The sequence below is a fragment of the Mesoplodon mirus genome (assembly GCF_964341445.2).
Source record: "Mesoplodon mirus genome assembly, chromosome: X".
NCBI lineage: Eukaryota > Metazoa > Chordata > Mammalia > Artiodactyla > Ziphiidae > Mesoplodon > Mesoplodon mirus.
Window position 1 is genome coordinate 138,370,619 of NC_138981.1, and position 66,216 is coordinate 138,436,834.

At 49.0% G+C, this 66,216-nt stretch overlaps 3 protein-coding genes across 3 annotated transcripts; all 3 read right to left on the bottom strand.

Moving 5' to 3' along the window:
• Window positions 1-6,423: 6,423 nt before the first annotated feature.
• On the bottom strand, window positions 6,424-7,460 carry LOC309796333 (melanoma-associated antigen 8-like; the record flags this gene model as incomplete). The annotated part of the gene is made up of 1 exon (XM_082609366.1): window positions 6,424-7,460. Exon 1 carries the CDS (start codon window positions 7,375-7,377, stop codon window positions 6,424-6,426), a length of 954 nt encoding a protein of 317 aa, XP_082465492.1. The 5' UTR covers window positions 7,378-7,460.
• A 6,986-nt stretch (window positions 7,461-14,446) lies between these two features.
• On the bottom strand, window positions 14,447-15,483 carry LOC309796334 (melanoma-associated antigen 8-like; the record flags this gene model as incomplete). Its single annotated transcript, XM_082609367.1, has 1 exon — window positions 14,447-15,483. Exon 1 carries the CDS (start codon window positions 15,398-15,400, stop codon window positions 14,447-14,449), a length of 954 nt encoding a protein of 317 aa, XP_082465493.1. The 5' UTR covers window positions 15,401-15,483.
• Window positions 15,484-44,631: 29,148 nt separating this feature from the next.
• On the bottom strand, window positions 44,632-45,995 carry PWWP4 (PWWP domain containing 4; the record flags this gene model as incomplete). Its single annotated transcript, XM_082609368.1, is given in 5 exon segments — window positions 44,632-44,865; window positions 44,871-45,107; window positions 45,111-45,395; window positions 45,399-45,500; window positions 45,504-45,995. Coding segments are annotated over 5 exon segments (1,350 nt in total).
• Between the last annotated feature and the right edge of the window lie 20,221 nt (window positions 45,996-66,216).

A 66,216-nucleotide genomic window follows, 5' to 3' on the forward strand; every position in this document is an offset into this window, starting at 1 on the left:
GACTCTCCCCTTTGTGGGCCTGAGGGGAAACTCAGAACAAGACCTCGAGTCTGAACAGAAAGCAGTGAGGGGGCCCCACATGTGGCCGCACCTGTCCAGGGCCTCCCGAGGGTCCTAGGATGGGGACATTCTGGGTCCTCACCTCCTCCTCACATCCTGCCTGGCCTCCCAGCACTGACCACAGGAGCAGGTTTCTGTGGAGGCCCCTGTACCAGGGCTGGGGGTCTGCTCAGTCCGCCCTCGGGGTCCTGGGAGTCCACCCTCTGCGGACCTGAAGCCTCACCCCTCACACCAAACACCTGACCTCCCGAGAACCCTGAGCCAGAAGTCAGGAAACATCTCATCTGCTGACCGTGCTCTGGCGCCTCCAAGGCCCCCGTGGAAGGGCAAAGGATCCCTCCCTGTGTTGGGGTCTAACGTCCTCAATCCTTGCTTCCTCGCGTGCAGGCTGGACTCTGGGCAGGACCTGGGATTGTCCCATCTGCCAGTGTGAGTCCCTGCTCCTTCGACCAGGGCGCCAGTCTCTCAGAGACCCGGACGTCAGGACGTCAGGACAGGCCTACTGTGCTCATCTCGCCCCGGGGCCTCCCACGGCCACCTGCCAGGGCGGGGATCTGGTGGGTCCTTTTTGTCCTCTCTCAGGGTCCCCTCAGTCCTGCCTAAGGGCTCTAACCTTAGTCCACCAGGGACCTGACATTTTACCCTCTGCCCTCATGAGACCCTGCCCCTTATCCCAGGTCCCCAGCTTCTCTGAGGCCCGGATGTCAGGATGTGCTGCTGTGCTCATCCCACCCTATGGCCTCCCAGGGCCAGCTCTGTTCTGGGGTCCAGGCTGCCCTCAGTCCTCCCTCAGGGCCCTCACCTTGACTCCACGCAGGACCTGGGATTCTCTCCTGTGCCCGCCTGAGACCCCGCCCCTTATACCCCCTCCCCAGCCTCTCTGAGACCCCGCCCCTTTTAACCCCTCACCAGGGTCTCTGAGACCCGGATGTCAGGAAGTGCTGCATGGGGTCATCCCACCCTATCGCCTCCCCAGGGCCCCCTCTCTTCTGGGGTCCAGGGTCCGCTCATTCCTCCCTCAGGTTCCTCACCTCGACTCCCGGCAGGTCCTGGGATTCTTCCCTCCGCCCTCTTTAGGCCCCGCCCCTTACACCAGGTCCCCAGTGTCTCTGAGACCTGGAGGCGGAAGTCAAAACTCCTTGCCAAGTGCTCATTCCGTCCCGGGACTGCCCAGGGCTGATGGCAGGGGCGGGGATCAATGGCGTCCCCTCTGTCCTCCTTCAGAGTCCTCAGCTCGAGCCCTGGCAGGTCCGGGGACGCCCCCTGTGTTCACCCGAGGCCGGACCCTCACACCAAGGCTTTCACTGCCCCGAGACCCCCAGGGGGAATCTATGCACAACACATCAGGCCACCAAGCCCAGGGCTTCTCAGGGCTGAGATGATCCCGCGGGGGTCCCTCAGCGCTCCCTCGGCTCCTCACCTTGACTCTCCGCTGGCGCCCCCTCATGCACAGACATCTGAGTGCCTCTCTCACCTCCGAGCACCCTCAGCACCAGGGGCTCTCAGCTCTCGCACCCCAGACGCAGAGCCCACCCCTCGTGCCCCCGCCCACCCGGGAGCCCGAGCCCCCTTCCTGACACGAGCGTCCTCCCCCCCCACCCCACGCCCCGCCCCGCCCCGGCGGGAGCTCCCCTAACAACTACCGAACCCGCGCCCGGGAGTCCTCCCCATCGACCCCCGCCTCAGCCAGGAGGGGTCTCAGAGAGGCTGGGGAGGGGGGATAAGGGGCGGGGTCTCAGGCGGGCACAGGAGAGAATCCCAGGTCCTGCGTGGAGTCAAGGTGAGGGCCCTGAGGGAGGACTGAGGGCAGATGAGCACCCCCTTCCTCCCGCCACACGCAGCAGCCGTTAGCCCTCCCCTCCCTTGTCAGCCCGTGGGGCGGGGGCCCGCCCATCCCATCCTCCCCACCCCCACAGCCAGTCGTCCTCTCCTCTGGCCCCCAAAGCCGGCCCCACCCGTCCAGCAGGAAGCCCTCTCCTCCGGCCCCCCCACGCTTAGCCATTAGCCCCACCCTCTGCACCCCGACTCAAAAACGCCCCCCACCAGCCACCCCAGCAGCCAGCGGTCCTCCCCTCAGACCCGAACACAGGGGGACCCTTCCCTCAGCCCCCCTTCAACCCGCTGCCCTCCGCCGACGCTCCCCCGCTCCCAACCGAGCAGCCCGTAGCCCTCCCCCCACCTCCACTCCTTCCCAGGGCCCCCCGGTACCTGCGGAGTCCAGCCCCCGGCAAAGCCCCCGCCTGTCTCCTGACTTGCTCTGACTCTGTGGATGACTCCGGAGTCCCGCTCAGAAGGGGCTGAAGAGCTCGTCTCAGCAGTGCAGCCAGGAACTCTGCAGCCGACGGTCCCAGGCACTCTGTGCGAACGCCACGTGGGTTTCCGGGTGCTCCCGGAAGCTCCAGGAAGATGAGGGAGAAAGTTCTAGACGTCTCTTTACAGAGAAAGTGGTTGGATGACAAGAGCACGTGAGGAGGCGCTTTGCTACGGAAGCAGCAGTAGCCATGCGCACTGAGGGCCTGAGGTCCCAAGGTTTGGCGCCTCAGGAAGCAAAAGACACGCCCATTGGCCTTGCACCAGTAGGAAGGCCTCCCTGCAAGGCTGTGGAGTTGGGGGAGCAAACTTGGCGATGCAGAGCCCATTGTGGCAAATCACTCAATTTGTCTTTACAGGTGGTTTTCTACTGTGATTGATAATGTCATAAACCTATTCTGATTTCTTTTGTCTTTTTTAGTTTTTGAATTTTATTTTATGTAATTTTTTATACAGCAGGTTCTTATTAGTTACCCATTTTGTACATAAAATTGTACATTTGTCAATCCCAATCTCCCAACTCATCACACCACCACCCCCCACGCCCCCACCATTTTCCCACCTTGGTGTCCACATGTCTGTGCTCTACATCTGTGTCTCTGTTTCTGCCCTGCAAACCGGTTCATCTGTACCATTTTTCTAGGTTCCACACATATGCATTAATATACGATATTTGTTTTTCTCTCTCTGACTTCCTTCACTCTGTATGACAGTCTCTAGATCCATCCACGTCTCTACAAACGACCCATTTCGTTCCTTTGTACAGCTGAGTAATAAAGCAATAGTAATAAAGCTCTTCTTTATATGGACTGATTTCTTGTCTAGTTGTATCAACTAGCCACCTTCTCACATGGCACAAGAGGATGAGGCAGCTGTCTGGGGTCTCTTTTATAAGGGAGCTAATCTCATCCATGAGGGCTCCCCCATCATGGGCTAATCACTTCCCAGCGCCCCACCTCCAAATCCCATCCCTTTGGGGGTTAGAATTTCACAGGTGAATGAGGGGGAGAGGATTACAAATATTCAGTCCAACTATTGTTGCTCCTATGTTCCCTTTTTCCTGCTGAGATAATCAAGTTTTTCATTTACATTTTAACTTCTCTACTGCCTTTTCAGGCAATTATCAGTTTTCGCTAAAACTGTACAATTCACCTATGAAATGGAAGAAGAACCCTCACCATGTCTGGGTCTGCAAAGTGCCTACCCTACCCTCTCACTGGAGAGGTGTCCCACGGGTGCTGAGCAGGAATCCGACTCTGGACCCCCACCCTCACCCGCAGCAATCCTTTCCCTCCATTGCCCACTGCGGAGGCCACACTCAGCTGAAACGTTCCGAGAAATTTATTAAAGAGAAACATTGACTGAAACCATTGAACGGAGGGCATGATAACACAGAGAGGAACTTCTAACGGCCACCGGACCCCACGGGTCACCCCCCCCAGGGTCCCCAACAAGGTGCCTCCGCTACACCCCACCCATCGGCCCTCCATCCCCCCACAGTCTCCCTTCCTGAGGGCCCCACATGTGGCCTCTCTCCAGGACGATGTGTGCTGGCAATGCCTGCTCCCCTCAGGGAAGCCCCTCCCCCTATGGCCCACATGCCTGGGGCCTGGCCCTGCCCTATGGTGGGCACAGGACAGTCCCACAGCAGGGCACGCACCACTGAGCCGACGACGTGGTGTCCCGAAGAACAACCCGGTGGCCATTAATTGTACTGGTAATTACTTTCACATTTCCAAGTAAATTCCTATCGCAATGCTGTGTTATCTAGGTTGGCATCACAAACTATGAAGGAATGTTTCCCAGTTGATTTTACAAATACCAAAATTCAGCCTTGTATTGGATCAGTACAAATATATGTGGTCAATACCATTCACAAACGTAGAAACTGAAGCTTATTAAATACTATTATTAATATACAGAAATCAGTTGCATTTGTATACACTAAAAACAAAGTATCAGAAAGAGAAATTAAGGAAACTATCTCATTTACCATTGCATCACAATGATAGAATACCTAGGAATAAACCTACCTAAGGAGGCCAAAGACCTGTACACTGAAAAGTATAACAGTGATGAAAGAAACTGAAGACAACACAAACAGATGGAAAGGTAACACTGCATTCTTGAATTGGAAGCATCAGTAGTGTTAAAATGACCAAACTACTCGAGTCAACCTACAGAACTGCAATCAATGCAATTCCTATGAAAATACTCTTGGCATTTTACACAGAACTTGAACAAATAATTTTAAATTTTCTATGGAAACACAAAAGACCCTGAAGAGCCAAAACAATCTTGAGAAAGAACAACAGAGCTGGAGGAATCATACTGCCTGGTTTCACACTACAGTATAAAGCTACAGTAATCAAAGCAGTACGGGACTGGCACAAAGACAGACAAATAGATCAATGGAACAGGATAGAAAGCAAAGAAATAAACCCACGCACCTATGGTCAATTAATCTACGACAAACTAGGCAGGAATACAGTATACACTGGAGAAAAGACAGTCTCTTCAATAAGTGGTGCTGAGAGAACTGAACAGCTACATGTAAAAGAATGAAATTAGACCACTGTCCAACAGCATAAACAAAAATAAATGCAAAATAGGGTAAAGGCCTAAATGTAAGACCGGATACTATAAAACTCCTAGAGGGAAACACAGGCAGAACACTCTTTGACCTAAATCACAGCAATATTTTTTGGGATCTATCTCCTAAGGAAAAGAAGTAAAAGGAAAAATAAACAAATGGGACCTAACTAAACTTAAAAGCTTTTTTGCACAACAAAGGAAACCACTGACAAAACTAAAAGACAACCTATTGAATGGGAGAAAAGATTTGCAGCTGAAGTGACTGACAAAGGATTAATATCCAATATATATAAACAGCTCATACAACTCAACGTCAAGAAAACAAACAACCCAATTACAAACACGGGCAGAAGAACTGAATAGACATTTTTTCAAGGAGAAAATGCAGATGGCCAACAGGCACACGAAATGATCCTCCACATCACTAATCATCAGGCAACTGCAAGTCAAATCCACAAAGAGATATCACCTCACACCTAGTCAGAATGGCTATCATGAAAAAGAACACAAATAACAAATGCAGGTAAGGATGTGGAGAAAAGGGAACCCTTGTACGCTGTTGGGAGAATGTAGATTGGTGCAGCCACTGGGGAAAACAGCATAGAGGTTTCTCAAAAAACTAAAAACAGAACTACCATAGGATCCTGCAATTCCACTCCTGGGTATATATCCCCTCAAAACCCCACTAATTCGAAAAGATCCATGCACCCCAATGCTCATAGAAGCATTATTTACAATTGCAAAGATACGGAAGCTACCTAAGTGTCCATCGACAAATGAATGGATAAAGAACGGGTACTATATATGTACAATGGACTACTACTCAGCCATAAAAATGGAACAAACTTTTGCCTTTTGCAGCAACATGGATGGACTTGGAGGGCAATATGCTAAGTGAAGTAAGTCAGACAGGGAACGGCAAATAATGCACGATATCACTCATATGTGGAATCTAAAACATACAACAAACTAGTGAATATATCAAAAAAGAAGCAGATTCAAAGATACAGAGAACAAACTAGTGCTTATCAGTAGGGATGAGGGAGGGGCACTACAGGGATGGAGGAGTGGGAGGCACAAACTTTGGGGTGTAAGACGGGCTACAAGGATGTACTGTACAACACGGGGAATAGAGCCAATATTTGGTAACAACTGTAAATTGAATGTAACCTTTAAAACTTGTATAAAAAATACAAAGTATTGGCATTTAAAACATCTTCTATGAAAAAGAACAACATTTGAAAAATCACTAAAGGAAACAGATGAATTTCCATGTCATCTTAGAAAACAGGAAAACAAAGATGCTACACCGGGTTGCCCCAACTTGCCTGGGCCCTCAATGCTTAGAAGGATGACCACTCCCTCTTCAAACTCAGAGTGAAGGATCAGCCTCCCTTCCTGCCCCACAGGAGAAGCTGCTGGACGTGGGCCTGGAAGGAGCCTGGCTGCTGCTCTGGCTCAGGGTCCCTGTTCCTCGTCGCTCACACCCTCTGCAGACAGGGATGGGAAGGACCTGGGATCCCATTCACTGACCCTGTGCAGACGCTCCAGGACCTGACACTTGCTGGTCTCCGCGTACGCCCGGGGACCCCAGAGGAACTCGTAGCGGGCGGGGTCGCTGTGGGGCACCTGCCGGTACTCCACGTAGCCCTCCTGCACCCACACTTTGGTGAGGAGCTCCCTGGGCTCCCCAAAGATGTAGTGCTCCCTCCCGGCACACACATCTATCTTGCTAAGTGCTCTCCAGACCACCTCCTCAGGGGCAACAGAGTCGGCCTCCAGGAGGATCAGGCCCAGGAGCAGCACCAGGAGGCCGGTCTTGGGCATGCTCGGCCTGTCACTCAGCATCCCATCGTAGGTGAGGCCCAGGGTGGGGACGAGGACATAGGAGTGATTGCTGGGGTCCACTTCCTTCACGTCGAGGCCAAGGATGAGCCGCATGCCCTCGGAGGCTCGCCTGAAGACCACGGGGAAGTGGTCCTGGTAATCTTTGAGGATGGTCAGCATTTCTGCCTTTGTGGTCAACTCCTTGGTGTGATGCTTGAACAGCAGGAACGCCACCAGTTCATCCGCCTTCTGACGTAGAGCATGTTGGAGCACATCTTCCTGGTCATGCCAGGTGCTCGGCCCTTCCTCATCTTGGGGGCTGAGGCCGTCGTCTTCAGATTGGCTCCATGGCGGGGTGGCCATGGCAGTGGGGGAGGGGCTCTGGGGGGGACTGGGTTCTCCAGCATCAGCCACCTCCTCCAAGGTGCCCAGGAACAGGTCAGAGTAAGAAGAGGAGGACGAGGGGGATACGGCCTCCTCCCCCTCAGCCCACAACAGCTGTGCCTCCACCAGGCCCTGGGCCGGGACCGGGGTCTGAAAGTCTGTCTCCGGCTGGCGGAGCTCACTCATCTCGACCAGGGGCATGATGACTGGGGTCGGGCCGCCGACGGGAGTGTGGGCAGGGGTGACAGGTAGGGACCACGGACCTGGGGGAGAGAGGGCGTGTGAGCGGCCTCGGCAGAGAAAGGCACCCTGGGCAGCTCTGACAAAAGTCACTTACAGGTCTCGTCTTCAGGGGTGCCCTCGGGCCTCACAGGGGCGCTCCTCCTGGGCGGCCTGTCCCCTGCCAACCTGAAGAAGGAAGTGAGAGGGCTCCTCAGGGTGCAGCCAGCACGGCCCCAGGTTCTGGGGCTGAACAGGACGGTGGGGTGACTCGGGTGTTGTGGGGTCCCCTCTGTTCTGGGAGGGGGAGCCCCTGGGTACACACTCAGGGCACGCACCTCCCCTTGACTCCTGGCACTGCCTGGGCCTCCTCTGCTCTGTGGCCTGAGGACACGGTCCTCAGACTTGGGCCTTCGCCTCCCGGTTCCTGGAGCCCCTGTAAGAGGGATGGAGGGGGCACCTCTTGTGTAGACTGTGGCACAGCCCTGGGCCCCTCGGTGCTGGTAGGAGGGATGGGCCGGACTCTGTGAGATCCCCCCAGTTCTGAGTTCTGGGGTGGGTGGTCTCCTCGGGGCTGGCTCGTAGTGCTCACCGTTCCCCTTAAGGGCCTGGACTCTCCCCTTTGTGGGCCTGAGGGGAAACTCAGAACAAGACCTCGAGTCTGAACAGAAAGCAGTGAGGGGGCCCCACATGTGGCCGCACCTGTCCAGGGCCTCCCGAGGGTCCTAGGATGGGGACATTCTGGGTCCTCACCTCCTCCTCACATCCTGCCTGGCCTCCCAGCACTGACCACAGGAGCAGGTTTCTGTGGAGGCCCCTGTACCAGGGCTGGGGGTCTGCTCAGTCCGCCCTCGGGGTCCTGGGAGTCCACCCTCTGCGGACCTGAAGCCTCACCCCTCACACCAAACACCTGACCTCCCGAGAACCCTGAGCCAGAAGTCAGGAAACATCTCATCTGCTGACCGTGCTCTGGCGCCTCCAAGGCCCCCGTGGAAGGGCAAAGGATCCCTCCCTGTGTTGGGGTCTAACGTCCTCAATCCTTGCTTCCTCGCGTGCAGGCTGGACTCTGGGCAGGACCTGGGATTGTCCCGTCTGCCAGTGTGAGTCCCTGCTCCTTCGACCAGGGCGCCAGTCTCTCAGAGACCCGGACGTCAGGACGTCAGGACAGGCCTACTGTGCTCATCTCGCCCCGGGGCCTCCCACGGCCACCTGCCAGGGCGGGGATCTGGTGGGTCCTTTTTGTCCTCTCTCAGGGTCCCCTCAGTCCTGCCTAAGGGCTCTAACCTTAGTCCACCAGGGACCTGACATTTTACCCTCTGCCCTCATGAGACCCTGCCCCTTATCCCAGGTCCCCAGCTTCTCTGAGGCCCGGATGTCAGGATGTGCTGCTGTGCTCATCCCACCCTATGGCCTCCCAGGGCCAGCTCTGTTCTGGGGTCCAGGCTGCCCTCAGTCCTCCCTCAGGGCCCTCACCTTGACTCCACGCAGGACCTGGGATTCTCTCCTGTGCCCGCCTGAGACCCCGCCCCTTATACCCCCTCCCCAGCCTCTCTGAGACCCCGCCCCTTTTAACCCCTCACCAGGGTCTCTGAGACCCGGATGTCAGGAAGTGCTGCATGGGGTCATCCCACCCTATCGCCTCCCCAGGGCCCCCTCTCTTCTGGGGTCCAGGGTCCGCTCATTCCTCCCTCAGGTTCCTCACCTCGACTCCCGGCAGGTCCTGGGATTCTTCCCTCCGCCCTCTTTAGGCCTCGCCCCTTACACCAGGTCCCCAGTGTCTCTGAGACCTGGAGGCGGAAGTCAAAACTCCTTGCCAAGTGCTCATTCCGTCCCGGGACTGCCCAGGGCTGATGGCAGGGGCGGGGATCAATGGCGTCCCCTCTGTCCTCCTTCAGAGTCCTCAGCTCGAGCCCTGGCAGGTCCGGGGACGCCCCCTGTGTTCACCCGAGGCCGGACCCTCACACCAAGGCTTTCACTGCCCCGAGACCCCCAGGGGGAATCTATGCACAACACATCAGGCCACCAAGCCCAGGGCTTCTCAGGGCTGAGATGATCCCGCGGGGGTCCCTCAGCGCTCCCTCGGCTCCTCACCTTGACTCTCCGCTGGCGCCCCCTCATGCACAGACATCTGAGTGCCTCTCTCACCTCCGAGCACCCTCAGCACCAGGGGCTCTCAGCTCTCGCACCCCAGACGCAGAGCCCACCCCTCGTGCCCCCGCCCACCCGGGAGCCCGAGCCCCCTTCCTGACACGAGCGTCCTCTCCCCCCACCCCACGCCCCGCCCCGCCCCGGCGGGAGCTCCCCTAACAACTACCGAACCCGCGCCCGGGAGTCCTCCCCATCGACCCCCGCCTCAGCCAGGAGGGGTCTCAGAGAGGCTGGGGAGGGGGGATAAGGGGCGGGGTCTCAGGCGGGCACAGGAGAGAATCCCAGGTCCTGCGTGGAGTCAAGGTGAGGGCCCTGAGGGAGGACTGAGGGCAGATGAGCACCCCCTTCCTCCCGCCACACGCAGCAGCCGTTAGCCCTCCCCTCCCTTGTCAGCCCGTGGGGCGGGGGCCCGCCCATCCCATCCTCCCCACCCCCACAGCCAGTCGTCCTCTCCTCTGGCCCCCAAAGCCGGCCCCACCCGTCCAGCAGGAAGCCCTCTCCTCCGGCCCCCCCACGCTTAGCCATTAGCCCCACCCTCTGCACCCTGACTCGAAAACGCCCCCCACCAGCCACCCCAGCAGCCAGCGGTCCTCCCCTCGGACCCGAACACAGGGGGACCCTTCCCTCAGCCCCCCCTTCAACCCGCTGCCCTCCGCCGACGCTCCCCCGCTCCCAACCGAGCAGCCCGTAGCCCTCCCCCCACCTCCACTCCTTCCCAGGGCCCCCCGGTACCTGCGGAGTCCAGCCCCCGGCAAAGCCCCCGCCTGTCTCCTGACTTGCTCTGACTCTGTGGATGACTCCGGAGTCCCGCTCAGAAGGGGCTGAAGAGCTCGTCTCAGCAGTGCAGCCAGGAACTCTGCAGCCGACGGTCCCAGGCACTCTGTGCGAACGCCACGTGGGTTTCCGGGTGCTCCCGGAAGCTCCAGGAAGATGAGGGAGAAAGTTCTAGACGTCTCTTTACAGAGAAAGTGGTTGGATGACAAGAGCACGTGAGGAGGCGCTTTGCTACGGAAGCAGCAGTAGCCATGCGCACTGAGGGCCTGAGGTCCCAAGGTTTGGCGCCTCAGGAAGCAAAAGACACGCCCATTGGCCTTGCACCAGTAGGAAGGCCTCCCTGCAAGGCTGTGGAGTTGGGGGAGCAAACTTGGCGATGCAGAGCCCATTGTGGCAAATCACTCAATTTGTCTTTACAGGTGGTTTTCTACTGTGATTGATAATGTCATAAACCTATTCTGATTTCTTTTGTCTTTTTTAGTTTTTGAATTTTATTTTATGTAATTTTTTATACAGCAGGTTCTTATTAGTTACCCATTTTGTACATAAAATTGTACATTTGTCAATCCCAATCTCCCAACTCATCACACCACCACCCCCCACGCCCCCACCATTTTCCCACCTTGGTGTCCACATGTCTGTGCTCTACATCTGTGTCTCTGTTTCTGCCCTGCAAACCGGTTCATCTGTACCATTTTTCTAGGTTCCACACATATGCATTAATATACGATATTTGTTTTTCTCTCTCTGACTTCCTTCACTCTGTATGACAGTCTCTAGATCCATCCACGTCTCTACAAACGACCCATTTCGTTCCTTTGTACAGCTGAGTAATAAAGCAATAGTAATAAAGCTCTTCTTTATATGGACTGATTTCTTGTCTAGTTGTATCAACTAGCCACCTTCTCACATGGCACAAGAGGATGAGGCAGCTGTCTGGGGTCTCTTTTATAAGGGAGCTAATCTCATCCATGAGGGCTCCCCCATCATGGGCTAATCACTTCCCAGCGCCCCACCTCCAAATCCCATCCCTTTGGGGGTTAGAATTTCACAGGTGAATGAGGGGGAGAGGATTACAAATATTCAGTCCGTAGCACTGTCAGTCCAACTATTGTTGCTCCTATGTTCCCTTTTTCCTGCTGAGATAATCAAGTTTTTCATTTACATTTTAACTTCTCTACTGCCTTTTCAGGCAATTATCAGTTTTCGCTAAAACTGTACAATTCACCTATGAAATGGAAGAAGAACCCTCACCATGTCTGGGTCTGCAAAGTGCCTACCCTACCCTCTCACTGGAGAGGTGTCCCACGGGTGCTGAGCAGGAATCCGACTCTGGACCCCCACCCTCACCCGCAGCAATCCTTTCCCTCCATTGCCCACTGCGGAGGCCACACTCAGCTGAAACGTTCCGAGAAATTTATTAAAGAGAAACATTGACTGAAACCATTGAACGGAGGGCATGATAACACAGAGAGGAACTTCTAACGGCCACCGGACCCCACGGGTCACCCCCCCCAGGGTCCCCAACAAGGTGCCTCCGCTACACCCCACCCATCGGCCCTCCATCCCCCCACAGTCTCCCTTCCTGAGGGCCCCACATGTGGCCTCTCTCCAGGACGATGTGTGCTGGCAATGCCTGCTCCCCTCAGGGAAGCCCCTCCCCCTATGGCCCACATGCCTGGGGCCTGGCCCTGCCCTATGGTGGGCACAGGACAGTCCCACAGCAGGGCACGCACCACTGAGCCGACGACGTGGTGTCCCGAAGAACAACCCGGTGGCCATTAATTGTACTGGTAATTACTTTCACATTTCCAAGTAAATTCCTATTGCAATGCTGTGTTATCTAGGTTGGCATCACAAACTATGAAGGAATGTTTCCCAGTTGATTTTACAAATACCAAAATTCAGCCTTGTATTGGATCAGTACAAATATATGTGGTCAATACCATTCACAAACGTAGAAACTGAAGCTTATTAAATACTATTATTAATATACAGAAATCAGTTGCATTTGTATACACTAAAAACAAAGTATCAGAAAGAGAAATTAAGGAAACTATCTCATTTACCATTGCATCACAATGATAGAATACCTAGGAATAAACCTACCTAAGGAGGCCAAAGACCTGTACACTGAAAAGTATAACAGTGATGAAAGAAACTGAAGACAACACAAACAGATGGAAAGGTAACACTGCATTCTTGAATTGGAAGCATCAGTAGTGTTAAAATGACCAAACTACTCGAGTCAACCTACAGAACTGCAATCAATGCAATTCCTATGAAAATACTCTTGGCATTTTACACAGAACTTGAACAAATAATTTTAAATTTTCTATGGAAACACAAAAGACCCTGAAGAGCCAAAACAATCTTGAGAAAGAACAACAGAGCTGGAGGAATCATACTCCCTGGTTTCACACTACAGTATAAAGCTACAGTAATCAAAGCAGTACGGGACTGGCACAAAGACAGACAAATAGATCAATGGAACAGGATAGAAAGCAAAGAAATAAACCCACACACCTATGGTCAATTAATCTACGACAAACTAGGCAGGAATACAGTATACACTGGAGAAAAGACAGTCTCTTCAATAAGTGGTGCTGAGAGAACTGAACAGCTACATGTAAAAGAATGAAATTAGACCACTGTCCAACAGCATAAACAAAAATAAATGCAAAATAGGGTAAAGGCCTAAATGTAAGACCGGATACTATAAAACTCCTAGAGGGAAACACAGGCAGAACACTCTTTGACCTAAATCACAGCAATATTTTTTGGGATCTATCTCCTAAGGAAAAGAAGTAAAAGGAAAAATAAACAAATGGGACCTAACTAAACTTAAAAGCTTTTTTGCACAACAAAGGAAACCACTGACAAAACTAAAAGACAACCTATTGAATGGGAGAAAAGATTTGCAGCTGAAGTGACTGACAAAGGATTAATATCCAATATATATAAACAGCTCATACAACTCAACGTCAAGAAAACAAACAACCCAATTACAAACACGGGCAGAAGAACTGAATAGACATTTTTTCAAGGAGAAAATGCAGATGGCCAACAGGCACACGAAATGATCCTCCACATCACTAATCATCAGGCAACTGCAAGTCAAATCCACAAAGAGATATCACCTCACACCTAGTCAGAATGGCTATCATGAAAAAGAACACAAATAACAAATGCAGGTAAGGATGTGGAGAAAAGGGAACCCTTGTACGCTGTTGGGAGAATGTAGATTGGTGCAGCCACTGGGGAAAACAGCATAGAGGTTTCTCAAAAAACTAAAAACAGAACTACCATAGGATCCTGCAATTCCACTCCTGGGTATATATCCCCTCAAAACCCCACTAATTCGAAAAGATCCATGCACCCCAATGCTCATAGAAGCATTATTTACAATTGCAAAGATACGGAAGCTACCTAAGTGTCCATCGACAAATGAATGGATAAAGAACGGGTACTATATATGTACAATGGACTACTACTCAGCCATAAAAATGGAACAAACTTTTGCCTTTTGCAGCAACATGGATGGACTTGGAGGGCAATATGCTAAGTGAAGTAAGTCAGACAGGGAACGGCAAATAATGCACGATATCACTCATATGTGGAATCTAAAACATACAACAAACTAGTGAATATATCAAAAAAGAAGCAGATTCAAAGATACAGAGAACAAACTAGTGCTTATCAGTAGGGATGAGGGAGGGGCACTACAGGGATGGAGGAGTGGGAGGCACAAACTTTGGGGTGTAAGACGGGCTACAAGGATGTACTGTACAACACGGGGAATAGAGCCAATATTTGGTAACAACTGTAAATTGAATGTAACCTTTAAAACTTGTATAAAAAATACAAAGTATTGGCATTTAAAACATCTTCTATGAAAAAGAACAACATTTGAAAAATCACTAAAGGAAACAGATGAATTTCCATGTCATCTTAGAAAACAGGAAAACAAAGATGCTACACCGGGTTGCCCCAACTTGCCTGGGCCCTCACTGCTTAGAAGGATGACCACTCCCTCTTCAAACTCAGAGTGAAGGATCAGCCTCCCTTCCTGCCCCACAGGAGAAGCTGCTGGACGTGGGCCTGGAAGGAGCCTGGCTGCTGCTCTGGCTCAGGGTCCCTGTTCCTCGTCGCTCACACCCTCTGCAGACAGGGATGGGAAGGACCTGGGATCCCATTCACTGACCCTGTGCAGACGCTCCAGGACCTGACACTTGCTGGTCTCCGCGTACGCCCGGGGACCCCAGAGGAACTCGTAGCGGGCGGGGTCGCTGTGGGGCACCTGCCGGTACTCCACGTAGCCCTCCTGCACCCACACTTTGGTGAGGAGCTCCCTGGGCTCCCCAAAGATGTAGTGCTCCCTCCCGGCACACACATCTATCTTGCTAAGTGCTCTCCAGACCACCTCCTCAGGGGCAACAGAGTCGGCCTCCAGGAGGATCAGGCCCAGGAGCAGCACCAGGAGGCCGGTCTTGGGCATGCTCGGCCTGTCACTCAGCATCCCATCGTAGGTGAGGCCCAGGGTGGGGACGAGGACACAGGAGTGATTGCTGGGGTCCACTTCCTTCACGTCGAGGCCAAGGATGAGCCGCATGCCCTCGGAGGCTCGCCTGAAGACCACGGGGAAGTGGTCCTGGTAATCTTTGAGGATGGTCAGCATTTCTGCCTTTGTGGTCAACTCCTTGGTGTGATGCTTGAACAGCAGGAACGCCACCAGTTCATCCGCCTTCTGACGTAGAGCATGTTGGAGCACATCTTCCTGGTCATGCCAGGTGCTCGGCCCTTCCTCATCTTGGGGGCTGAGGCCGTCGTCTTCAGATTGGCTCCATGGCGGGGTGGCCATGGCAGTGGGGGAGGGGCTCTGGGGGGGACTGGGTTCTCCAGCATCAGCCACCTCCTCCAAGGTGCCCAGGAACAGGTCAGAGTAAGAAGAGGAGGACGAGGGGGATACGGCCTCCTCCCCCTCAGCCCACAACAGCTGTGCCTCCACCAGGCCCTGGGCCGGGACCGGGGTCTGAAAGTCTGTCTCCGGCTGGCGGAGCTCACTCATCTCGACCAGGGGCATGATGACTGGGGTCGGGCCGCCGACGGGAGTGTGGGCAGGGGTGACAGGTAGGGACCACGGACCTGGGGGAGAGAGGGCGTGTGAGCGGCCTCGGCAGAGAAAGGCACCCTGGGCAGCTCTGACAAAAGTCACTTACAGGTCTCGTCTTCAGGGGTGCCCTCGGGCCTCACAGGGGCGCTCCTCCTGGGCGGCCTGTCCCCTGCCAACCTGAAGAAGGAAGTGAGAGGGCTCCTCAGGGTGCAGCCAGCACGGCCCCAGGTTCTGGGGCTGAACAGGACGGTGGGGTGACTCGGGTGTTGTGGGGTCCCCTCTGTTCTGGGAGGGGGAGCCCCTGGGTACACACTCAGGGCACGCACCTCCCCTTGACTCCTGGCACTGCCTGGGCCTCCTCTGCTCTGTGGCCTGAGGACACGGTCCTCAGACTTGGGCCTTCGCCTCCCGGTTCCTGGAGCCCCTGTAAGAGGGATGGAGGGGGCACCTCTTGTGTAGACTGTGGCACAGCCCTGGGCCCCTCGGTGCTGGTAGGAGGGATGGGCCGGACTCTGTGAGATCCCCCCAGTTCTGAGTTCTGGGGTGGGTGGTCTCCTCGGGGCTGGCTCGTAGTGCTCACCGTTCCCCTTAAGGGCCTGGACTCTCCCCTTTGTGGGCCTGAGGGGAAACTCAGAACAAGACCTCGAGTCTGAACAGAAAGCAGTGAGGGGGCCCCACATGTGGCCGCACCTGTCCAGGGCCTCCCGAGGGTCCTAGGATGGGGACATTCTGGGTCCTCACCTCCTCCTCACATCCTGCCTGGCCTCCCAGCACTGACCACAGGAGCAGGTTTCTGTGGAGGCCCCTGTACCAGGGCTGGGGGTCTGCTCAGTCCGCCCTCGGGGTCCTGGGAGTCCACCCTCTGCGGACCTGAAGCCTCACCCCTCACACCAAACACCTGACCTCCCGAGAACCCTGAGCCAGAAGTCAGGAAACATCTCATCTGCTGACCGTGCTCTGGCGCCTCCAAGGCCCCCGTGGAAGGGCAAAGGATCCCTCCCTGTGTTGGGGTCTAACGTCCTCAATCCTTGCTTCCTCGCGTGCAGGCTGGACTCTGGGCAGGACCTGGGATTGTCCCGTCTGCCAGTGTGAGTCCCTGCTCCTTCGACCAGGGCGCCAGTCTCTCAGAGACCCGGACGTCAGGACGTCAGGACAGGCCTACTGTGCTCATCTCGCCCCGGGGCCTCCCACGGCCACCTGCCAGGGCGGGGATCTGGTGGGTCCTTTTTGTCCTCTCTCAGGGTCCCCTCAGTCCTGCCTAAGGGCTCTAACCTTAGTCCACCAGGGACCTGACATTTTACCCTCTGCCCTCATGAGACCCTGCCCCTTATCCCAGGTCCCCAGCTTCTCTGAGGCCCGGATGTCAGGATGTGCTGCTGTGCTCATCCCACCCTATGGCCTCCCAGGGCCAGCTCTGTTCTGGGGTCCAGGCTGCCCTCAGTCCTCCCTCAGGGCCCTCACCTTGACTCCACGCAGGACCTGGGATTCTCTCCTGTGCCCGCCTGAGACCCCGCCCCTTATACCCCCTCCCCAGCCTCTCTGAGACCCCGCCCCTTTTAACCCCTCACCAGGGTCTCTGAGACCCGGATGTCAGGAAGTGCTGCATGGGGTCATCCCACCCTATCGCCTCCCCAGGGCCCCCTCTCTTCTGGGGTCCAGGGTCCGCTCATTCCTCCCTCAGGTTCCTCACCTCGACTCCCGGCAGGTCCTGGGATTCTTCCCTCCGCCCTCTTTAGGCCTCGCCCCTTACACCAGGTCCCCAGTGTCTCTGAGACCTGGAGGCGGAAGTCAAAACTCCTTGCCAAGTGCTCATTCCGTCCCGGGACTGCCCAGGGCTGATGGCAGGGGCGGGGATCAATGGCGTCCCCTCTGTCCTCCTTCAGAGTCCTCAGCTCGAGCCCTGGCAGGTCCGGGGACGCCCCCTGTGTTCACCCGAGGCCGGACCCTCACACCAAGGCTTTCACTGCCCCGAGACCCCCAGGGGGAATCTATGCACAACACATCAGGCCACCAAGCCCAGGGCTTCTCAGGGCTGAGATGATCCCGCGGGGGTCCCTCAGCGCTCCCTCGGCTCCTCACCTTGACTCTCCGCTGGCGCCCCCTCATGCACAGACATCTGAGTGCCTCTCTCACCTCCGAGCACCCTCAGCACCAGGGGCTCTCAGCTCTCGCACCCCAGACGCAGAGCCCACCCCTCGTGCCCCCGCCCACCCGGGAGCCCGAGCCCCCTTCCTGACACGAGCGTCCTCTCCCCCCACCCCACGCCCCGCCCCGCCCCGGCGGGAGCTCCCCTAACAACTACCGAACCCGCGCCCGGGAGTCCTCCCCATCGACCCCCGCCTCAGCCAGGAGGGGTCTCAGAGAGGCTGGGGAGGGGGGATAAGGGGCGGGGTCTCAGGCGGGCACAGGAGAGAATCCCAGGTCCTGCGTGGAGTCAAGGTGAGGGCCCTGAGGGAGGACTGAGGGCAGATGAGCACCCCCTTCCTCCCGCCACACGCAGCAGCCGTTAGCCCTCCCCTCCCTTGTCAGCCCGTGGGGCGGGGGCCCGCCCATCCCATCCTCCCCACCCCCACAGCCAGTCGTCCTCTCCTCTGGCCCCCAAAGCCGGCCCCACCCGTCCAGCAGGAAGCCCTCTCCTCCGGCCCCCCCACGCTTAGCCATTAGCCCCACCCTCTGCACCCTGACTCGAAAACGCCCCCCACCAGCCACCCCAGCAGCCAGCGGTCCTCCCCTCGGACCCGAACACAGGGGGACCCTTCCCTCAGCCCCCCCTTCAACCCGCTGCCCTCCGCCGACGCTCCCCCGCTCCCAACCGAGCAGCCCGTAGCCCTCCCCCCACCTCCACTCCTTCCCAGGGCCCCCCGGTACCTGCGGAGTCCAGCCCCCGGCAAAGCCCCCGCCTGTCTCCTGACTTGCTCTGACTCTGTGGATGACTCCGGAGTCCCGCTCAGAAGGGGCTGAAGAGCTCGTCTCAGCAGTGCAGCCAGGAACTCTGCAGCCGACGGTCCCAGGCACTCTGTGCGAACGCCACGTGGGTTTCCGGGTGCTCCCGGAAGCTCCAGGAAGATGAGGGAGAAAGTTCTAGACGTCTCTTTACAGAGAAAGTGGTTGGATGACAAGAGCACGTGAGGAGGCGCTTTGCTACGGAAGCAGCAGTAGCCATGCGCACTGAGGGCCTGAGGTCCCAAGGTTTGGCGCCTCAGGAAGCAAAAGACACGCCCATTGGCCTTGCACCAGTAGGAAGGCCTCCCTGCAAGGCTGTGGAGTTGGGGGAGCAAACTTGGCGATGCAGAGCCCATTGTGGCAAATCACTCAATTTGTCTTTACAGGTGGTTTTCTACTGTGATTGATAATGTCATAAACCTATTCTGATTTCTTTTGTTTTTTTTAGTTTTTGAATTTTATTTTATGTAATTTTTTATACAGCAGGTTCTTATTAGTTACCCATTTTGTACATAAAATTGTACATTTGTCAATCCCAATCTCCCAACTCATCACACCACCACCCCCCACGCCCCCACCATTTTCCCACCTTGGTGTCCACATGTCTGTGCTCTACATCTGTGTCTCTGTTTCTGCCCTGCAAACCGGTTCATCTGTACCATTTTTCTAGGTTCCACACATATGCATTAATATACGATATTTGTTTTTCTCTCTCTGACTTCCTTCACTCTGTATGACAGTCTCTAGATCCATCCACGTCTCTACAAACGACCCATTTCGTTCCTTTGTACAGCTGAGTAATAAAGCAATAGTAATAAAGCTCTTCTTTATATGGACTGATTTCTTGTCTAGTTGTATCAACTAGCCACCTTCTCACATGGCACAAGAGGATGAGGCAGCTGTCTGGGGTCTCTTTTATAAGGGAGCTAATCTCATCCATGAGGGCTCCCCCATCATGGGCTAATCACTTCCCAGCGCCCCACCTCCAAATCCCATCCCTTTGGGGGTTAGAATTTCACAGGTGAATGAGGGGGAGCGGATTACAAATATTCAGTCCAACTATTGTTGCTCCTATGTTCCCTTTTTCCTGCTGAGATAATCAAGTTTTTCATTTACATTTTAACTTCTCTACTGCCTTTTCAGGCAATTATCAGTTTTCGCTAAAACTGTACAATTCACCTATGAAATGGAAGAAGAACCCTCACCATGTCTGGGTCTGCAAAGTGCCTACCCTACCCTCTCACTGGAGAGGTGTCCCACAGGTGCTGAGCAGGAATCCGACTCTGGACCCCCACCCTCGCCCGCAGCAGCCCTTTCCCTCCATTGCCCACTGCGGAGGCCACACTCAGCTGAAACTTTCAGGGAACAGAGGGCTTGATAACACAGAGAGGAACTTTTAACAGCCCCACGCCCAGGGTCCTCAACAAGATGCCTCCGCTACACCCCACCCTGTCTCCCTCCATCCCCCCACAGTCTCCCTTCCTGAGGGCCCCATGGGGTGGCCTCTCACCAGGAAGATGGGCACCGGCAATGCCCGCTCCCCCCAGGGCAGACCCTCCATTTCTGGCCCACATGCCCGGGGCCTGGCCCCACCCTATGGCGGGCACAGGACAGTCCCACAGCAGGGCGTGCGCCACCGAGCCGAGGACGTGGAGTCCCGAGGAACAAAGGGGTGGCCCAGCAGAACACAAGCCCTGGGGGGCCTCCCGCAGACCTCCTGCAGCTGCGGTCCTGGTCTTCCTTCCCAATGTCCCAGGTGGGCTCCCAGGTCCTGGGGTGGGCACTGGCTGTGACCGCGTCCATGCCGTCCTCCCCGCCGGCTCCTGAGACTGGCCTCGGGGTCTCCGCGCCGGGGCCGGGGTGGGGCGAACTGTTCAGAGGAGAACACATGCACATTTCCACAACAACAAGCAGCGCTGGGCCTGAATGTCCGCCCAGAAAGCACACGTTGAGCTCATGACACTGGCCCACAGAGACCAGAGCCTTGGCTGGCACGTGGCGCACCTCAGGGCTCTGCGGGGGGACGATGGCTAGTGTATGTGTGGTAGGGGGAGGGGAGCGGTGGCTGGGGGTTTCCTTGACACCTGGGTCCCTCTGGGGCCTACAGGGACACATTTTGCTTGCCAGTTCAGGGAGCAACCTGCCCCAGGGGATGATGAATAGGGGTCCCCTCTCAGGAGGGATGCCCATGCACTTTGAGGTGGCCCGTAACTCCTCCAAGCCAGTGTGGGTGGCAGCCATCTGTAGGTGCCCCTCACCTAGGTGACAGCTGGCCACTCAGGACTGGTCCCAGGCCAGCTGCCTCAGCTGGCAGGCTTTGGGTGAGGACTGGATGTGGTGCTGCCATAGCCATGCAGGGGGGCATCTCCCTGCCTAGTTTGGTGTCAAACATGGTCATCTTGGTCACTTGGCAGGTCTGAAGGTGGTGGCCAGGGCCCCTTGGGGATGGTTGTGGGGATGCCCAGGGTCTTGGTCTGGGCTGATCTGGGCTGGGCTGGCCCTTCACTCCACCCTGCTCCCCATGTGGGGCCAGGAGGCTGCCTGGCCTGGCCTCCCCCTGCCTCCGGGCCTGGGGGCCCCCCGGGGCCTGCTGAGCCTATTGGCTGGATGAGGACTTGGGGTTGCTTCTCTTCACAGCCCCGTCCTCATTTCCTGGCTCGCCTGGGATGGGCTTGAGCCCCTCCTTGGGCTCCTAGCCAGGACCTCCTTGGCCCTCCAGGGAAGTACTGCCCATCCGGGGAGAGGTGTGGCCTCCGGGTGCCTCTGAGGGTCCTGCCTGACCTGGGCACGCAGGTGTGGGGTCCTTGTCGTCGACGTGCACCTCCCCCTGCTCCTCCTCCACACTGTCATCCTCTGCTGTAGCTCTGCCTCTGGCATCAGCCTGGGCATTGGCCCAGGCAGCAGCCCCTTCCTCTGCCTGGGCTCTCTTGCTCCTGGCTAGACTGGCCCCCCATGCCTCAGACTCTCAAATGATCCTTAGCATCTCCATGAAACTTGGAGACCTCCCAACCATTCTCAGCTTGCTCAGTCCTTCATTCAGGGGCTCAGTGTGGTTGGCCCCAGTGAGCACCTGCCTCAGGTGCACATGGTCAGCTGAGGCTCTGGTCAGGGCCCCTTTCTTGATGGCTTTGTGCAGCAGGATTTCCATCTGCAACACAAAAGCAGAGAGGCACTCTCCTACTACTGTTGAGCAGTCAAACACTTTACCCGATGGTCGCCTGGGACTCGTTGTCTCCAAACACCTGGATCAAAGCCGCCAGGCAGTCCTGCGCAGTCCTGACAGGATTCTCCACCAGAATCCTGTGCACAAACTGCAGGGCCATCCCTCAGAGGCCTTCCATTAGCCTCCTCCTCCTCTCCCTTTCCGAAACCCCATGCCACACATGCAGCATGTCAGAGGTATGGTCTAGCCAGGCCTCAAAGGACTCCTCCTCGGGGACCAGCTGGCCCCTCCCAGAAAACACGCCCAGGCACTGGTACCGCAGGGTCTCCACCCAAGGCTGGACCGCCTGACTGATGGATGGGAGCCAGCACACCCTGCGCAGCCCTGGCCCCAGCCCCGGGGCGCCGGCCACACTCTCCACCGTCTGCCCCTGTTGCCACAGGAAGTGGAACACGCAACCTAGAAACTCCTCTCCTGAGCATCGGGGCACAAAGACCATGTTCCAGGGACCCCTAGTGCTTGGGATTTCCCTGGGGACCAAAGCATACTCGACTTTCCGGTCAAGCTCAACAAGGGCCGCAGTGGCATTATCCTCCTCTCGAAACACTTTGCCCAGCATGGTAAAGTGGCCCACTGGCCACAGGGCAGCCTCCAGGGACTCTTGGAGTTCGGCTTCATCACAGTCTTCCAGGATGCCCAGGATGAGCAGGCCCCGGTGAGCGCTGACGCCCATCCACCTGCACCAGTCCTTCAGCATCGTCACTGCCATCGCCCGCAGTTTCCTCCGGTGCAGGGCTAATGCTAGGGGTAGGAAACTTTTCCCGGTGCAGACCAGGGTGGCTGGCCCTGGGGGGTGGGGGAACGGGGATGAATTGGGGAGGGGGTCTAGGACTCAGAGAGATCCGCCCAGGTCTCCACAGCCTGTGAACACGAACAGGACAAGAGCGAGGTTAAGACCGACCCGTCCCCCCCACCTCACCCCACCCGCACCACGTGTTGCCCCTCCTCTCCCCCGTGCTGCCTCTGCGGTCCAGGCATGACCCCCGCCCCGCTCTCCACCTGCCCACAGGGGCCACAGCCCGCTCCCCACACCGCCCCCGGCACCGCAGGCTGCCGCTGTCCTGCTGGGGCTAGCGGAGGGTGGCGGGATCTCCCGGAGCCAAGCGCACCCTCCCCGGGCCGAGGGCACCCCCCCGGGTCTGGTACCTTCTTCGGGTCGGGGTCTTTCCTGGCCGAGGTCCCAGCAGGAGGGGCGCGGGGCTGCGCTGAGCGGCGGCGGGGTTGGGCGCCCCTCTTTCCCCGGCTCTCTCTCTCTCTCCCTGTCCCTGTCCCTCTCTCAGCACTGCACGTGGGCTAGCGCTCCAGCGCCTGCCTGCCCGCCACCGCTCTCTGCAGTGCGGACTCGGGGCGGGGGCGCAGTGGTAGCCAAGAGCGGACCCTCCGCGTCGCCCCGGTGATGGCCGGGGCATTGGTGCGCGCGGGCCACGCGGCCGGGCTGTCGCCACCGCCGCGAACGCCCGGGGACCGCGGGTGACGTCACCTGTTCCTTCCCCCGCCCCTGACTGGGCGCCGGCACAGGTGGGGACCCTCAGGGTCCGGGGGTCGGCGCCCCCACCCGGGACCCAGTCCAGTCTCCCGCCCCTCCCGGAACGATCCCTTGGGGCGCCGGCGTGGGGAGGGCTGCACACCCCCGGGTGCCCGCCAGAGAGCGGCTGGATGGCCTCGAGGTGCGCCCGCGGACGCTGCGTTCCGACCAGGAATGGGGAGCAGGGACGTGGGGGTGGCCCTCTGGGGCTCCTTTACCAGTTCTCCCCTGCCCCCTCCCCTCCCAGGACTGGTCCTGTCCCCAGGCTAGGCGAGGAGCACCTCGCCCAGCCCAGGTGTGATTCCTCAGAGTAGATGCCACAGGCACACACAGGCGTTCACACACACGCCGCCCAATCGGAGGGTCTGCGGTCCACACGCTGCCCTCCCCACTCGCCCGGGAGGCCGGGAGCCGCAGGCTTCGGCCGCTGTGGGTGCACGACGGGCCAAGGCCCTCCGCCACCCCGGTGCCAGTAGCCAGTCCCAAGGAAGGTGTCACGGTTTTGCTCGCTGCCAAGTTCAAATCCCAATAGTGGGCTTCTGCTACTTAGAGCTCAACTCCTAGCGCCTGTCTTACTCTGTTTCCTTGGGCAAGTCTTTGCCCCTTCTCCGCACCTTAGCAGAAGGACAGAATTGGGGTCTCCACCCGAGGGTGTGTACCAGAGAGCTGCTGTGCTGGGAGTTGGGTTCTCAATATGTGCCTTGCCCTCACCAGCCTAATGGGCTCTGGGACATTGCTCTCTTGGCCCCTCAGGGCAGCATGGGTGTTGCACCTCCCCAGAGACCTCCGGCTCTCTGGCCCTGAGTCAGCCTTCTTCCCTAGGTCCTTCCCCTTTCCTTTGCCACCTAGGCTAGATGGTGCACCAGGGCAGTGCTGCCTCTGCTGGAAACAAAGCTCAAGTCCCTGTGGGTCTCGCCACCCTGCACCTGTCCCTTCATGGGAGTCTGGGGCCATGCAGACAACCTCTCCACTGGTCAGGTGGCAGGGAGGTACTCTAGGGGTCACACCTCCAGATGCTGTTGCTGCCCCTCCCCACTTCTCTTTCCTTGCCTGGCATCCAGCCAGCCATCTTCTTCTGCGTTTTGCTTTTCCTACTCAAGGTTCACTGGTCAAGACTTCTCCTAGTGTCCAGCTCCTGGTTGAATCACAGCCCTGGTTTATTTGTGCATGACCCCAAGGATGGGCATTCAGGCTGTTCCTAGTCTTTGGCTGTTACAGACACTGCTGCCACCAGCACCCTGCACATGCCTGTCTGAGCTGCTGTCAGCTCAGAAGTGGTTTTGCTGCGACTTGGGCTGTGCCCATGACCAGGCGTTGCTAATCCGTTACCTCCCATGAGTGGCTGAACCCATGTTCACTCCTACCAGCAGCGTGGGAGCAGTCCTGTGGACCCCACAGCCTGAGCAGCCTTGGGTCTTGTCCAGCCTTGACCGTTTGCCTGCCCCACAAGGAAAAGCAGTGCCTCATTACTGTATACCTTGCCTTTCCCCAGTTGGCAGTGAGAGCGTGTATCTTCTCAGAAGTTTGCCAACCATCCCCGGGTGCTCTTCTGTGAATTGCATTTGCTCATTTCCTCCCCACCACTGAGAAGCGTTGTTGGCCTGTTTCTGGGAGAAAGTTCCTGGCATCTAGGTCGAAGGCACCCTCATTTGTTTTACACTCACCCATCGCCCGGAAGCAGGCCGCATTGGAGTTGGCCTTATAGCTGGACCTTGGCTTGCCCACATGGCCTTACTCTCCCAGCTTTCCTATCTCGCAGGTGGTAAGTGCTCGGTAAACGAAGAAACACGGGTGTTCTGTCAGAAACCATCTTTCCCAGTTGGCCTCATGTGTGCATGCACTCCCTGCCCTCCCACTGCTGAGGGCCAAGACTGCCTGCTCTAATGCAGGCAAACTGCTGCTCTTAACACTCGCCGTGAGAATTTCTGTCTAGGGAACCTCGGCCCCAGTCCTGTCACAGTTTCCACCCCACATTGTCCTCCTTCTTGGTTTCTGCTATGATTTGTCTGGGGTCCTTCCTCAGAGAAGGTGCTCCCGTGGGAACAGATGTGGGACCCTTGCTACCAACTGGCCAGCTGGCCTGCAAGCAGACTGTTGACTCATTTCCCCTCTTTTCAGCCTCCTCTCTTCCTATTCTCCCTCCTTCCATGCGTACTGACTCCAGTTCCAGGACTCTCCTCCAGCTCTGCCTCCGGCCACCAGCTCCCCGCTCTGCCAGGGCTGGGCTGTGATGCCTTGACTGCCTTTACTTTATCACCTCTCAGCCTTCATTTGGCTCAACCTCTTAACACAGTGGACCATCCTACCTTCTCAAAACACTTTCCTTTGTCTCTTGGCTTCTGTCACCCCCTGTTCTGTCTCTGGGCAGGACCTCTTCCCTGAGCTCCGCATGTGTTCATCAAACTAACTGCCCACTTGGATGCCCAAGGGGAACTTCAGAATGAAGATGTCCAGACTGGAGCATTTTATCCCCCTCAACACGCTTGCTTCTTCCCCAGGCTTCCCCAAGGGCTCTGCCTTCTACCCGGTTGCTCAAGCAAAGATGCCAGGATTCTTCCTCCCCAATCTAAGCCATCATCAGATTTTAGTGACTCTAGTCGGTGAGTGCTGCCCCTGTCCACATCTCCACGGCCCCTGGCCCTGTCTACTCCTCTCCCTTCTTCCATTCTGGCCCCTTTCTCTACTTCACTCCCACTCACATGGCAGCTGGGGCAAACTCTTTGCAACACCACCAGACCCCACTCCTCCCCGGTGACATGTCCTCCCTGTGGCTCCCCATCTCCTTAGAGTAAACTCCAAAGTCCTCTCCCTGGTCAGCAGCTCCCCCGCCCCCCACCGGGATCTGGCCTCCTCTTAGGCTCCTCTTCCCATGCCACCCATCTCCAGCCCCCTCACCACACTCCTGCTGCAATGGACTTCTCGGCTGGCCCCAGAGCACACCGAGCTCATTCCCATCTGTGGCCTTTGCCTTGCTTCCTCCTCTGTGTGGGAGAAGCTGCCTCCACTCATATTCACATTAGCAGCATTGCCTTATGTGTCATCATGTAATAGATGCTGGTTGGGGTCTTTGCTATGGGCATCAGGGTGACAGGGGTGGGGATGAGTTCCTGTGGCCACGCTTACATTTAAGAGTCCCCTGTGACACCCAGGTAGATACACATTTTACCCCCTTCCTTCCTCCTCCTCCCTTCACCACCACCCCCCCCCCCAACTCGGGGCCCCGAGGGCAGACCGCTGGGCTCTCTGATGCAGGTAAAGGACTTGTCATTATGCCACTGGCTTGGTTCAACCTCCGGGGTCTTCTGTCTTTTGGTTTGGTCCCCCTGATTGCCAGCACCGGGCCCTGCACAGAGCCAGTGCCCAGCAGATGTTGACCAGGGGAGGAATAGACACAGAAGCACTTTGCTGTGAGGTGGTGTGGACAGGCTTCATTCCAGATTCACACAGGCTCCGGGCCACTAGGTGACAGGGTGCTCCCATAACTTACCCCCTCCACCACATGCCTTACTGTTGGGAATGAAGTCCAAGGGACGGCCAGCCTAGCTAAGCTCACAGAAGCCCGGCAAGTGTGGCAGCAGAGAGGGTCTCAGTGTTTCTTTCCACTTGGCCGCCTCCCAGCTGGGTGACCTGGGAGATGTCCCTCAGCCTCTGAGGGTTGAGTGGGAGAGTCGTCAGCTCACAACCCGGGAAGGGCTTCTCTGCCCCGCAACTGCCGGGGGACCAAGCTCTGCGCAGCTCGACGAGCCCCTCTTGTCTCCTCTAGGGAGAGCCTGGAGCTCTCCCCTACCTTCTTACCAGGCAGTTCCCACCCACACTTCCTAAATTTTGGCCTCAGACCAGCTCCCCACCAGCTGCAGCCTGCTCTGACTGCTCAATGGCCCTCTTCCTCCGCCCCCACTTCTGGGGGCTCCCATCCCTGCCCCAAACCCTCCGCAGGCTCTTGGGCAGCCAAGCAGGCCCCCTTCTCCCCTTTGTGAACCTGCCATTCCCTCACTGGCCACTCCTACTTGGGGGACAGCTTCCTCCTGGCTGCCAGCAGCCTCCGCGTCCACCTGCCCACGGAAACCTGGCAGGAGCAGTTGGCTCCTTTCGGGTGGCGTGGTCCTTCTGAGCGCCACCCCAACACGGTACTCGTGCTTCTCTGACTTGAGGGTCCTAATGGGCTGGGTAAGTGTCAGCAAGTCTCTGAGAGGTCCTTCGCAGACCTGGTTGCTTGCAGCATGTTCTGTAATGTGGCCACAGCAGTCTCTCTGGGGGAGCTAGCTGGGTGGCAGTGGGCTCAGTACAGGTGTGGGACTCAGGCCATGGCCTGATAAGTGGCCAGCCTCTCTCTGCCTCGTGTCTGGCTTGGGATGGTCCCCACGCCAGGAACTGGTGATGTGAGTGTGAATTGCCACAACCACTTTGGACATCTGCGTGGAGCCATCTTAAGTAAATCATTCACTTCCCTCCCTTGTGACCCAGCCCTGTCATTCCTACTTATTTACCCAGGACAGTGGAACACACGTGTCCACAGGGAGACTCCCTCAAGGACATTCACACCAACTTTTATCATAATGGCTCCACACCAGAACCAGCCCAAGTGCCCATCAGCAGGAGAAGGGATGAGGGACTTGCTGTGAATCCCCTACCCTGTGGCACTTCTACACAGAAGTGAAAACCAGTGGGCTGCAGACCCTCGCAGCCACATGGGTGTGTCTCACAGAGAGGATGCCAAGTGAGAGAAATTAGACGCCAGGCTGTGGCACCGTGTGATTCCATTGACATGGAATGCCAAACCAGGCAAAATGGGTCTGTGGTGAAGGAAATTCAGAGGGTGGCAGTCTCCAGGGAGGTAGAAGTGACTGGCAAGGAGGTTGTGGCTCCTTTCTGAGAAGATATAAATGTTCTGTATTTTGACAGGGGGCTGGCTTAGTCACGGGGTGGATACGGTTTTCCAAACGCATTGAACTGTCACTTTGAACACTTTGAGCAGAGGTGGTGGTGAAATGAGCCATATTCTCTGAGGCTCTGTTATGAAGCACCTGGTGCTATGGACCATATTTGGTGTCCCCAATATTTGTATGTCAAAGCCCTAACCCCCAATGGGACTGGATTTGGAGATAAGGCCTACAAAGGGGTAATTAAGGTTAAATGAGGTCATGAGGCCCTGATCAGATTGGAGTAGCGTCCTTATCAGAAGACAAGCCAGAGAGCTCTTGCTTGCCTTTGTACTCTCTCTCCCACCATCTCTGCCCCCCGCCATTGTACAAAGAAGAGGTCATACGCAATGAGATGGCTGCCACCTTCCTATGAGTCGGGAAAAGACCTCTCAACAAAAACCGACCCTGCCGCACCTTGATCTCAGACCTCCAGTCTCCAGAATTGGGAGAAAATCAAGGTCTGTGGTTTAAGGCCCCCAGTCTGTGGCTTTATGTTATGGTGGCCTGAGCTGATGAAGACACCTGGCTTCCATCATATTTGCCTGGGGAAGTCACTCTTCCTTAGAGAATCCCTACTGCTCATCTGTCGATTGGAGCCATCTGCCCCTCTTTCTTGCTTGGAGGCTGTGAGGATCCCCTGTGAGTGTGTATGTGGTATTCTCTTGAAGAGTCCCTGTTTGTGTATTTTCCTGAGGTGATGCTGTGCTCCCTGCCATGATGTCCCATCCAGGCTCTGTCTGCCTCCTGCAACGTGCAGAGTGGGTGGGCAGGGGCAAAGCCCCAGTGAGGGAGGGGATTGGGGAACTCAGGAACCTTCAGTCGTGAAGACTCTGGGAATAGCAATTTCCAGGCTGCAGAGCTGGGCTACTGCAAGGCAGGGCTGGCCCGGTGTTGTCAGGCTTGGTCCTCCTCTCCCAGCACTGTCTCTTGAGAGCCTATCAGGTCCCACTTCCTAGGACCGAAGCCCAGGAGAGGCGGGCAGGTCTAGTCCCTTTTGACCTGCCACCTCCATCCATGCCTGGAATAAGGGTGTGTCCTGCCCTATAACACCTGGACCCAGGGTGACTGAGTCCACTTCCTCCCTCAGGAGCCTGGCCCAGCCCCATCCAGTGGACCCTCAGGGAGCTCTGAAGGCTCTGCCTGCTTGTCTATGGATCCCTTTCCCAGGCCCTCTCTCTCCTGGCTGACCTGCAGTCTTCTCCAACTGCAAGCACTCCTTTCGCCTCCAGGGGGGCCAGGTGTGAAGGGGACTGCCTGTCCCTCTCCCTTGGAAAGGGAAGGTATGCTTTATCCTTGCCCTGCCCCTCCCCACAGGGTAGGATATTCCATCCCTGTGAACTCGGGGAGCTCCTGGGGCTTTCCCCAGACAAAATGAGGACCTCCTTTAATTCATCCAAACAACGAGTTAAGCTGTCCCACTATGTTCCACTCATTGTAGTATGTGCTGAGCCTACACCGACCTGTGGGCCGGGGCAGAAACACACCCTGCCCTAACTCAGTGCATAGTCTAAGGCATGACCACAGACCTTAAGGAAATTAGCCCCCGAGGAAACGTTATGGGATAAACTCTGCCATGTCCATCAAGGGGATGCATCCCAGCATCCTAGCATCCATTCAGGTGGCAGCAAAAAGCTCTTCATGTGCATTTCCTTCCAGGAATGGGTGGTACAGAGATGCAAAGGGTCAACCAATATTCCCTGAGTGCTTGTTCCAAATCAGGTAGGGCTCTAGGGTTCAGGGATCTGAGCAGTGAGCACAATGGGAAATGTCCAAAGACAACAAAGGGTGTAACTCTTGTTTTTTTTTCTTTCACACGTCTATGGAGACTGGCAAAGACAATCCCCTTGAAAGCCATGACTCTTGGTTGTCAGAGCCAGGTGCTTGAGACAGAAAAGTGTCCCCTTTCAGTGTCAAGAGTCATCAAGTGTGGAGACCTCAGAGCATGGACAGTTCCCTGTAGACTGCAGCATGGGGAGGAATGAAGGGAGACCAAAGGGCTGTTTTCTCATTCAAAAGGAACTGAGAGTTTGTCCTGTGGATGGGACGGGAATGCACGTGGAGGGACTGCAATTTTGGTTGTTTGTAAAATCAAATCACTCCCGAGTCTTTGTGGATCTGCTTTAAGTATCACCCCTGCTGATATATATACATATAAAATGGCAAATATGACTAGTGCTATGAAGGAAAGGTACACAATGCTCTAGGACAACTCTCTAGAGGGATACGAATTAGTCTGGAAAGTCAAGGAAGTCCTCCCTGGGGCAACGGTGCTGAAGGACAGGGAGGAGGTACCCAGGGGAAGAAGGAAGGCAGGAGCGTTCAGGCAGAGGGCACAGCAGTGTTCACACGTCCAGCGGTGGGGACGATATTACCTAAGATAGGCTGAAATATGGCATATGGGACAAGGGTGGGAGGCTGGTTTGAGGTCATCATGACTGGCAGACAGATAACACACCTCTCAGGCTGTGTAAACCAGGTGAAGGACTCTAGCCCTAATTCAAAGCACAGTGGGAAGTCGTTGAAGGATTGCTAAGCAAGGGACTAATGTGATCAGATGTGCATTTTAAGAGGTCACTCCTGCTGCAATGTGGAGGAAGTTTTGGCGGGGACGAGGGGGTCTTTCAGAACACCACTGAATGGGCTGCTGCAAAACCCTAGCCGGCAGAGGATAGTTTAGATGGGAAGCAGTCAGTGTTTGCTCACAAAACCCCTAAAAAAAACCTCTGAGAAACTCTGCATCCCCTCACACATGGCAGTTGGCATCTAAAGCTCTCACTCTAAGTTTAAATAGTTGTAAGTACATCAGTTCTGCTACACTGTAAATTTTGACATTTTAAAATGAAACTTTAACACCACTATTTTGATGGCATCCGGTGAAATCTAAATACAGGTTTTCCCTGCTATCCCAGAGCAGAGTGTTCCTCTGAAACCTTTCCTATGCTGAAATGGCAGCAAAGAAGCAATGACCTCAGGGCACATCTTGTTCACGGACGCACAGAATAAATCAGAGATCAAGCACAGATGCTCACAGACACATGTCAAAGCTCTGAAGGCTGGATGCTGAGATGCTGACTGTAGTTCCTGAGGAAGGAGCTTGGAGGTGCCACTCTAGCTGCAGCTCAGGGGTGCGCACTGCCTCTGTCGTGGCCCCCCGCAAAACACACGCTGAACACGATGCGATTTTCACTTTTCATAAATTCCCTTTGGATTTCTTTGGTTAGCAAAAAGAGGTACTAATGTAGGTCTATAAAAGGGAAGTGGCAGCATAAAACTTTCGAAAGCAGAGCATACCTGTATAGCAACACTAACATATTTCTTCTTGTAGAAGAAACAGAAACTGTTCATAAGTCTATTACTCAACAAAACTGATTTCAAATTTGTGTATTTTCTTTTGTTTTTGTCCATTTTCATGTCTATTTTTGTTATCTCCTTTTTCACCTAACCTTGCAATTATGAGTGTCTAGGTGTTTTAAACCCCTGAGGAGATAGTGTGGGGGTGTTTTTAGGATCAGATGGTAATTGCTTTTGAAATTGAATATGTTCAAAAGCATGTACAAAAGCATTGGAGACATAGAGGAGCATAATGTATGCAGGGAACAGTGAAAAGGACAGTTCTGCTGGAGCATGGGACAAGAGGAGGTGGAGATAAGGCCAGGTTGATAAAGGTTTAGAATATCACTTGAAGGGATTTGGTTTCATCCTAGAAGGAGTGCTTGGAGAGGATTTTAAAAAGAAGCCTGCCATGCCTAGGACTGCATTTCAGAACGGCCACCCTCGTGTAGACAATGGAAGGTAGAGCATGAGATTGGGGGTGGCAAGAAGACCGGTTATGAGACAATTGCAGTAAATCCCGCAGAAGGCCCTGGCAGTGGGGATGCATCCCTGCAGAGCAATGGAAGTTGAAGGGGCTTGAACCTCTGCTGTAAGGACTCTTGATGATGTGGGTCAAAGGTATGAAGTGTCCCCTCTAAGTCTCAGCTTCCCTTATAAAGCCATTCTCACTCATCTAGCATCACTGCCCCAACCCCACCTCCCTCCCTTCTTTGTTGCTCCAGCAGTCCGTATACTCTCTACAATAAAACTAATCACAGGGAGATCAGTTCGGTGCTTTGTGACCAACTGGAGGGGTGGGATAGGGAGGGTGGGAGGGAGGGAGATGCAAGAAGGAAGGGATATGGGAACAGTTGTATATGTATAACTGATTCAATTTGTTGTAAGGAAAAACTAATTTTAAAAAATCAAACAAATAAAACTAGGGGCTTCCCTGGTGGCGCAGTGGTTGGGAGTCTGCCTGCCGATGCAGGGGACACGGGTTCGAGCCCTGGTCTGGGAGGATCCCACGTGCCGCGGAGCGGCTGTGCCCGTGGGCCACAGCTACTGAGCCTGCGCGTCTGGAGCCTGTGCTCCGCAACGGGAGAGGCCGGAAGAGTGAGAGGCCCGCGCACCGCGATGAAGAGTGGCCCCCGCTCGCCGCAACTAGGGGGGGCCCTCCCACAGAAACGAAGACCCAACACAGCCAAAAATAAATAAATAAATTAAAAAAAAAAAACAAATAAAACTAATCATTTGACTTTGTACTCAGGGCTTTCATTCTCAAATTGTTGTAATCATTCACCCAACAAACATTTATTGAGCAGGCAGAGAGCTGGGACTGGAGGGGATTGGAATTGGGAGTGCTCAGCATGTACGGAGGGACAAATCAAGCCAGTTCTTTGTTGCTGAGAGAATTTCCCATCCCCACCATGTCCAGCATGTAAGGGCTCATTGGAATCTGCTTTAATTATTTTCTTCATAATAAATTGATTTTCTTCGTGAGAGAAGAAATGTGTCTGCTCCTGCTTTTCGTAGCTTCCACAGAGGAAAGCACTCAGCTAGACACATAGTAGGTGCTCAGTTGGCATGGTCTTGGAGCAGAGGAGATCTTGAACACTGTTGGACCCCTTCTTGTCCATCTTCTCTTTCTACAGTGCTGCCAACTCCAGCCCTCCCCGAGGAGGCTCAAGGTAAGTAGGAATGGTTTGGGTCTTTTAGGAGTCTGTGGTATTCATAGATGTGGGCCGTGCACCACAACTACTGAGCCTGCGCTCTAGAGCCCCTGAGCCACAACTGCTGAGCCCACGAGCCACAGCTACTGAAGCCCGCGTGCCTAGAGCCTGTGCTCTGCAACAAGAGAAGCCACTGCAGTGAGAAGCCCGCGCACCACAACCAAGAGTAGCCCCCGCTCGCCGCAACTAGAGAAAGCCCGCGTGCAGCGACGAAGACCCAACGCAGCCAAAAAAAAAAAAAAAAAAGATGTGGTATATGTGTACAATGGAATATTACTCAGCCATAAAAAAGAACAAAATAATGCCATTTGCAGCAACATGGATGGACCTAGAGATTGTCATACTGAGCGAAGTAAGTCAGACACAGAAAGACAAATATCATATGATATCAGTTATATGTGGAATCTAAAAGAAGGGTATAAGTGAACTTAGTTACAAAACAGAAGTAGAGTCACAGATGTAGAAAACAAACATATGGTTACCAGGGGATAAGCGGGAGTTGGGGGGAGGGATAAATTGGGAGATTGGGATTGCCATATACAAACCACTATATATAAAATAGATAAAGAACAAGGTCCTACTGTATAGTACAGGGAACTCTGCTCAATATCCTGTAACAACCTAAATGGGAAAAGAATTTGAAAAAGAATAGATACATGTATACGTATAACTGATTCACTTTGCTGTACAGCTGAAACTAGCACAACATTGTACATCAACTATACCCCAGTAAAAATTTTTTTAAAAAGGAGAAATGAAGAACCTGAAAAAAAAGTAGTATTTCACTCTGAAAGGTCCATTGAGCTCACACAAATAACCTATTAGAACCTTTAAATGAAAAGAAAAAAAAACACTTTATTAAAAAATTCCATCTTGAATTAAAAATGCTGTGTTTCAAAAATTAAAAAGGATAAATAAATAAATAAATAAATAAAGGAGTATTCAACTGTCTTGCTTGTATATCTTTAGGGGAAACTGCAAAATCCAGAACAGTCTGGTCGAGACACCCACATTGTCCCCATTTATTGTTAACTGCATACTTTCCACATTGCTTCATCTACAAAAAGCAGTGTTGAATACTAATGTTGCTAAGTTAATCTGTGAGTTGAAAAGAATGCTCTACTGTGAAGTCCTCTGTACTTCTTTAGAATTTCACTTGTGGGGCAGGCCTGAAAGTTATAATTTACTGGTTTGTTGAATCTCTTGTCTGCAGGTTATTTCAGCTGCAACATCTTCTCTTGGTAAAACAAAATAAAGTGTACTCTTCTGCCCCAGGAATCTGGTGGCCTTCATCTTCCAGCCTGTTGGCCCTAATCTGATTACCCAGCGTGAAGAATCATCTGTTGGCAGTGAGACCAGACTGTGCTGGCAATGGGCAGCTCCTCCTCGTACACCAGCCAGCAGACCCATAAAATTAAGAGGCAGCATTTCACAGGCTATTTCTTGGACGTTTTAGAGCGTTCAAGTATCCTTAGAGAATAATGCATAAAATATAGACATAAACATGTGCAATGGATTTATAAACTCCTTATGGGCAAGATCTGTGTCCATTATTATTATTATTATTATTATCGGATCAACCTCCATTCCATATTTTGCACATGGAAAGGACTCAGTAAGTGCTGTTGCTAAAGGGAAGTTAAAATAGAATGCTTCCACCTTTAACCAGAATCTTTTCCCTCCTACCTGCTGGATCGTTTCACTCTTAGACTCTTAGACACATTCTTTCCTGTTTCCTTTCTACAACACAGATCACCCTCATCTGTGGTAATGATGATGGTTACGATGGTGATGATGATGTAGCTTATGATGGTGGTGGTGATGATGATGATTTTTTAATATATATTTTAATGCTTTTCTTTCTTTCTTTCTTTATTTTATTTATTTTTGGCTGCATTGGGTCTTCGTCACTGCGCGTGGGCTTTCTCTAGTAGCAGAGAGCGGGGGCTACTCTTCGTTGCGGTGCACAGGCTTCTCATTGCGGTGACTTGTTGCAGGGCATGGGCTCTAGGCACACGGGCTTCAGTAGTTGTGGCACGTGGGATCAGTAGTTGTGGCTCACGGGCTCTAGAGCGCAGGCTCAGTAGCTGTGGCGCACGGGCTTAGTTGCTCTGTGGCATGTGGGATCTTCCTGGACCAGGGCTCGAACCCATGTCCCCCGCATTGGCAGGCGGATTATTAACCACTGTGCCACCTACAGCAAACCGTGGCAAGGGAAGGGAGGGAAGGGAGACTTGTGACCAAAGAAATTTTCCTACCACATCTGCTGAGGCAGTGGTATTGGATGGAAACCTGAGGGATGGGGAGGTGACGGCCATCTGAAGAGGAAGAACACTCTCAGAAGAAGTAATAGCACATCAGAGCTTGCTGTGTCTTCAGAACAGGGAGGTCTGAGTGGCTGGAGCAGAGTCAGTAGGGGGATTGGCACAAGTTGAGGTCAGATGGGCATTTGGGACAGTGAGGCAGGATTTGGGAGGCCGTAGGAAGGATCTGGGATTTATTTCCAAGGGTGATAGGGAGCCCTTGCCTGCTGTACTTTCAGAGAAGAATGTGATAGGCTTGGATTTACTTTTTAAAAGAAGGGGGGAAAGAGGTTATAGGAGGAGGAGGTAGGAGGTGAATGTAGTCAGTAGTTTAGGCTCGGGAGAGTGCTGGCTTGGACCTGGGGTGTTGCTATGGAGATAGAGAGAAGTGCACAGATTTAGAAGACTGTTGGAAGATGAATGGACAGAACTTGGTGACGGTAAATGTGGGTTAATGAGGGAGAGAAGTGGGTATGACGAATTAATCCCAGGCATTTAGCTTGGACTACCAAAAGAATATGGTACTATTTAGGGAAAGAGAGGGAGTGAGGGAAAGAGAGGGAGTGAGGGAAAGGGAGGGAGAAGGCTATTGGTATCTCTGCCCATGGAGTTCTGAGGGCATGCCAGGAAGCCACTCTGTCTGTTGGCTTCTGTTTCTGTGCCTCAGGCTTCATTAGCAGGAGCCCAGGGAAATGCTTTTTAGGCAAGGCAAGAGGCATGACTCCTGACTGCCCAAGGCAACTCAGTGTGAATTAGTCTTCAGGAATGAAGCCTGGAGGCACCCCAAAGGAATCCCTTTTTTTTTTTACATTACAAGTGGGGTGTCATAACAATTTTCTCACTTAAAAGGTGAAATAACATTAACGATCACTTTTAATGAACTGAAAACCACCCTTAATTCCACCACCCTAAACAAAGTGATTTCGTTTTTGTGTTTGGCTTTGTATTGATTTATTAAGGTCTTTATGGGTTAACTTTTTTCTTAAATGAGATAACTCACATACCATAAGGTCAATGATTTTAAAGTGTACAATTCAGTGATTTTTTAGTACAATCCCCAAATGAATTATGTTCTCTGAAATTTGATGCTGAGTAGTCCAAGGCAAGTTTACCTCTAGGGCAAATGAGAGTCTGAGAAAGTGTGGCAAACTCTCCAGAGGCAGCTCAGTGGAGTGTGACTCTTTGTCATCATTGACAGTGGATACAGGGAGAAGGGAGAAGAATAGTGTGTGGGACTTCAGGAGGGCCACGATGTACTCTTATATTTTACTCCATATAAATCTGGACTGCTTGAATTCTTCTAAATAAAAGACTTCATGTTATTATTTGTGGGACAAAAACCTTAAAGACCACAAAAGAAGTCACTATAATTGAAGACAGCCTGGGATATTTGAGAACTAAGAAAATGAACATGTTTCAGCTCCGGCTGTGCAGTGTGATCACTGTGGGACATAGTATTTGGTTTTTGGTGTTCTTTTTTTGTTTTTTGTTTTTGTTTTTTCTTCTTGAATTCCTTCAAAATTCAATTCCTTATCAGTTTGATGCATCTCCTATAATGCATGTTTTTTTTAAACATCTTTATTGGAGTATAATTGCTTTACAATGGTGTGTTAGTTTCTGCTGTAAAACAAAGTGAATCAGCCATATGTATACATATATCCCCATATCCCCTTCCTCTTGCGTCTCCCTCCCACCCCCCCATCCCACCCTTCTAGGTGGTCACAAAGCACTGAGCTGATCTCTGGGAGGGAATTCTTAAGATTGCATGCTTTCAATCCTGCAAAGCCACATAGGGTGCTGAGAGCCTCCTGTTTGTTCTCCCTAGAGTGGTGCCCTGAAAAGGTCAAGTTTGTGAGCCTTACTCCAATCCCACAGAGTTAGGCCAGCTTTTGGTATGTGCTCACTAGCTGTCTTTAAAGGCTTTCATTTGTTGTCCATAGGAGTACACTCCAGGAGCTGACCACAGGGGTTGGGGGGGGTACTGGAGGCATTGTGGGTGCCTGTGGGCCAGTTGGGGAGCGGTCTGCAGGTGAGGTGTCCTCAACATCTCCTGGGTGGGTTTCCTAATGGATTCCACAAAGTAGGTAGTAAAATGAACCATGAAGGGGTTCGTAGTGTCCCTTTGATGAGTTCGAAGCTCTCATGGCTCTTCTCCCAGCCTCTCTCCAATCCTTCAGCTGCGCAGATTACCTCAGTATTCTGTGTGGGATGAGAAAGAAGCGGGCATCTTGGGCAGCATCCCACGTGACTGAGGAAGGTGGGTGCTCACTCACATTCTCTCACTTTCCCCTGTGGGAAACATTGTGGGCTGAGGGAGTTTCTCTTGGCACTGAACTGTGCCACGTTGGGGGAGGAGTGACACAGGTGTAGTGAAACTGTCCTTCTTACCCTCTTCAATGTGTTTATTCTCAGACTTTTGCTCCAACAGCATGCAGGAAGTTCTCTACTGAACAAAGATACTCTCATCCATGAGTGATTGTCAAAATGGATGTTCTGTGTGGGGGTGGGGATTGATGTAGAAAACTCCTATTCTGCAATTTCCTGGCATCAAATGGTTATTCTGGTTATTTATAGTTATCCCCATGTTAATAACTTACCTAGGTAACATTAATCATCTAGAGTATTAATCTCTTATTTCAATAGGAAATAAAAATTTAGAGTTCAGAAAAGCATTATTTTCAGCCTCTAGTCTTTATTTATTCTAATTATATCTAGTAATATCCATTTAGCTAGTTATCTATATTTTTCAAATATTATATTTGAAAAAAATGTTTCCAGTTCCTGGCTTCTACTTGTTATTCAACTTATCTTTAAGGAACTATTTTCCTAGGTACCACAACTTATCAATAGTACTAATGTATTATTCCAACAATAAATAAGAATTTTGTGTTGAGGAGTGATTTCTAGAATTCTGCTTTCAACTAATTATTCTCGTTATCATTAATCATTTCTAGTTAATTAATTTCTAAGGTTCCACTCGCCATATATGATACTAACACATTATAAAACAAGAAATAAATATTTAGGAAAATCTAACATTTCAGCTTTTGGACTTCATCTAGGTATTCTAATTATCTCTAGTTCTGTCTCATTAAGTACTTACCTAGGCTCCACAAGATATTTAGAGAACTAACTCATGATTCCAACAAGAAACAAGGATTTAGATTTCGGAAGAATGTGTTTCCTATTTCCTGTCATTATATACACACACACATATACACACACATATATATAAATATATATATACATTCTAGTTATTGCTGGTCATATCTAGTTAACTAGTTTCCTAGATACCACTGCTTATCTCCAGTACTAAATCAATAATGCAACAAGAAATAAGAATTCAGAGTTGAGAAGAATGTGATTTTTAGCTTCCTGGCTTTACAAAGTTATTTTTGTCATATTCATTGTCTCTATTTACATCTTACCTAATTAAAGTTAGTTTTCTATAATAGTAACACGATATTATAAAAAGAAATAAGTATTTAAGGTTGAAAATAATATTTTCCACTGCCTAGATTTAACCAGTTTTTAAAAACTTGTGTCTAGTAAACTAGTTGCCTAGGTACCACTAATTATCTATACTAATTTCAACAAGAAATTAGATGCTAGAATTGAGGAGAATGTGTTTTCTACTGCCTGGCTTCTACTAGTAATCTCCAATTATCTCTACTTAATTACTTACCCGAGTACCAGTATTTTTCTATAGGACTAACATACAATTCCAAAAGAAATAAGAATTTTTAAAAATTAACTAATTAATTTATTTTTTGGCTGCATTGGGTCTCCGTTGCTGCACGCGGGCTTTCTCTAGTTGCAGCGAGTGGGGGCTACCCTTCACTGCAGCACATGGGCTTCTCACTGTGGTGGCTTCCCTTATTGTGGAGCACGGGCTCTAGGCACGTGGGCTTCAGTAGTTGTGGCACACAGGCTCAGTAGTTGTGGCTCGTGGGCTCTAGAGCACAGGATCAGTAGTTGTGGCACACAGGCTTAGTTGCTCTGCGGCATGTGGGATCTTCCTGGACCAGGGCTCAGACCAGTGTCCCCTGCATTGGCAGGTGGATCCTTAACCACTGAGACACCAGGGAAGTCCCAAGAGATAAGAATTTAGATTTTAGTAAACGGTTATTCATTATCCAATCTCTTTTTCTAGATATTTTTAGTTATATCTAGTAAACTAGGTACCACTATTTATAACCAATATAACACTATTGTGTTATATTTCTATATAACACAGTATTTCAACAAGGAAGGAGTTGTTTGATGCAACAAGAATGTGTATTTCAGCTACCTGAGATATTTTTTCCTAGATAAATAGTGTTACATAAGTACAATGCGTTATCTGTATAACTAACTTCCCATGCAACAATAAATCAGAAGTTAGAGGTCAGAAACATGTGTTTCCAATTCCTGCATGAAGTATTTGCTCTACTTACTTCTAATTAACTATCTCATGACCAATAGTTATCAATAGTACTAATACATTTTCCATACACACAATTAGAACAGATGTAACATATTATTTCAACAACAGATAAGAATTTAGAATTGAGAAAATGGCCTCTCAACCTCTTAAATTCAACCCTAGTAATCTCTATCTCTGCTAAGCTAGTTACTTGGGTACTACTATTTATCCATAATCTATATATCTAATTTATTATCTATAATAAAAATGCATTATGTGAAAAGGAATGAGATTTTAGAGGAATGAGTTTTTCAGATTCCTGACTAAAACATCATTCTGATTATATTTATATTACTCTAGGTAACTAGTTACCTACACATCATTAGTTATCTATACAACAAACAATAAGATGATGCTGTTAAGAAGTACATGTTTTCCACTTCTTGGAACTCACTACTTACTTATTTCTAGCTAACTCTGGATAGACTGATATCCAAGAAACAATAGTTACCTATAATATTAACTCACTATTCCTAAATGAAATAAAATTTAGATTAAAAAAGATGTTATCATTCTTGCATCAAATATTTATTCTAGTGGTCAATTCTTATATCCACTAAAATATTTACCCAGGCACCACTAAACATCTATAGATATAATTCATTATTCAAAAATGAAATAAGAATTTAGAGCTAAGAAGAATGTAGTTTTCAGCTTACTGGCTTTGGCTAATGGTTCTTATTCTACATAGGTGTCTCTAGTTGAATCTTCCCTAGGAAAATCTAATTATCTATGGTACTAATTCATAGTACCTAAAATATACATGAATTTCAATTGGAAAAGAATATGTGGAGACTTCCCTGGTGGTCCAGTGGTTAAGACTCCGCATTTCCAATGCAGGGGGCATGGGTTCAATACCTGGTCGGGGAACTAGATCCCTCATGCTGCACGACATGGCCAAAAAAAAAAAAAGAATATGTTTTTCAACTTTATGTGTTCAATCAGATTTCAAAGTAATCACTTATTATGTCTACTTAACTAGTTACTTAAGTACCACTAAATATATAGATAGTACTCTCACATTATTTGGGCAACAAAATGTTGGTGTTGAGAATGGTCTTCTAGTTCATGAAGTCTTCTGGTTATTTCCGGTTATCTCTAGTTAACTAGTCACTTGGATAATAGTGGATATCTCCTGAACTAACTATTATTTCCAACCAGAGATATGAATTCTTAGTTGAAACAATGATTATTCAAATTCCTTGGATTCCAGCAGGTTTCTTTAGCTTACGGTATTCAACTCTGGATAGTTCTGGTTATCTCTAAGTTTCTAATTACTAGTCACCACTAGGTATTTGTGGTAATAATGCATTATTCCAACAAGAACAAAGAACTTAGAAGTGAGAAGGATGTTTTTTTCTACTTCCGGCATCAAGTAGTTATTCTAATATTTGTCGTCATGTCTTGTTAACTATTTATCTAGATAACGCTAACTGTCAATAGCACTAAGTTTTCATTCCAACAAGAAATGAAAACTTTGAGTTGTGATGACTGTGATCTTCAGCCTCTGGGCTTCAACCAGTCATTCTAGTTGTCTCTTACTGTTGTTCCTTAACTAATTTCCTTGGAACATCTTGTTATACAGAACTAACTCATTAATTCAGCAAGAAAAAAGAATTTATATGTGTAAAAATATTCTCAATTACTACTTGATTTCCCATTGTTATTCTAGTTATATATAGTAGACTACTTACTTAGATACCTCCATTTACATATAGGAATAATTCATTATTGCAGCAAAAAACAAGAGTTAAATATTGATTTTTTTAAAGGTGATTTTTAGATTCCTTTCTGCTATTAGTTATTCTAGTTATCATTGCTTATCTCTTCTAATTTCCAAGGTAACCCCAGGCATATAAAGTACTGACCCACTGTCCAATAATAAAGGAGCTTTTACAGTTGAGAAGAATCTAATGCTTCATCTTTCATATTTTACTTATTTATTATGATTATTTGAAGTTATGTTTAGTTAACTGCTTACCTAGGTCCCACAAGATTTTTATAGTGTTAATTTGCTATGCCAAAAATCTAACAATTTAACCTAATGCCCAGGAGAGGGCCCGGGGATGCTGAGTATTCAAGATTGTCCTGTTTGACACCTTACCCGGTTTCGGGGTTCCACTTTACCTTTGTCAGATCCATACAGGATATGGAGAACTGTAAATGCTGTGCAAGCCATCTCCACGCAACCAGGAACTCTCCCCTTCAACCCAAAACAACAGGCACCCATGAACTCACAACTGTGGGGACCGCTGGGGTTCTGGTTTCACACATAGGCCATCAGTCTGTGATGCCGATAAAAATGTCTCACTAAAGAGGTGGAGTAGTGCATCCCAGACATCTTAGAAAGTAGACTGTCACCTAGGTCACAAGATGGTGATCTCCTTCCTGTGGCACCTGGAACTTATCCTCAGAGCAGAGTCTTAAACACCTGACATGCTCTGCCAACGCACAACGCTTTGAATGAGTGAGTGAGTGAATGAATGAATGAGGTCATAAAGAAAATATTAGAACATAGAGATAGAGCTGCCTCCCTGAGAAAGAAGAGGTGGGAGATACATTTGACTCAGAGAGACACGGTGTTATAGAAGAAATGAAGTGTGTTTTTCCAGTGTAAGGTCCACATAGAGTGTGCACGTGGTGTGTTTCCAAGCACTTCCCAGGACCATGAGGATGTCATGTGCATTGGTCCAGGCAGAAATGCCCCAGGAATCATGGTGTTTCTCAGGAAGAGTCCAAACGGGTTCTGCTGGGCCTGAAGCTTAAACCATATGGAAGGCCCTCTTCTAAAATTACAAAAACGAGCATGAAAGTGAATATTTATTTAGAATGAGAGGAAAATTCGTGATGAACTTTAAAAGATAGCAACGAATCCATCAAAATCCTAAAATGATATATACATATACATATACATATATATACAAATATGTATTTTTTAGACATTCCGACTATGTCATTGTACAAGCTGAGGTGTGATGAAGTGGAAGTTTGAGGTGAAAGATACAATGGTTTTATCGTGAATGAAAACAACTAACCTTTGCAAATTAAAAAAAAAATCACGTGGCTATGTGAACACATAACCTGGGCCTGTGAGTGACAGTTGATGCTTTCTAAGAACAAAAACACACTCAGATTCACGTTAAACCTTTAATGTTTATTTTCACCTGAGTTTTAAAAAGTAAACTAGCTTTTCTAACATTTTTCTCCCTCTCAAAAAAAAAAAAGAATCTTGTTTCGAGTTAGGATAACAATTCATGGGCTTCAGAATTTATCTCTTTTTTAAAATTTTTTATTTATTTATTTTTGTTGTGTTGGGTCTTCGTTTCTGTGCAAGGGTTTTCCCTAGTTGTGGCAAGCGGGGGCTACTCTTCATCGCGGTGTGCGGGCCTCTCACTATCGTGGCCTCTCTTGTTGCGGAGCACAGGCTCCAGACGCGCAGGCTCAGTAGTTGTGGCTCACGGGCCCAGTTGCTCCGCGGCAATGTGGGATCTTCCCAGACCAGGGCTCAAACCCGTGTCCCCTGCATTGGCAGGCAGATTCTCAACCACTGCGCCACCAGGGAAGCCCCAGAATTTATCTCTTAATTACATACTTTTCACTGTATTCCGACAACAACCGTGTTTAGCTGAATGGAGACTTTTCTGTAACCCATCTCCCAGTTCCCAGATCCTGGTCCACCTACTGCTCAGACAGCCTGGAATGACTTACCTGTCTGCATTTATACTGCTGGAACCTGTTGGAGCTAGTCGATGAATAAGTCAAAGGATCAAGCTTGCTTGGTTTGAGACAAATGACTGCTTTTCTTAGGGGACGTGGGTCCAGGACAAAGTGCCTGCTTTCCTACAATCTATGCCAGCTAGATGGGCTCCTAGCGGTCAATCTGGACTCCCAGGTCTAGAGTAGCTAGCCTGTGTCTACGATGGCTCTAGTTGTCTTCCACATGGGGACAGACGACTACATGTAGGGGATCCAGTCACTCTCAGTTAGGAAGATAGCCAGGAGCCCGTCTGTTTTGGGAAACCATTTAGCCATTGAAAAAGAGCTACTCCTACAAATGGAATCTCAAGGAAACGAAGAGTTACAGTCTTGCACAGGCTGACAAAATATTTACTGCATGCTGAGATTTCATTCACCCTCAGGTGGACTACATGCAGATGACCCGTTAACTTTGTTTGGATTTCAGATTGCTTTCCCAAGAACCATTGGGAGGTGGCAGTAATATATAGAAAACATCTCTGTCACTGGCTTCATCTCTCAGGGCTATTTTTCCTAGTGGATAAGCATGGCAGGGAAAAATCAAGGATTATCTTAAGAAGGAATCCAATCAATCAGTTGTGTATACCGATGTGCCACAGGAAGAATGAGAAACCCATGTGGTGTTTCTGTAAAAAATATGCCTTAGATTTTAAAAACGATTGTTGCCTTGTGTCTGATTCAGAGCTTTTTCACATAATAAAAGAATATGTGTCCCATTTTAAAATATGAAGTATAGCCAAAAGCCCTGTCATGAAAATATCTGGAAAATTACACATCTGGGAAAGTAGAGGGAAGTACAGCTGTTTGCAATATTTTAACAAACTAGTGGTGTGAGGGGTTTGGGAACAAGAAATGATGATGACCATGCCACCCACAAACTCTAGAGGTGGATCCAGAATGAATTCAGCGTGTTCCCAAGGCCTTGGATTTCCGGAAGGAGTGGAAGGATCATGCCGTTCAGACAGGAAGGGATTCTTACTAACGGTCTCCTGGGTGAGGTGTTGGGCGCAGGCGGGGAGTTACTTAGCTCTGCCTCTCCTTGCTGATCTCTTTCTCATTTCCTTTAATATATTTTTATCAAACAGTTCTTTTTCCCGGTAATGCACAGGTGGCCCTTGCAGGTACTTGGCTTCTGCCTCTTTGTTCTTTAATCCATCCAGTGCAGCAACTGAACAAATGATTGCTTCTGGCAGAACTTCCAGAACAAAACTCACTTTGTCATCTCTCGTCAGAGCCAGCACTTTCTTGTCTGTTTGTAGATTTCTTGTAAATGTCTTACCACTGCATCCAACTGATCTTCGTCCTCCAGGTGTGTTTCAACACAGATCACGTACCTGTGTGAATTCAGAAATGATGCCAACCACCTGGACTGTTTCCTGCCTTTGACAATGTCCAGAAGATGGGGGTCAGCCCCCTTTCTTTTCATGATGAATTCCACTAGCTTCTGGTGGGCTTGGTCCCGAGTGGCCCTCATCCGGTCAGAGAGGATTTTCTTTTAGGGCCTCTTCCCACCCACGGAGGTCTCCTCCTCAGAATCTTCCAGGTCGGCATAATTCACCTTTGGGAACTCAATCTGCAGATCCCCCTCTTGGACGGCTTTCCTCATTGGGTAACTGATGTCAGCAGTGTAATAGTCCAGGAAAGAGCCTGCAAAAGACCCGCGAACGAGTCCTTCTCTGTAGTGGGAAATCAGTGAGAAACACCAGTTCACACTTTGCCCGTACACTTTCCTGGCTCTTTTCATTAGCTTTTCTTTCCCTTTACAATCCAGATGCTTCAAACTTCAAAGAGGAACTCGAATGCTGCTCCTTTCACAGTGTATGTTGGCCTCAATCAAAAGCACCCTGGCAGGCTGCTCGGTTGGGCTGACGCTCTTTACCATGGCTGGTCAAAATGGGTGGTTTTGAAATTTAAACCAGACCATCATTCCTCTCTCAATGGGACACGGCTTCTGTGGGAAAGTCATGCTTGTCAGCTGTCCCGCTTCCTTGCCCACACCCTTCTCAGTGGTGCTGGTGGGGTTAATAGCCTTTGAGCCAGCTGAAGGTTGAAGTTCTTGCCGCCCTTCCTCAAACTCTGGGACCTGCAGCTTCCTTTTTCTATTTGCTAGACGGAGTGAATAACGCAGCCTCAGGTTAGGGGCACAGGAGGACGCTGCTGCGCCTTCCAAGCCTGGGTTGCAGGTGCCCTCTCCAGGGTCCTCAACATTCCCGGAGGTGGTAGCACATTCAGGGGAGACAGCCAGGGTCTTTGGGCAGGTGTCGTGTGCCTCTTCTTTCAGAGCCTCGGGCACAGTGAGGATGAAACCTGGTGGCAGCGATGGAAGGATGCCTGCACCTTGAGCAGCGGCACCCTCCTCCTTGACTGTGCAAGACAAGGACATAACGCTTGAGGTGTCCCCGTTTTCCTTGCCCTCTTTCTCATGGTCATCTTCTGAAAGTGACGGGAAGTTTGGGTACACGCTGGAACTTTGAGAGGACTCTGTTTGCATTTCCCTTGGAATAGGGGTGACGGCTGTGTGCACTTGTGACTTGTCACCATATGGGGCGTCCTCCCTCTCTGAAGTTACCAAGGATGATTTGGGGTTTTTACTTTTCCTAAGACTCCTCGGTAAGTTCCCTCTGGGTTTCTGATACATTTTACGAGGTCGCTTTTGTGGTCCTGTTGGGGACCGTGTCGTGGACTCTGGATCACCCACCACTCTTGCCAGACCTCAATGTGCCCTCTCATTCAGAAGCTCCCAGGCCACTCTAAGAGCGCTTCTGTAGGCCACTTCCTCTCCCGGTGGGAGACTGGCCTTCGACTGGGCCACTAGTGAGGAGGCAGTAGATTCAATCATGGACTCATTTAAGGCCTTTATGTCTATGCTTTTCACTTTGAGATTTTCATCTACTGAGAGTATTTGAACTTCTAGAAAAAAGGCCTTTTCCCTCTTCTTTTTTGGTGGGGTCCTAGATCTGGACAAGACCTTGGCTGGCCAAAAGTGGCCTTTCCAATCGCATAGGACATCCTCGGCATTCATCATGATTTGACTTGGGTGCCAAGGGCTAGTTAGCCGAGGTTGAGGGGTCTGGCCGTCATACCCACAGCTATGGCAGGTCTTCCCTAAAAGAGTGTTCTTGACCACACCTTTTTGCCTAGGACTACAAAGCGTTTACAGCTTGTGAGGCCTGTCTTTCTCCATACGAATCTCCTAGAGATGCTGGAGGTCATGTGTTCAACAAACTATACTGAAGAATACTGGAATATGGAAAAGAAGAAAAGTATGAGGAGGGCGCAGGGGGTGGGGGAGTGATATGCCTTTTCTGAAAGTAGAAGAAGGTTGGCCAAAGAGAATGGATAAGAGATAAAGCAAAGAAATATAAAGGGTGTGTATCCATGTGTCTAGGGGGTGGATACGTGGCAAGTATATGAGGGAAAACTACCGAAGATAGCAGAGGAGTTTTATCGCCCTCCTAACCCAATGTCTTGCCCTATTTCTTACTACCGTGTATGAAAGAGCAACCATGTGGGGAGGTGGGTCTCATGTCCAGGACCTCATTTGTGTCACTGGGTGTCCTGTGCCTTTTGTGCTCCTCGAGGCCCATCCTAGAGGGACGCTTCACAGTTTCTTTTCTAGGGTGCCAGTGCCCCACTGCCTGTGAACCCAGGGGAGCCAGAGGTGATCTCCAGAGTACAGATATATTGGGTGTCAGCTCAATGCCATGTTCAAGAGCATGAGTTTAGAATCCAGAGGTCCATAGAGAACTGATTACAAATTCAATGTTTAGGGGAAGGGGAAAGGCTTACCCAGGGCATGCAGATCATGGTAGCTGCGGTTCTGGAGCTGGATCTGTTGATTCCCACACTCCAGCTGCTTGACCGGCAGACCCTTGACCCCGCTCTGTGCTTCTGAAGTGCACTGAGGTCTCCCAGGGATCAAATGGCATCAACTGTAGAGACCCAGGACTCAGGCACCTCTAAAGTTGATCTAGAAAATGCAAAAGCAGATAGGAAATTAAGCCAGTGAATCAGACATTGGTTCATCATGCTCCCTTCCCCAGGTTTGGAATGCATGCCACTCTGAAACAGAAATGTTGGTTAAATGTCACTTATAATGTGGGAGTTGTGTTTATTTCTCTCTTCTGTTGCATTTCAAAATACTTCCACGTTAAGCTACTGACTTTCTGCTACCCCCTCCTATTTTAGAGGAGTGGGGACGACTGCTTTCCTGAGAGCCTTTGTCTGTCCTGGACATGTAGATTTAATAGTAGCAGCCGCAAAAGGCCCCGAATAGCCAAAACAATCTTGAGAAAGAAGAGCAGAGCTGGAGGAATCACACACCCTGACTTCAGACTACACTACAAAGCTACCGTCATCAAACCAGTATGGTATTGGCACAAAAGCAGACACACAGGCCAGTGGAACAGAAGAGGAAGCCCAAAAATACACCCACACACATACGGCCAATTCGTCTACGACTAAGGAGGCAAGAGTAGACAATGGGAAGAAGACGGCCTCTTCAACAAGTGGTGTTGGGAAAACTGGATGGCTACATGCAAAAGACTCAAACTGGACCACTTTCTCACACCAAAATGGATTAAGTGTAAGACCTGAAACCATAAAACTCCTAGAAGGAAACATAGGCCATAAGCTCTTTGACACTGGGATTGGCAGTGATTTTTTTGGATCTGACACCAAGAGCACAAGCAACAAATCCAAAGTCTCATGGATGTAATGTACAGCACAGGGAATACAGCCAATCGTATTGTAATAACTCTGCATGGCGGAAAACGGTAACTAGACTTGTGGTGACCATGAGGTAATGTATAAAAATGTAGAATCACTAAGTAGTGCACCTGAAACTAATATAACACTGTATGTCAGTTATAGTAAAAGAGGTTTAATAGTAGCAGGGTGTGTGTGTGTACCAGACACAGGGCCTATAGCGTTTGTGTGTTTTTTTGTGTGTGTGCTTCTAAACTAATACCAAATGGGCTTTCAGAGAATATGAAACATGAAGAGAGGTATATACAGGAGACCACACATTGTAGATGCTCACTCTCAGTATGATGGTGTATGGGATTCCCACACAGTTCCCGTGCATCCATATACACATACCTGCACATATTAGCTAGGGCTACATTTCCTCCCTCAGGAGCATGTTTGGTCACCGTTTCATGTGAATGCCTACTTTCCACATCATTTTTTCCGACTCTCTTTACAGCGTGGATGCCCTGATATTTAAAAACTTGATTTAAATAAATGTCAACCATTTCAATGTGTGCAATGCAGAAGATACAATTGTTCTCTCAGTCCCTCTCTTCCCACCCAGAAGTGCGCTGTTAATAGGTTCTCCTTTTCTGTATACACTGTACAAATATGTATTATAATTCACTTACAGGTTTTAGCTCATCCATTATCAGTATCAAATGATGTGTTTCATGATATCAACTATCATTTCCCTAATAGATCCATGTATGTACGACTTTGTTCACACATACTCATAGATATAATATGAAGTAGAGGATGGCTAAATAGACATATTTTGGGCATCACCTGCACCAACTTTTTCCTGGACGAGGTTTCCAGTCTTGTGCTCCAGAGAACTCGTGTTCCAGCTCTCAGAGCACAAGTGTCATGTGACAACACAGAACAAAAGGGAGAAGGAAAAACAGGTGACTCAGCCACTGCAGTCTCCCTGCAGCAGAACCTGCCAGACCATCACACAAACCAGGGATGCCTGAGTCACCTCAGCCCCAACCAGAGAGCTACCCATACCCCAAGACACACACACACACACACACGTACATACACACACTTATGCACGCGCACACACACACACACACACACTCAGCGTGACATTAGAGACCTAAGTTGCCTGATAAGGATGCGTATCATCCATGCTCTCTGCCTCTACACGTGCATGCACATGATTCTGCTTCCAAGATGGATGTTATTCTCAGCTCCTTTTAGTTCCTTGTTCTATTTTTATTTATTTATTATTATTATTATTATTATTATTATTATTTTGCAGTACGCGGGCCTCACTGTTGCAGCCTCTCCCATTGCGGAGCACAGCCTCCAGATGCGCAGGCCCAGGGGCCATGGCCCATGGGCCCAGCCGCTCCGCGGCATGTGGGATCCTCCCGGACCGGGGCATGAACCTGCGTCCCCTGCATCGGCAGGCGGACTCTCAACCACTGCACCACCAGGGAAGCCCTAGTTCCTTGTTTTAAAAGTACACGTGGGGAAATCTAAAATGATGTTTACAGTCATAAAATTGGAAAAGTATTCAGCGCCAGTAAGCTAACCACCTAGGAATGCTTATAGTAGACGTATGAGTCCAAGGACTCTAGAATTTTTATTCTAGCTATACCTATACTGTACATTAAAAGGGTTTTTAAAAACTGTATGACCTACTTCACTATTCTCTCATAATTATCTTTGTGTACATCTTTTCAAGAATGAAACATTTTCATGGAGTACTTTCAATGGACAACCAAGATGCCAACTGTAGTCATTTTTTCCCCCTGATTACTAAAGCTATGCATCCTTAAGAGGGACCATCAGAAGGCAAGGCCATTGAATGAAAATATTACATATTAAATGGTCCTCCCATCACATGTTTTGGCGCATCGCCCAAACATCTTCCATTCGGGTTTGGTACATAGTCTTGCAGATGATTTTCTTTTCATATTTTGGGCTAACAGGAGTACAACTCTCTTACAGGTAAGATGGATGGATGGATAGGTGATACATGGATGGATGGATGGATGGATAGATAGATAGATAGACAGATAGATAATGCCTTGTCAGTATTGATCCTCTTTTGCACACCAGGAACTATATGTTAACAATAGAACATTGGACTAACTTTTTTTTTTTTTTTTTGCGGTACACGGGCCTCTCACTGTTGTGGCCTCTCCCATTGCGGAGCATAGGCTCCGGACACGTAGGCTCAGCGGCCATGGATCATGGGCCCAGCCACTCTGCGGCACGTGGGATCCTCCCGGACCAGGATATGAACCCACGTCACCTGCATCGGCAGGCCTACTCTCAACCACTGCGCCACCAGGGAAGCCCTGAGCTAACTTTTAAAGTAACCCAAATTCTCAGAGGGCTTGGAAATGAAAATGCATCCAATGTGTTAGTTTACAGTCAAATCAAACATGCCTGCAGAGAGAGAATTCACAGAGGAAAATAGATGTGGGACTGTATTAACAGCAACCCCACAACCTACGACTTCATTGTCAATTTCAGACCATCACGAAATATAGTCCTCAAATGCACTAGCTTCAATTTTCTAGGTCCTGGTACATGACACCTTTTGTTCTATTCCATTTGCCCTTGAGGTGAGGAACCAAAGAACTTGATGGCATAGAGCTTTTATTCCTCCAATCAATAGGCATGATGCTATATAACTTATCATAGGACATGAAAGATATGTAAATGCAGTGAAAAAGTCTAGAATGGCAAACAGACAGGTCATGACTGTGGTTCCATCAAAAAGAGAAGAAGAGTGAAGTAAGTCAGAAAGAGAAAAACAAATACCGTATGCTAACACATATACATGGAATCTAAAAAACAAACCCCAAAAATGGTCATGAAGAACCTAAGGGCAAGACGGGAATAAAGACACAGACCTACTAAAGAATGGACTTGAGGATACGGGGGGGGGGAAGGGTAAGATGGGACAAAGTGAGAGAGTGGCGTGGACATATATACACTACCAAACGTAAAATAGATAGCTAGTGGGAAGCAGCCGCACAGCACAGGGAGATCAGCTCAGTGCTTTGTGACCACCTAGAGGGGTGGGATAGGGAGGATGGGAGGGAGGGAAATGCAAGAGGGAAGAGATATGGGAACACATGTATATGTATAACTGATTCACTTTGAATAAAGCAGAAACTAACACACCATTGTAAAGCAGTTATACTCCAATAAAGATGTTATAAAAAAACAAAGTCTTGTGTTCAAAAGTCCAACTACCCTAAGGGACTCGTCCTGGCCATAGAGGAGACCACTTCATGATCAGTAAGAATGAAACTGTAATTAATTAAAATACATAAAATATGTCTAAATACACAAGCTCAAATGATTTTTTTAAATGAGAACCTTGGGAGGTTGCTAGGAGATCAACGTTTTATTTTGAAAATTGGGAAATAAAGGGAAAGATTCAAGCATTTGTCAGGCCTTTCTTATACAAACTGTAGATGAGGGGAAGAGAGTCTTTATAGAAGTATTCCAACAAAGAAATGAAGAAGGAAGATAGTCTTAGATTGTTGCTGTTTGCAACCTCTAATAAATTAAGGATCTAAGCATTAAGAATCAGTGGCTACTAAAAATACAAAAAGAGACAACCAGATATTATGTGCCTCTTCATAAAGAATGCTGTCCCACCTATAATGTAGTCTTCTCTGCAAAGTAGCAAACTTGAATCTGATTATGCCTCTAAGTCCAACTACCAATGTGCAGCACATGTTGAGGATACTTGGGCATGTTAAACTATGCCATGAGAATGCAATTGATGGAATGCTGCTAAGGGAAACTCCTCCTCAGGGCAAAGGATCTAGTTCCTTCATGAAACAAATTGAAGAAGGGAATAAAAGAGATAGAGGGGCAACCTATAGATTAAAAGACACCTAAAATGTATGTGCGTGTGTGTGTGAGAGAGAGAGAGACAGACAGACAGACAGAGACAGAGACAAAGAAAGACACAGAGACAGAGAGACAGAGAGATGATAGATAGTAGGTAGATACATATATAGATACATAGATAGAAATTGACCAAGTAATTGGTTAGGCAATTGGTTAGGCAAAAAAGGAAAAGTGCAACTATAGTAGGAAGAAAAGTAAGAAAGATTACCATGAAAGTCAGGACAGTGGTTGTTCAGAGGTTCAGGGTGATACAGAAGGTGTGTTGAGGGGGGGGGGGACATGGAGGACTTCCTGGAGGTTAGCAAGGCTCTAGCTCTTTTCATGGAATTCGAATGTTTCCAAGGGCATTTGGCTTAAAACATTTTTAAGCTGTACATTCGTTTCATGCTCTTTTCTGTGTTTGTTTTATTTTAACAATAAAAGGGTTTTTTTTTTTTTTTCTTTTTGCGGTATGCGGGCCTCTCACTGTTGTGGCCTCTCCCGTTGCGGAGCACAGGCTCCGGACGCGCCGGCCCAGCGGCTGTGGCTCACGGGCCCAGCCGCTCCGCGGCATATGGGATCTTCCCAGACCGGGGCACGAACCCGTATCCCCTGCATCGGCAGGCGGACTCTCAACCACTGCACCACCAGGGAGGCCCAATAAAAGGGTTTTTTAAGGGCAAAGAGAATGGGAGGAGTGGGATTGGAGACAGAATACTGAGTAATTTTGTAGTAAAGGGAAGAGAGAAATGGGGCAGTTGCTGGTGGGGGAAGAACATTGACATACAATATTTTGATCTCTGGTAACCAGCATTCTACTCTTTGATTCTATGAATTTGATTATTTTAGATACTTCATATAAGTAGAATCATGCACTTGAGCTTCAGGAAGAGTTATGGTCTGGGTAAGGACCATTGGAGTGACTGGCTGATGGGGAGGGGAGGGGACAAGGTCACTGGAAGAGAGGAAGTCAAGATTCTTGCCTGCCTGGCTTTGGAAGGACCCAGTGTTAAAATCACCAAGAATTAAAATAGGAACAGCACAGAGAGAGCAAGAGTGAGCAAGATATAAAATAATCAAGAAAAGATGGCAAGTAAACCAGGCTTCATCACAGGGCACTAACAATCATGCATGGTGACTGATGGGGTGTGAAACATTTTAAAGCTGAGCTGTGTGTTATGTTTTTATGGAGGAGGAAAGGAGAATGGTCTGGAAACTGCTATGAGGATCATGGAAGGTACCTACCCCACCTCCAGGGCCTGTCAGAATAAGCTACGTAAGGGACTTCCCTGGCGGTCCAGTGGTTGGGACTCCACACTTTCACTGCCAAGGGTGTGGGTGCAATCCCTGGTCGGGGAACTAAGATCCCGCAAGCTGAGAGGCATGGACAAAAAAAAAAAGTGTTCACTTCTTTGTACACGCAAAGTGATCTCAAGCTTGAAGCGATTTTTCTAGGCTTAACAAAGCATCAGAACCACAGCCACTTTTCCTTTGAGTGTAGCAATTACCTAATGATAATTCCATTTGTGATTGTACAGTCAGCATTGTTTTTTTTTCAAAAAGCCCTTATTGGGCTTCCCTGGTGGCGCAGTGGTTGAGAGTCCGCCTGCCGATGCAGGGGACACGGGTTCGTGCCCCGGTCCGGGAAGATCCCACATGCCACAGAGTGGCTGGGCCCATGAGCCATGGCCGCTGAGCCTGCGCGTCCGGAGCCTGTGCTCCACAACGGGAGAGGCCACAACAGTGAGAGGCCCACGTACCGCAGGAAAAAAAAAGTTCTTATCTTTTCTTTAGCCTTAGAGTTAGGGAGTTTGACGCCCTTCTCAGTGTCGTGATCTGGGTTTTTTCCCCTCAGTGTTCAGTGACTTCTGCCCAAAGGCAGAATCCTAATCTAATGAAATGATATGATCTGTGAGAGAATGGAAGGGTTCATGGTTTTTTGTTCAGTACTTTTTTTTGTAACAAACAAGAAAAACAGAAATATTATTTGGAGTCCAGCACTCAAGGGCTCCTGACGAAACAACACCCTAAAGCCTTATCCTTATGGTTTTCACTACAGGAAGGTCTTTGGGGTCTGGGGTCTGGGGTCAGTAAAATGAAATAACCCCCTCCAAAAACAAAAGGTGTCTATGTCTCAATCCCTGGAACCTGTGAATATGTCACCTTGCGTAGCAAAAGGCAGATTGATTAGGTTAATGGTCTTGAAATGGAGAGATTATCCTCAAGTATCCTAATCACATGGGTCCTTAAATGGGGAAGAATGAGGCAGAAAGCCCAGAGTTAGAAAAGACGTGAACACAAAAGCAGAGGTTGGAGTGATGAGGCCATAAGCCAAGGAATACAGGTGGCCTCTAGAAGCTGGAAAAGGTGAGGAACAGATTCTCCCCTAGAACACAGCCCTGCTGACACCTTGACTTTAGCCAAGTGAGACCCATTTTGGACATCTGACCTCCAGAACTGTAAGACATTTATGTTGTTTTAAGACTATATATCTGTGTCGTTTGTTACAGAAGCAATGGGAAGCTAATACAGGGTCTGTTCAGAGAAGTATATAATTGTCTTCTCGTTATCTCTAGATGCATTAGATTATCAACTGCCTGAGGGAAGAAACCAAGCCAGCCTTCCTGGTCTCTCCCTGGCACCTGGCACAGTGCTTTACACATTACTAGTGTTTAATCAAGTTCTAATAATATTCTAATTAAGATGTGTGGAGAAGATTGCATTAAAATAAAGTAACAGTTACGTATCAGTGAGAAATATCCCTCTATTTTCCCTATATTTGTTTTATTATTATTATTAAGTGCCTTGTGAAGTCTCCCATTGTATCATTATTTAAATTTGATAACATGATTTAATTTCCTTTGTGTTCACCTTACATCCCCAATGGATTGATTACTTCCCAGCACAGGAATTATTGCCTAGAGTTCTCAACACCGTAGCAGTACATACACATCTTGCTCAATAGTTTTCTATGGCTGCTGTAACTAATTACCGCAAAGTGGGTGACTTAAGCAACAGAAATATACTGATTCCCGGTTTTGGAGCCTAGAAGTCCAAAATCAAGGTGTCAACAGGGTTGATTCCTTCAAAATGTAGGGAGGGAAGGATCTGTTCCTGACCTCCTTAACTTGTAGATGACCGTCTTCTCTCTGTGTCTTCACATTGTCTTCTCTCTGTGTATGTCTGTGGCTATGTCCAAATTTCACCTTTATATAAGGACACCAGTCATATTGGATTAGGACCTGCTCTAACAACTTCATATTGACTAATTTCATCTGCAACGACACTATTTCCAAGTGAGATCACATTATAAGGTACTGGGCACTGGATTCCAGCACATCTTTTAGAGGGAGACATAACTGAACACACAACATCCCCCAATCACCTGCTGATTGTAATCACCCCACATCCGTAGTGTGGCGATATAATTATCGCCTTCCACATTGCAAATCAGGTTGAATTCCCAACCAATGCAGGTGTTTGGGGTGCTCTGGACTTGGATCATGTCAAGGGAAAAAAAAGAGGTCCTCACAAATCTCCTTGCCACATCAGAGGGCAGGCATTGTGCAGGAGCTCAAGGAATGACTGGCCAGTGAACAAACGAAGTCTGTGGTTTTCAGTGGTAGTGACTGGACACCCAAGGTCACTGATGTGCTGTAACAAGCTTACCAGGATGTTGAGCCCTGAGATGAGCAGCTGTGACCCAGACACAAGGCCAGGCCACAGGGCAGATGGGAGGAGGCAGAGCCCAGGGCCTTCTGGCATGGGGATGGAAAGAGGCCAAGCTGGAGGTGGGAAGGTTGTGCTTGGGAATCTGAGAGATAACTGAGGTGTCCCTTAGCCTTCTGCAGTCAAGAGCCACTTGAGAACTGGATGGATTCTATGGGCCCTCCCATGGAAACAGGCACATATTCACAGACCCACAGAGGGGTGCCTCCTCAGGTAGGGAATTCACAGGCATCTCGGCCCCATTCGTAGCCCCAGTGTGAGCCTGACTCCCCCCAACACCAACAAAACGGAACTGAGGTGTGGAAGAGAAAGGAAGCTGTCCGCTGTTCCCATGATGACACATTGTCATTGTAATAGACCCTGGGGGAAAAAATCAGGGCAAAAACAATCAATGATTTGATTTATTAAAAGAATTTTATTTTTTATTTGAAAGTTTAGAAGAGTCTTGGTTTTATTTTTTTAACATCTTTATTGGAGTATAATTGCTTTACAATGGTGTTTGGGTTTTTTTTTTTTTTAAAAAGCTAGCAAACCGTCAGGTAGTTCCTCAAAAGGTTAAACATAGGATTACCATACAGTCCAGCAATTCCACTTCTGGTATCTACCCAAAAGAATCAACAGCAGGGTCTCAAAAAGATACTTGTACACCCATGTTCATAGCAGCATTATTCACAATAAGTAAAACATGAAAGCTACCCAGGTGTCCATCAGTGGACAAATGGACAAACAAAATGTGGTCTATCCATACGATAGAATATTATTCAGCCTTAAAAAGGAAGGAAACCCTGACATATGCTACAGCATGGATGAACCGTGAGAACTTTATGGTGAGTTCAATAAGCCAGTCGCCAAAGGACAGATAATGCATGATGCTACTTCTATGAGGTCCCTAGAGTAGTCAGATTCATAGAGACAGAAAGTAGAATGGTGTCTGCCAGGGGCTGGGGGAGGGGAATAATGAGGTCATATTTAATGGGGACAGAATTTCAGTTTTGCAAGATGAAAAATTTCTGAAGATTGGCTGTACAGCAACATGGATATACTTAACACTACTGAACTGTACACAAAATTGTTCAGATGGTAAATATTATGTTATGTGTCTTTTACCACCTTTAAAAATATTTTAAAAAGAAAAAGAAAAGCTAGCTAAGCATTTTAATTTCAGCACACTAACTAACGCTCCACGTTACAAGTAAGGACAAGCAATTTCAACCATGGGGGGTTGAGGAACTCTGAAGCTGCTGACAGCCAGTTAGGACCACCTCGTGCCAACATTTCTGAGCTGCAACCCACCTGGGAGGTGAGGCTTTCAACACCCAGCAGTGTCCTGCAGAGGATATGCCAGCTGGGTCTGAGCCCCACAGCCAGCATCCTGAAACCACGGGGAAGAAGGTCCAGCACAAGGGGAAGCAGCCTCAAGGAATAGCCTGGCTACTGCTGTTTTATAAACAGTCACATCAATGACCTGCTAGAAGTCACTTAAGTAAATATAGTCCTTGGCAATTACTGAAAGAAAAGTCTTTTCTTCTAGTGTACCCGTGACGCTTAGCCTGAACAGCCTGACCTGATGTGGCTGGCGCATGGCTGCAGTGTGTGTACTGGAAACCTACAGGGACTGGCTCACATGCCCACTCTCAACTCCTACCCCCAGCTTTGTGTGTGCCTGCGTGGACTCCTCCCTCCTCTTCAACTGGCAGATCATTAATAAAGCCCCATCCTCTTATCAGTGCTCTGTGCTGGATAAATATATATAAACATGTAGATGGCAAAAAAGAGTTTTGTCCTTTGGATTGATTCACTCCAGATTGGAAAACAATCTGGGTTAAGATCAGTAGCAGCTTTGCTATTGCTTTTCGAGTCTCTGAAGAAAGAGGAATGTAAACCGAGTTATCCCAGTCGGCCACGAAGTTGAGTCCTGGTGTTTATCTAACCGAAACCCTATTTAATTTTAGCACAGAGAGGCATTCATCCATTCAAGAAGCACTTTTGGAGCACCTATGCCATGCCAACAACTAGGCTGGGAGCTGGGATTAGAGCAAACCCCCAGCACAGCACACATAAACCAGCACCCAGTAGAGGAGATGCTGAAACAGGCACTTGGAAATCAGAGGATGCTGCTAAGATCCAAGACGGTGGAAGCCAGAGGACTATGGGAGGCAACAGCAAGGGCACCTCCCCATATTCAGCAGATAGGGAAGGCTTCCAGTGGGAACTCTTTAAGCAGAAAAAGGTATAATGAGTACCAGCTACCCAGGCCAAGGAGGCGGGAATAGGAGGCAGGGAGAAGCACTTACAGGCAAAAAGGAGCATAGTGAGTCAAAGGTGGGGATGGCAAGCTGTTTCCGTAAAGGGCCAGAGGGAAAATATTTTTAGTTTTGCTGGCTCAGTGCTGCTGGGAATGAATGGGCGAGGCTGTGTGCCAATACAACTTTACTTATGGACACTGACATTTGAATTTCACAAAATTTTCACGTGTCATGAGATATTATTCTTCCTTTGATTTTTTTCAACCACTTGAAAATGTTAAACCATTCTTTACCCTCCAGTCATAGAAAAACAGGCAATGGGTCAGGTTTGGCTGAGCCCTGGCTGAAGGTGCTAAAATAGTTCCGGAAGGCTAGAATATAATGGGGCAGTGCTGAGCATGAGGCTGCAGTGAGAAAGTGACTTTGTTTAAATGCCACTCACTCTGTTTATGCCCAGTCCTCAAGGTCAGCAGTCTACAAACCGGGTGGCAGGCCCCAGGTGGGAGGGGGCAAGAGTACATCTTCTATTTTTCTTACATAATTTAAAGTGTCTAGTTTGTGGATATTTCATAGTGTAGTAATACTATATTACAGTAGTAACACATATGTGATTTATAAATAGCTAGGTATGCACATATTTGGGAGGGGGGCATCTTGAGTCCTCTGGGGACACCAACAGGGCCTTTGGAGTGCAGTCTCTGCCAGCCATGACTGGACAAAAAGTTGGTTCCTTGCTTCACATGCACAATGCTCTGAGTATACGTGTACAAATCTGCCCTGGTGCAGCCCTCCGGACCGCCCGCACTATGCCAATTCCCCTTCATGCACCTTCATTGCCCTGAGAACCTCTCCATTTCATGACTGTAACTGTAAGTCACACTGTGTGGTTATTTGAAGAATGTCTCTTAACCCTCATTAGCCTGCAGGCTGCGTGAGGCAAGGGACTGAAGTGTCCTCAGAGCCTGAGACTGCCTGGCACACAGCAGGAGCTCCATAAAAAAAAAAACAAAAAAACAAAAAAACAAAAAAAAAACCCTGCCAATAAATAAAAGAGCAGGCAACATCATCCACTCGTTTTAGACCTCCCACAGTACTGAGCACCAGAATATGCACCCAGGAAGCAGATACTCGTGAAGTTGAACTTGTTAAATCGTATATATTCTAAAATGACTCCAGTGCAAATAACCTCAAGAATTAATGTCTACAAAAGAAAATTATGGCGATGCAGCACATGTAAGGAGGAAGAGGACACGCGTTAAATTCCCATCCCTACCAGAGACCAGTTTTGTCCTTGGCAAGTCACCCAACCTGTTTCCATTTCTTTATCTGAAAAATGGTCATACTGGGTTCTTGTGAGGTGTCGATGAAATAACCTACAGAGTATTCGACACATTGCCTAGAGCATCACGATCACTTGATGCTTGTGTCTATTATTGTAATTACTGCACAGTTTGGTCCTGGAGTTCAGCCTCCTCCTGGCCCATGTCATCTGCATGTGTCCTTATCCCTTAGTAGCAATGAGTCCATCATCCAATGACTCTTTCACCTGCGTTTCTCCTTAGCACACACGAATATTTCTTTACTTACTCATTCTCAGCCCAGGTCATTCAATTCCAGTGCTAAACCACACACATCCACACCTGGGGTCCTGCATACCTGCTTACCAAGAATGGCTTCTGGTTACCTCGCTACTGAACACATCACTTACAGATTTCTAATTCCAAAGAATTTGAATATGATGAAACACTAAAATTATGCTCTAAAATTATACCCAGAAGCTTGTTGTCTTGGTCAATTCCAAAGCTGCCTGGAGCTTTCAAAAGCCATCTTTCAAGGCCTTAACCTTGCGCGTGCCACTCCATGACCTTGGAATGGCAGCTTCGCTGGAGAACACTGCCCGTGCCGACCCACCAGAGTTTCAAACGTGTTTCGCAGCATCGCCCTGCCCATGAGACTCAAATGCAGATTCCAGGGCCCCACCCCTGCGAGTCTGACTTGGGGAGGTGAGCTGAAACACTGGCTTCTGCATTTTCACATGTTGCTTGAGGATCTGGATGCACGCCGTGCCCGCCGCCCTGCTCCATGGGAGTCCAGGCCGGCGGTCAGTCAGCGTCTAGATGCCAGGAAGGTGCATGGAGCTCACCGAGCCTGCATCCAGGGTCGCACTGCGCAAAGCCTCCAGACTCGCCTTTCTGCCCAAGTGGCCACTGGCAGCCCGGTCCACTCCGCCGGCCACGCCCCCTCACAGCCCCGCCCCCACGCTCCCAGGAACCAGAGGAGCCGCTGGAAGAGCTGCAGAGCCCAGGCACCCGGAGGCAGAGGCGGGACCGAGGCTGGGTGGGAGCAGGGCAGGGCTCTCAGTAGCCCCTCTGACAAAACCGTAAGGCTTCTTCCCACAATAACGCTGCAGGAGCGCCCCCTCTGGGTGGTGATGCTGGGCACACGCAGAAGGACAATCACAGCAGCCAGGAAAAGGACCGAGAGAAGGGTGAGCACCAGTGTCGGGGAGAGACCGGCTCCGGTAATCTCACTTCCTCGCTCCAGCCCAAGAGCGCATCTCATGACCTCCATTCTACAAATGAGGAAACTGAGAAGGGAAGGGAATGGTGTTTCTTGGGGTGAAATGGGTAATCACCAAAGCAAGTCAACTGAGCAAGTGAGCCCAGTTCCGTATCAAGGGCAGTCACACGGAGAAGGGTAGGCAAGAGGGCGCCCCATTCTGTCAGCTGAGTGCTGTGTCTGAGACACCTCCTGAGTGCTATATATACACTGTCCCATCCAAGACTCCATGCACGCCTACCAGGGAGATATCCTTATTATGGCTACTTCAGAGTTGTGGAAAATGGGGTTCAAAAGGTGAAGAGTATTGCTGGGGGTCACAAGGCTGATAAGTGGTGGGACTGGGCTTAGAATACAGTCATCCCGAACCCTGTACTCTTAACCCAATGCCGGGCTACAGTGCTTCTAGAAGTTTCTTCCCTGTCAGAACCACTTGGAGAGCTTTGTTAAAGCTCAGAGCGCTGGGCTCCACTCCCAAAGTATCTGGAGTAGGGTAGGGCCTGAGAATTTGCATTTCTGAAAGTTTCCAGGGGATGCTGATGCTCTAGTTTCCAGGCCTCTACCTCCTCTCAGAGCCCACCGCCAGCACTGGCCCAGCAGTGCCCTCAGTACTGGAGATCCAGTCCTGTCTGCATGCTTTGGGGCACTCCCTTCTGGAATGTCCCCTTCCCGGGTCACCCTAGGAAAATTCTCCAGGTCCACCGATAGGAGATGGCTTTCTCCAACCCGTTCTCTGCCTGCAACAATCTGCACCCACATTCTGTTGCTATTCCTTGTAACAATGACCTCATAGTTTTGTGCATTACTTACGTCTGTCTTTATCTGTCCCCCATGCTGAGTTCTTTTTTTTTTTAATTTATTTTATTTTATTTTTTTGCTTTATAACAAATTTAATCAGTTATACATATACATATGTTTCCATATCCCCTCCCTTTTGCGTCTCCCTCCCACCCTCCCTATCCCACCCCTCCAGGCGGTCACAAAGTACCGAGCTGATCTCCCTGTGCTATGCGGCTGCTTCCCACTAGCTATCTACCTCACGTTTGGTAGTGTATATATGTCCATGCCGCTCTTTCACTTTGTCACAGCTTACCCTTCCCCCTCCCCATATCCTCAAGTCCATTCTCTAGTAGGTCTGTGTCTTTATTCCTGTCTTACCCCTATGTTCTTCATGACATTTTTTTTTCTTAAATTCCATATATATGTGTTAGCATACAGTATTTGTCTTTCTCTTTCTGACTTACTTCACTCTGTATGACAGACTCTAGGTCTATCCACCTCATTACAAATAGCTCAATTTCATTTCTTTTTATGGCTGAGTAATATTCCATTGTATATATGTGCCACATCTTCTTTATCCATTCATCCGATGATGGACACTTAGGTTGTTTCCATCTCCGGGCTATTGTAAATAGGGCTGCTATGAACATTTTGGTACATGTCTCTTTTTGAATTATGGTTTTCTCAGGGTATATGCCCCGTAGTGGGATTGCTGGGTCATATGGTAGTTCTATTTGTAGTTTTTTAAGGAACCTCCATACCGTTCTCCATAGCGGCTGTACCAATTCACATTCCCACCAGCAGTGCAAGAGTGTTCCCTTTTTTCCACACCCTCTCCAGCATTTATTGTTTCTAGATTTTTTGATGATGGCCATTCTGACTGGTGTGAGATGATACCTCATTGTAGTTTTGATTTGCATTTCTCTAATGAGTAAAGATGTTGAGCATCTTTTCATGTGTTTGTTGGCAGTCTGTATATCTTCTGTGGAGAAATGTCTATTTAGGTCTTCTGCCCATTTTTGGATTGGGTTGTTTGTTTTTTTGTTATTGAGCTGCATGAGCTGCTTATAAATTTTGGAGATTAATCCTTTGTCAGTTGCTTCATTTGCAAATATTTTCTCCCATTCTGAGGGTTGTCTTTTGGTCTTGTTTATGGTTTCCTTTGCTGTGCAAAAGCTTTTAAGTTTCATTAGGTCCCATGTGTTTATTTTTGTCTTTATTTCCATTTCTCTAGGAGGTGGGTCAAAAAGGATCTTGCTGTGATTTATGTCATAGAGTGTTCTGCCTATGTTTTCCTCTAAGAGTTTGATGGTGTCTGGCCTTACATTTAGGTCTTTAATCCATTTTGAGCTTATTTTTGTGTATGGTGTTAGGGAGTGATCTAATCTCATACTTTTACATGTCCCTATCCAGTTTTCCCAGCACCACTTATTGAAGAGACTGTCCTTTCTCCACTGTACATTCCTGCATCCTTTATCAAAGATAAGGTGACCATATGTCCGTGGGTTTAACTCTGGGCTTTCTATCCTGTTCCATTGATCTATCTTTCTGTTTTTGTGCCAGTACCATACTGTCTTGATTACTGTAGCTTTGTAGTATAGTCTGAAGTCAGGGAGCCTGATTCCTCCAGCTCCGTTTTTCGTTCTCAAGATTGCTTTGGCTATTCGGGGTCTTTTGTGTTTCCATACAAATTGTGAAATTTTTTGTTCTAGTTCTGTGAAAAATGCCAGTGGTAGTTTGATAGGGATTGCATTGAACCTGTAGATTGCTTTGGGTAGTAGAGTCATTTTCACAATGTTGATTCTTCCAATCCAAGAACATGGTACATCTCTCCATCTGTTTGTATCATCTTTAATTTCTTTCATCAGTGTCTTATAATTTTCTGCATACAGGTCTTTTGTCTCCTTAGGTAGGTTTATTCCTAGATATTTTATTCTTTTTGTTGCAATGGTAAATGGGAGTGTTTCCTTGATTTCACTTTCAGATTTTTCATCATCAGTATATAGGAATGCCAGAGATTTCTGTGCATTAATTTTGTATCCTGCAACTTTACCAAATTCATTGATTAACTCTAGTAGTTTTCTGGTAGCATCTTTAGGATTCTCTATGTATAGTATCATGTCATCTGCAAACAGTGACAGCTTTACTTCTTCTTTTCCAATTTGGATTCCTTTTATTTCCTTTTCTTCTCTGATTGCTGTGGCTAAAACTTCCAAAACTAGGTTGAATAAGAGTGGTGAGAGTGGGCAACCTTGTCTTGTTCCTGATCTTAGTGGAAATGGTTTCAGTTTTTCACCATTGAGGACGATGCTGGCTGTGGGTTTGTCATATATGGCCTTTATTATGTTGAGGAAAGTTCCCTCTATGCCTACTTTCTGCAGGGTTTTTATCATAAATGGGTGTTGAATTTTGTCGAAAGCTTTCTCTGCATCTATTGAGATGATCATATGGTTTTTCTCCTTCAATTTGTTAATATGGTGTATCACGTTGATTGATTTGCGTATATTGAAGAATCCTTGCATTCCTGGAATAAACCCCACTTGATCATGGTGTATGATCCTTTTAATGTGCTGTTGGATTCTGTTTGCTAGTATTTTGTTGAGGATTTTTGCATCTATGTTCATCAGTGATATTGGCCTGTAGTTTTCTTTCTTTGTGACATCCTTGTCTGGTTTTGGTATCAAGGTGATGGTGGCCTCGTAGAATGAGTTTGGGAGTGTTCCTCCCTCTGCTATATTTTGGAAGAGTTTCAGAAGGATAGGTGTTAGCTCTTCTCTAAATGCTTGATAGAATTCGCCTGTGAAGCCATCTGGTCCTGGGCTTTTGTTTGTTGGAAGATTTTTTATCACAGTTTCAATTTCAGTGCTTGTGATTGGTCTGTTCATATTTTCTATTTCTTCCTGATTCAGTCTTGGCAGGTTGTGCATTTCTAAGAATTTGTCCATTTCTTCCAGGTTGTCCATTTTATTGGCATAGAGTTGCTTATAGTAATCTCTCATGATCTTTTGTATTTCTGTAGTGTCAGTTGTTACTTCTCCTTTTTCATTTCTAATTCTATTGATTTGAGTCTTCTCCCTTTTTTTCTTGATGAGTCTGGCTAATGGTTTATCAATTTTGTTTATCTTCTCAAAGAACCAGCTTTTAGTTTCATTGATCTTTGCTATCGTTTCCTTCATTTCTTTTTCATTTATTTCTGATCTGATTTTTATGATTTCTTTCCTTCTGCTAACTTTGGGATGTTTTTGTTCTTCTTTCTCTAATTGCTTTAGGTGCAAGGTTAGGTTGTTTATTCGAGATGTTTCCTGTTTCTTAAGGTGGGATTGTATTGCTATAAACTTCCCTCTTAGAACTGCTTTTGCTGCATCCCATAGGTTTTGGGTCGTCGTGTCTCCATTGTCATTTGTTTCTAGGTATTTTTTAATTTCCTCTTTGATTTCTTCAGTGATCACTTCGTTATTAAGTAGTGTATTGTTTAGCCTCCATGTGTTTGTATTTTTTACAGCTCTTTTCCTGTAATTGATATCTAGTCTCATAGCATTGTGGTCGGAAAAGATACTTGATACAATTTCAATTTTCTTAAATTTACCAAGGCTTGATTTGTGACCCAAGATATGATCTATCCTGGAGAATGTTTCATGAGCACTTGAGAAAAATGTGTATTCTGTTGTTTTTGGATGGAATGTCCTATAAATATCAATTAAGTCCATCTTGTTTAATGTATCATTTAAAGCTTGTGTTTCCTTATTTATTTTCATTTTGGATGATCTGTCCATTGGTGAAAGTGGGGTGTTAAAGTCCCCTACTATGAGTGTGTTACTGTCGATTTCTCCTTTTATGGCTGTTAGTATTTGCCTTATGTATTGAGGTGCTCCTATGTTGGGTGCATAAATATTTACAATTGTTATATCTTCTTCTTGGATCGATCCCTTGATCATTATGTAGTGTCCTTCTTTGTCTCTTCTAGTAGTCCTTATTTTAAAGTCTATTTTGTCTGATATGAGAATTGCTACTCCAGCTTTCTTTTGGTTTCCATTTGCATGGAATATCTTTTTCCATCCCCTTACTTTCAGTCTGGATGTGTCTCTAGGTCTGAAGTGGGTCTCTTGTAGACAGCATATAGATGGGTCTTGTTTTTGTATCCATTCAGCCACTCTGTGTCTTTTGGTGGGAGCATTTAGTCCATTTACATTTAAGGTATTATCGATATGTATGTTCCTATTCCCATTTTCTTAATTGTTTTGGGTTCATTATTGTAGGTCTTTTACTTCTGTTGTGTTTCTTGCCTAGAGAAGTTCCTTTAGCATTTGTTGTAAATCTGGTTTGGTGGTGCTGAACTCTCTCAGCTTTTGCTTGTCTGTAAACGTTTGAATTTCTCCATCAAATCTGAATGAGATCCTTGCTGGGTAGAGTAATCTTGGTTGCAGGTTTTTCTCCTTCATCACTTTAATTATGTCCTGCCACTCCCTTCTGGCTTGTAGAGTTTCTGCTGAGAGATCAGCTGTTATCCTGATGGGGATTCCCTTGTGTGTTATTTGTTGTTTTTGCCTTGCTGCTTTTAATATGATTTCTTTGTGTTTAATTTTTGACAGTTTGATTACTATGTGTCTTGGCGTATTTCTCCTTGGATTTATTCTGTATGGGACTCTCTGTGCCTCCTGGACTTGATTAACT